This window comes from Lathyrus oleraceus, chromosome 6 (genome assembly GCF_024323335.1).
Source record: "Lathyrus oleraceus cultivar Zhongwan6 chromosome 6, CAAS_Psat_ZW6_1.0, whole genome shotgun sequence".
In the NCBI taxonomy this organism is placed as follows: Eukaryota; Viridiplantae; Streptophyta; class Magnoliopsida; order Fabales; family Fabaceae; genus Lathyrus; species Lathyrus oleraceus.
Window position 1 is genome coordinate 51,949,268 of NC_066584.1, and position 72,089 is coordinate 52,021,356.

At 36.4% G+C, this 72,089-nt stretch overlaps 2 protein-coding genes across 3 annotated transcripts; both read right to left on the reverse strand.

Moving 5' to 3' along the window:
* Window positions 1-12,624: 12,624 nt before the first annotated feature.
* LOC127090985 (uncharacterized) lies at window positions 12,625-16,541 on the reverse strand. Of its 2 annotated transcripts, XM_051029474.1 has the most exons (3): window positions 16,078-16,541; window positions 14,145-15,978; window positions 12,625-13,270 (listed from the first exon to the last, which is right to left on the reverse strand). In XM_051029474.1, exons 2-3 carry the CDS (start codon window positions 15,750-15,752, stop codon window positions 12,932-12,934), a joined length of 1,947 nt encoding a protein of 648 aa, XP_050885431.1. In that variant the 5' UTR covers window positions 15,753-15,978; window positions 16,078-16,541; the 3' UTR covers window positions 12,625-12,931. The 2 variants fall into 2 exon arrangements, with proteins under 2 accessions (XP_050885431.1, XP_050885432.1); XM_051029475.1 differs by lacking the exon at window positions 16,078-16,541 and having other exon boundaries at window positions 14,145-16,071.
* A 49,166-nt stretch (window positions 16,542-65,707) lies between these two features.
* LOC127090987 (peroxynitrite isomerase Rv2717c) lies at window positions 65,708-67,429 on the reverse strand. Its single transcript, XM_051029476.1, has 4 exons — window positions 67,148-67,429; window positions 66,878-67,018; window positions 66,241-66,309; window positions 65,708-66,025 (listed from the first exon to the last, which is right to left on the reverse strand). The coding sequence occupies exons 1-4, from the start codon at window positions 67,322-67,324 to the stop codon at window positions 65,906-65,908; spliced, it is 507 nt and encodes a 168-aa protein (XP_050885433.1). The 5' UTR covers window positions 67,325-67,429; the 3' UTR covers window positions 65,708-65,905.
* Window positions 67,430-72,089: the final 4,660 nt, after the last annotated feature.

The window sequence follows — 72,089 nt, forward strand, 5'->3', positions numbered from 1 at the left end:
GGTGAAGCGTAAAGAGGATTTAAATCTAAAGGTTCAGTTTCAGATTCAGGTGCAGTAGAGGTGTTTGGTGGGTTGATAACAGAAGTGGGATGGTCAGAGAGTTTGTTTCCAGAAGGTTGGATTTCAGAAATAAGGGTAGTTGTTTGTTGTGGTGGTGAAGTTATTTCAGGTTCTGTTGGTTGTTGTGAAGCGAGTTTTTGAGCAAAAATTTGAGCTATGGTTGGGGAGTCAGGGTCAGAGAATTTTGGGTCAGAAGAGATAGAAACATAAGGGGGTGAGTCTGGTGCTGAGGATGATGAAGATGAAGTGCTTTGGTGGGTTTGTGCAAGTTTAGAGGGAGGTATGAAAGTACGGGCGATATTTAAAACTGGTGTAGGCTGAGAGGTTCTGATGATTGAAGGTGGGATTTCAGAGGTTGTATAGATGGGATTAGAGGGAGGAGTAGAGCAAACCATCGAAGGTACAAAGGTAAGGGGAGGAACAGACATACCAGTAGAAATTTGCAGAGGAGCTGGAGATCTGCTTCCAGAGGAGTCTCCAAGTCTTGCCTTCTTTGCCTGTGATGTTATCTTCTTCTCAGAGAGACCTCTCTTGTATCTGACGAAGTCTTCTTCTGAATTTAGACAATCGTCGAGGCTGAAGTCAGAGATGTCAACACCTTCATCCAGCAGACGATTAAGATAGATGGCAACCGCATCTCTGGGTTCGTTCTTGAAGAACCTGGCAAGGCCATGAGGCATCTTCCTCTGATCTTTCAAACAATCCCAGGATGTGTCCAGAGTGGGTCTGACTTGAATCTTCTTAATTATCCCCATACTCTTGAGATTTCTGGCATTCAGAGGCTTCCCAACATCTATTGCCAGATCATCCATCAGTTTGGTCTTCTCCAGATGATCTACCAGTCCATTTTCAATGAAGACATCAGATAGCAATCTTCCCAGAGGGATGTAGGATCTGGGCTTCATGTTGTTTCTGGTTTCTCTGACAGAATCTCTCAGATATCTGAAAAGGAGAGCAGGGAGGCAGATCTTCACACCCTTCTGAATGCAATACAGAATGCATTTCTGGTCTGCATTGATGTAGTCAGAGGAGTTAGAGGCTGGACGGTGGTGAATAGTTCCCAGAATGATCTTCAGCCACACTCTGAGGTTCTGATGCAGCTCTTTGTTCTTTGAAGGATTTCCTTCAGTGTTGGGTTTGAAGATTGTTGGATTGATTACATCAGTAATGCGCTTTGACCTAGGAGGGATGTTGTAAATCCTTTTTCCTCCAGCTCTCTCCATGTTCAGTAAGGAGGCAATTGATCCTTCAGTAATAACAATTTTTACCCCCAGAACATAGGAGACGATGAAGTGGTCATCTGCATCTGCAAATCTCCAGAACTCCTTGATGAGAAGAGGGTAAACAGGACCATAAAGCCTTTGGAAGTAGTTTTCCCATCCTTGTTTGCGAAGCTCTTCAGTAAGATCAACGCCATTTCTCTTCAAGTTGTCGAAATCAACTAGTGATTCACACAACACGTCCAGTCCTTCAAAAGGGGTTGAAAGGTTAATATGTTGTTCACGGTCAAGAACATGGGGTTCTTTGTAAACAGGGGTGATGGTGACGCCTGTAACCGTTGGTGTTGGAATGCTTGAGGTTTGAGCAGTAGAGCTTGATTCCATTTCTTGAGAGAAGTTAAAGACTTGTTGTTGTTGAGCGTCCATGGTGAAGGAGAAGAAGATTGATGAAGATGAAGAGCTTTCAGAGAATGCTTGAGAGAGGTTTAGGGTTTTAGAGTGAGTGAGAGTGATAAGTGTGTGAAATGTGAGAAAAGTGTTTATATACTCTAAGTAAAACACATGCAAAACGACACATTAAATTGCGTTAGCACAACGCTCAAGTAAGCACGCTTGGGGGGAAAAATGATTACAGCTAATTAATGAATGTCCAATCCCACAGTACGCACACTGCTCGAGGAGAACTCAAACGTCTGCCTTTTGAATTTCTTTTGACAGTTGTCTAGAAGTTCTAAGGTTAGACGCTCAGAGCTCCACGTGTTGATGTATCTGATCTTCAGGAATACCAAGGGGTTTGTTCCTGGAGATTTCTAACTCAAATATCTTCTTAACTGGTAGAAGTATCAGAGTCAGAGGCAGAAGTGCATTTGTTTTTATCAGAGTCTCATTTTACATTTTCAGATGCCATACTTTACTCAGGGCAATTTTTAATGTTCAGATGTTTTAAGATAAACAGAAATCTATCTTCAGCTAGAGGCTTAGTAAAGATATCTGCCCATTGATGTTCAGTATCAATGAACTTCAATGTTACTATCCCTTTCTGAACATAGTCTCTGATAAAATGATGTTTTATTTCAATGTGTTTGGCTCTGGAATGTAGAATGGGATTCTTACTTAAACAAATAGCAGCAGTATTATCACAAAAGATAGGAATGTTACTCTCAAAGATTTGCAGATCTTCTAACTGATGCTTCATCCAGAGCATCTGAGTTATGCACAGTGACGCTGAGATATATTCTGCTTCTGCAGTTGATAGAGCAATTGTTGATTGTCTTTTGCTAGCCCAGGATATCAGATTGTTTCCCAGAAGCTGGCAATTTCCAGAAGTGCTTTTTCGTTCTATTCTATCTCCTGCATAATCTGCATCACAATAACCCGAGAGTCTATACTCTGATGTTTTCTCATACATCAGGCCCAGGTTAGGAGTTCCTTTCAGATACTTAAGAATTCTTTTAACTGCTGTTAAATGAGATTCTCTAGGATCTGATTGGAATCTGGCACAAAGACAGACACTAAAGAGAATATCAGGACGAGTAGCAGTCAGATAGAGAAGAGAGCCTATCATACCTCGATAGAGCTTCTGACAAACCTTGTTGCTTACCTCTTCCTTTTCAAGAATGCAAGTTGGGTGCATGGGAGTTTTTGCAGAGTTGCATTCAGTCATGTCAAACTTCTTCAGAACGTCTTTAATATATTTACTTTGATGGACGTACGTGACTTCTGGAGTTTGATTAATTTGAATTCCCAGAAAGAACTTTAGTTCTTGCATTAAACTCATCTCAAATTCTGCCTGCATTAACTTAGAAAATTCTTGGCAAACAAAGATATTAGCAGAACCAAAAATAATATCATCAACATAAATCTGGCATATCATGAGATCATTATTAAGGTTTTTACAGAAGAGTGTAGAATCAACTTTCCCTCTGATAAAATTTTGTTCCAGAAGAAAATTGCTTAATCGTTCATACCAAGCTCTGGGAGCTTGTTTAAGTCCATATAAGGATTTCTTAAGTTTAAAAACATGTTCTGGAAAATTTGAATTTTCAAAACCTGGAGGTTGATTGACATACACTTCTTCTGAAATATAACCATTAAGAAATGCACTCTTGACATCCATTTGATATAATTTGATAGAGTGATTAATAGCAAAAGATACAAGAAGACGAATAGATTCTAACCTTGCGACTGGAGCAAAGGTTTCATTATAGTCAATACCTTCTTGTTGACTGTAACCTTGAGCTACCAGTCGAGCTTTGTTTCTGACAACTTCTCCTTTCTCGTTTAGCTTGTTTCTGAAAACCCATCTGGTTCCAATGACATGAGTGCCTCTGGGTTTAGGAACGAGATCCCAGACATCATTCTTTGAGAATTGATCCAATTCTTCTTGCATAGCTGCCACCCAGTCGTTATCCTGAAGTGCTTCATCACAAGACGTAGGCTCAATCAGAGATACTAGTCCTAGAGGAGTATCTTCAGAAGTCCTGAAGGTAGATCTGGTTCTGACAGGTTCGTCCTTGTTTCCCAGAATCAAATCTTCAGATACATTGATACGACTTTTGACTTTCTTTGGGATTTCTGGAGATTTAATTTCTTCAGAGTTCTGAGTGACAGTTGCTTCTGGAGTTTTATCAGATTCTACAAGAGTGATTTCCAAATCTGCAAATTTTTCAACTAGCTTTGACTTTTCAGGGTCAAGCTTATCATCAAATCTGACATGAATTGATTCTTCCACAATTTTGGTTTCTGTGTTGTATACTCTGTAGCCTTTAGAGCGTTCTGAGTATCCTAACATAATACCTTTCTGTGCTTTGGAATCAAACTTGTTCAGATGTTCTTTAGTATTTAATATAAAGCAAGAACATCCAAAAGGATGAAAATATGAAATGTTTGGTTTTCTTCCTTTACACAGTTCATAGGGAGTCTTTTCTAGAATAGGTCTTATAGAGATTCTATTCTGAATGTAACACGATGTATTTACAGCTTCTGCCCAAAAGTGCTTTGCTACATTAGTTTCATTGATCATGGTTCTGGCCATCTCTTGGAGTGTCCTATTCTTCCTCTCTACAACTCCATTTTGTTGTGGAGTTCTAGGGCAGGAGAAATCATGGGATATTCCATTTGAATCAAATAATTCCTCAAAATCTTTGTTTTCAAATTCTCCACCATGATCACTTCTGACTCTAATAATTTTAGAGTCAAATTCTTTTTGCACTTTGGAACAGAAACTGGTGAATACAGAGTGAGACTCACTCTTGTGCTTTAGGAATTTTACCCATGTCCAGCGACTGTAATCATCAACAATGACTAGTCCATACTTCTTTCCATTAACTGATGCTGTTTTCATAGGACCAAATAAGTCAATGTGAAGAAGTTCCAGAGGCTTAGAGGTAGAAACAACATTTTTCTTTTTAAAAGATGTTTTTGAAAATTTTCCTTTCTGACAAGCCTCACACAGAGCATCTGAAGAAAACTTCAGTTTAGGTAGGCCTCTGACTAACTCGAGTTTAGTTAGCTGAGAAAGTTTCCTCATGCTAATGTGGCCCAAGCGTCTATGCCATACCCATTGCTCTTCGTGAACTGACATTAGACATTTAACATTTTGATCTTTTAAATCAGAAAGATTTATTTTGTAAATGTTGTTTTTCCTCTTGCCTGTGAAAAGGACAGAGCCATCGTTCTGATTAATGGCTTTACATGTTTTTTGATTGAAGATTACATCATAACCGTTATCACTTAATTGACTTATGGATAACAAGTTATGCATTAATCCTTCTACATAAAGAACATCAGATATAGAGGGAAGAGTACCATTACCAATAGTTCCGGAGCCTCTGATCCTTCCTTTCTGATCTCCTCCGAAGCCTACAAATCCAACATCTTTAAGTTCCAGACTTTGGAACATAGACTTTCTTCCCGTCATGTGTCGCGAGCATCCAGAGTCCAGGTACCATGACTGGTGTCTGAACTTTGCTGCATAGGATATCTGCAACATACACAATCTTATCTTTTGGTACCCAGAATCTCTTGGGTCCTTTCAGATTAGTTTTCCCAGAGTTTCTTATAACTTTGGGTTTTCTAGCATTTTTAAATTTTTGTTCTTGTGTGTGTGTGTAATGATATGAAAAGGGAGACTTAAGTTGGTTACTGGTAGAAGTTTTATCTTCCTTAGAATCATACCCAATTCCCTTTTTATTGTTCTGACTAACTCCATAAATCATGGATGCCATAATACTCCTATCTATCCCATTTTTCAGAAATTCTTGAAAGGCTTCTTCGTATTTATAAATTATTGCATTTGAAGTTTGTGGAGTTTGAGATAACGCTTCTTCTAATTCTAAGCTTTTTCTTTTTGCTCCATCTCTTTCTAATGTTAACAATTTAATTGTATCTTCTTGTGCTAGAATTGTCATCTCAAGCTCGCCACAATCTTCAAATTTTGCTTTAAGACAGCCTTTAATGTTTTTAAACTTTTGTTTTAATTTCTGATATGAGCTAAGAGTTTCTGACAAACAAGATTCTAGATCAGATCGGGAAAGTTCAGAAAATACCTCTTCAGATTCTTCATCTGAGCTACTCCTGGATGTGGTAGCCATAAGTGCCACATTGGCCTGTTCATCAGAGTCAGATTCTGATGATCCAGATTCACTATCATCCCAGGTAGCCATCAGTCCTTTCTTTGTCCTGAAGGTATTCTTCTTGAAGCTTTCTTTTCTAGGGTTGTCTTTCTTTAGCTTGGGGCATTCATTTCTGTAATGACCTGTTTCTTTACATTCATAACAGGTAATATCTTTGTTAGATTTACCTTTTGAAGTTGATTCAGATCGATCCCCTCTGGGTCTTGGCCTTCTGAAGTTGTTGTTCCTCTTTTTCCAGAGTTGCTTAACTCTTCTGGTTAGTAGGGACAACTCTTCATCATCATCAGAGTCTTCTGGTTCAGAGTCGTCAGCATCTTCAGTTTCTGCCTGGAGAGCTTTGGTTCTGTCAGGTTTCCGTCTTTCAGATCTGGACTTTAGCGCTACGGACTTGTTCCTTTTCTGAGGCTCATCTTCCTCTAGTTCTATCTCATGGCTTCTGAGAGAACTGACAAGTTCTTCAAGGCTGATATTGTTCAGATCCTTTGACAGCTTCAGAGCAGTAACCATAGGTCTCCATTTCTTTGGCAGACTTCTGACTATCTTCTTAACATGATCTGCAGTTGTGTATCCTTTGTCTAGCACCTTGAGACCTGCAATAAGAGTTTGGAATCTAGAAAACATAGCCTCTATAGCTTCGTCATCTTCCATCTTGAAGGCTTCATATTTCTGGATAAGCGCCAGAGCCTTCGTCTCTTTGACTTGGGAGTTTCCTTCATGAGTCATCTTCAGAGAGTCAAGTATATCTTTGGCTGTCTCTCTGTTGGTGATCTTTTCATATTCGTTGTATGATATAGAATTTAGAAGTATTGTTCTGGCCTTGTGGTGATTTTTGAAGATACGTTTCTGATCTTCTGACATCTTATTTCTGGGAACTTCAGCTCCATTTTCTGAGACTGGAGGTGTGTATCCATCTGTGACAATGTCCCAGAGGTCAGCGTCATAACCAAGAAAGAAACTTTCGATTCTATCTTTCCAGTAATCAAATTTCTCTCCATCAAAAACAGGAGGCTTAGCATTGTAACTATCTCTTTCATTTGAGTGGGCCATGGTTTTTCTCGTACTGGATCTCTCTACACTGTTAAGTGTTTGATTAGAAAATCAATAACAGAGCCGAAGCTCTGATACCAATTGAAGGTGAGAAAAACAAGAAAGGGGGGGTTTGAATTGTTTGGAAAAATAAGCGCTTTTTCAAAATGAAAAACACACAATGATTTTATACTGGTTCGCTTATAACACAAAGCTACTCCAGTCCACCCGGCCAAGGTGATTTCGCCTTCAACAAGGACTTAATCCACTAATCTTGAAAGATTACAAACAACGTCTAAGAGAAAAATCTCTTAGTCCTCTCAAGTATACAGACTACACAGAGTCACTTGAGGAAATCAACAAACAAATAAATGAAAGATTAATGTAATCTAGAATGCTTCTAAGAAAGCAGATATTACAATAGTAAGAACAAGAGTTTTTCACGTAATAAGCAAAAGCTTCGTGAAGATCTTAGAGAGCAAGAGTGTTTTTCTTGAGTGTTGATGTTTCAGTATAATTTTGGCTTGTTGGCTAATACTTGTGTGTGCTGAATGTTGATTTGCAGTCCTTTATATATAGAAGTGAGGTAGTAATTGAAACTGGTGGATATTGAAATGAATTTACGCCATCACTTAAATAGCTTCTGCAGGATAACTTTCTCTCCTTGAAATGACTACTTACCACAAGTAGTATCTTCTTTATTGAAATTGGAGATTAACGTCTCTTTCTTAATTAGGAAAACCATTTGCAAATCTTTACTTGACTTTAACGTTACTCTTTCATGATTAGCAATACCATGCTCAGAGTCTTCAAGTATCTGAGAATCTTGGAATCTTGCTTCTGATGTTAATCTCTTGTGAGTTCAGATAGCGCTGATAACTTCTGGAAGTTAGAGATAGCATTGTTCAGAGTCAGAACTTCTAGAGCGTATTCTTGTTCAGATGCTTCTGATGTATTGCTCAGAGTTAGACTATCTTGAACGTGTTTCCACTTCAGATGCTTCTGATCATTTGATAATTTGTATCTGATCTGGTTCTGTATCTGATGACATCATCAGATTTCTTCCTTCTTTCTTTAGAACCCTGCACACTTAGAAACTTTTCGTTAGGGTGCCATTTTTGGTTTCATCCTTTGTTATCATCAAAATCAAGGAATCTGTTGTAGAACAATTTTTGTTCTTACACAAAGTTCCTCAAAGGCCAAGATCAAACAAGATAAGGTTTGGGATGCAAGAAGTGTCTTGGAGTAGCTTCACAAGGTTGATGCATAGCCAGTGTTTGGATATTAGGGTTTCCTCAAGAGAAAAGCCAAGGTACAAAGTCAAATGATGACTTGTACAAGCCATAGAGGATCAAGGGACTAGGGTTGAGGTCCATGGATGACCAGATAAATAAGCAACACTCCTAATCAAGGTTCACCATCCCAAGTAGGGTTTTAGAGATGAATGGAATAACTTGTCTAGTCTCACAATGTCAAAGAGTGCTTGATGAAGCAATTAAGGTTTAGGGTGGCTTGGTCACACCCCATCATGATCAAAGGATCTTGATGGTTCTCAGATATGAACAACATGCCTTGAGATTATGCTTTCTTATTATGGATGTAAATGAAAATGAGATTATGCTATGATGAATGCATGCTAACGCATTAGGGTTATTAAGATGATATGAAGGTAGGGTGAATTTAGGTGTATGATAACTTTGATATGTAACATTGGGGGAACATGTTGTTTTTCGTTTTATTTCCTGTTTTATTCACGTTATTTCCAAGTTGTTAAATCATTTTTAGTACTTTTGCAATTTGATGAGATTATGATGTCAAACATAATTGTTTTCCGCTACGTATTTTAAAAGATTATTTGGTTTCATGTTTGTTTTGATTGGTGGATCACGAGTATCACTCTAACTGTGGAGTTTTTTTGTCGTATTATCGTAAGTTATATCAAGTTGGGAATTACGGTGTTACACCCTACACAGACCATAGACTACATCAGGATTTTGATGACACTTCATTTTTTTGGTTATCTGCGATGAGAGACATTGGTGGCTAAACACTTACCTGAGAGGTGTATGCGCCAGTTTGGATTTGTCTAGGATATCCCACGACCAGTCCCTGCTATTCCTTCTAAGGGCATTGGTAGCTGGTTTGTTGGTCATATTTTGGGTTCTGCATGTGCCATTAGAGATCGTGCAGTGGATGTTCAGTTCCCTGTGGAGTGTGTTGATGGGTACTTGGAGTGGTACCTTATTCTATCACACCTTCGTATCATCTCACCTAGGAAGCATGTAGATGATGTTCAACCTTCTAATGCTAGATCTTCTCATGATGATGATGATGGGGTGCCTTCTGATGGCGTATATCCTTCTCCATCTACTCCACATGGTGTGAATGACGCTCAGCCTGGAGATGATAACAAACATTATGGATAACCTCATGGGTTTGGTGAACCCATATTGCAAGGTTTATACTTTAGCATCGCATTCAACATACATAGCATGTGGGGACCTATTTAGACTATATTATCATTTTTGTATTATATGTATATTATGTGTAGTATTGCTTATACATTTGCACAACACTGTTTATTAGGTAACATTTTGACACTTCCAGTGATGCATGATGAACATAACTTAATATTTGACAAAAACTTACATAACTTAGACAAATGATTACGTAACTTAATAAAACAATAATAAATAAGAAAATATAAACACTACCAGGTGATTCTGTACATTTCAACATCTTGATTATATCGTCGACAAATCTAGTAATTCTGACATCAAACTCAATTGTACCCTTAGTTATCCTACGGTCTTCAACTCCATAAGATTGTATTTCACATTTCCATCAGTATCAATCCAGTTTGCACGAAACATAATCTTACGCACCTTTTTGTTATCGGTGTCGGGAAACATATTATTCAACTTGGATCTCAGAACATCAAGACATGTGGTGCTCTCTAGGAGCCGAAACTCTATAGGAGGTTTTACCCCCTTAAAGTAAACTTATGCCTTGAACAAAAATTGAGGTATTGTAAGATGTTTTTTAACAACACATGACTCATATTTATACAACTTTGAATTCATTATGAACCACACAAAACAGTCGGCAAAATCTCAACCATTCAAGTAAAACTCAATTAAAACTACCCGATTTTTCACGGATCCACAAAAACTTCAATAAGTAACTAACATTTTTAAAAAACGGGTACATCTTGAACTAATGGATTTTTCAACTGTAATAAAAAAACCAGTAAAAATAGGTACTTTAAAAAAAACTGGTATGCCCCACAATATACCAGATTTTTGAAATATCTGGTATACCGAATTTTTAAATTACTACTTGATATTTTGATTGTTCATTCGAATTTTTAGCCCGGATTTTGAAGAGGATAACATAGGTATTATGGAAATATGTGGAGGTGTCAGGCCAAGATGGAGGGATGCCAACACAAAATCTCCAACCAAATGTGTAAACCAAATCTGAAAAAATTGGCCCAATAATCTTTAATGATTAATTGGTCTGAGGAGTTATGAGCATCCTCGCATTCAAGGATTTAACCTACCACCCTCCATATTAAACCTGACATCCCATATATTTTCATAATTCTCAAACTGTCCATGGACAAATTTGAGTCAAAAGTGCGAATGAAATTTTCGGTAGTTCATTTTTAAATTGTAGATATGAAATTTTTATCGTTTTTTTGAAAGAAAAAAATTACACTACCAGAAATTTCAAAAAGTGTTGTAGTTTACTAATTTTTTTGAAAAGTGTGGTACTTTATCGAAAATTTCAAAATTTTCAATAGTGTAAAAATAATTCAAAAAATTCAAATTTTATTTTTTTGAAAATTCCGGTATTTCTTCAAAAATATTTCTGGAAATCATTGATTTGTTACTAAAAATTTCGGAAAATTTCAGTATATTTTCGAAAATTCCAATAAACGCAAAAAAAAAACCAATTTTTTATAGCAAAAACATAAAGGTAATAACAACCGCTATGTGGGGGTGCCAAGTTTAATTAGAAGGTGACAGGTTAAATCCTCCTCACAATCCCAAAGCATGTGCATATGGTTTTTTTTTGGTAAGATTAACACATAGTATTTGGAGTGGTACCTTACGGTATCACACCCTCGTATCATCTTACGTGGGCAATATGGATACAATGTTGGATCTTCTCATGTTAGATCTTCACATGCATAATCTTCTCATGATGATGTCAAGGTACCTTCTGATGGCATGTCGCCGTCTTCACCGCCTTCACATGGTGTAGATTATAGATAACCTTATGGGTTCCGTGAACCCAGATGACGAGGTTTATAGTTTACCAGCGCAGGCAACACGCATAGCACGTGGGGGGGCCTATTTAGACATTATTATTATTTGTATATTATGTTTAGTATTACTCATATATTTGTACAAAATTGTTTATTAGATAACATTTTGACACTTCCATTGATGTATGATGAACATAACTTAACATTTGATAAACGGTTACATAACTTAGACAGATGATTACATAACTTAAGAAAACAATAATATATAAGAAAACCTAAATACTACCAGATGATTCTGAACGTTTCAACATCTTTGATTACGTCGTCGACAAATCTAGAAATTGTTGCATAAAACTCGATCGGTCTTTTAGTTAGCCTACTGTGATATGATCTTCACATAGCTTTCAAATCTTCATTGGTCTTCAACTCAATAAAGTTGTATTTCACCATTCCATCAGTATTAATCCAATTTTCACAAAACTCGACATTTCTCACATTTCTGTTATCGGTGTCGGGAAACAAATCATTCAATGTGGATCTCAAGACAGCGAAATAGACGGTTTCCTTCAGAAGTCGAAACTCTACGTGATGTTTCGCCTTATTGAAGTACACTTTTACCTTAAACAAAAATTGAGGAAAAGACATTCTTAGATATTTTTCTCAATAACACATAAACCTTATTTATACAACTTATCATTTATTCTGAATCACACAAAACGGTTGATACAATCACAACCATACAAAAGTGCTAGAAAAATCTCAACCATTAAATTTTCACTCTTTTTATAACTACCGGATTTTTCATTCATAGACGAAATATCTAGTAACTTATGGATGTTTTAAAAAAATCAATACTAATCAAAATTCCAAATATTTTGAAATTTTCGATTAACCAAAATTTTCATATATACTACCGATTTTTTTTTCTAGGTTTCAAATTTTTTAGTATGTTCTACCGTATATTTTACCGAATTTTTGTCCTAAATTTTTACAAAAGCAACTTGAGTATTATTGAAATCGGGGATGTCAAATATAATTTGGGGATGGCCAAGAAACCTCTAAGTAACTATTACTCATAATTGATATTAGCCTTAAGTTGAATTATTGGAATAAAAATATTCCAACAATGTACTCTCCACGATTCAAGATATAGTAATGTTCGGATATAAAACTGAGGTTCGCAATAGGGTCAACAAATTATCAAATAATGATGGTGTTTGGTTGAAATCTCTGTCATTGTATTTGACAAAGTCACAAACAATCAAGTTAATGACGGTAGTAAATGTGAAGCTTCTAGGGTTTAATAGTGCAAGGACAAAGTTCCTTAATACAAGCTTGCACATGAAACCTTCAAATGGTTAGAAAAAAAATTATGATAATAATAATAATAGTAGTAATTCAATCAAAAATATAATAATAAAACAAGTTATGATAAATTCTATTGTAAAAAAAAAAGTAAGATAAATCCCAAACCTAGAAAACAATATCTTCAATATATTTACAACATGAATAAAATCAAGAGGAATCATTATAATTATTGTAATCAAATGCACTTGAATTCAAACTCTAATCATGAAGATAAAAGTTTCTCAATGTGTGATTGCAACATTACTTGAGTTATATTGGTTTGTATTGAAACACAGTGAACAAATCCATGGTGTAAACTTGAAAAGTCCAGCAATGTTTCATTGCTTCCTTGTATGCGCTGCAGCACAGCATCATTGTTTATGACTTTTCCCTTTCTTTGATTTGTTCTTCTCTAGCATCTTTTTCTTCTTTTCTTCCGCAGTCACCCAAGTATAATCTGGAGGAATTGCAAATGGGTCTGGAGTATTTTCTATCCTACTGCTGGAACCTGCCGCAGATGAACTAGGGCGGTATGGAGCCTTTATCCACTGAAACCAAGACGAAGCCGGCAAATTTGTTGTCGTAGGACTCTCTTCGCCGGACGCAGATGGACTTGACGGTGGCGTTGCAAACTCGTCTAATGGCTGTAGTTCTTCAAATTTTGTAAAAGTAACCAATACTCTAATGGTGGGAACCACCGGAATCGCAACCTGAATATGCAAACAGGAGCAATGAGTTTTAAATCATTTGTAAAGAAAGATAGGGGAAAACATATAAGAGATAATAGAGTTTAAGAACAAAGGAAAAGCCTTCAAATATGTAGCTGAAAAAGTAAATTAAATCTGCATCTCAAGAATGTTTGGAAAGAACAAGGTTTAACTTCAAGTCTTGATGTTTTGCGCTAAACTAAAACCAATATGACCTAGCTAGCCCGGAGGATTGAACGACCCGGAAAGATGAATGTGAAGAATCTGATGGCTTACAAGTGTTTCAATATCAAGTTGAGCTAAGGATTGCAGCCTCATTTCTGAAGAAGCTTGATAAACATACATCAGTTTTTATCGATTCCAAAAAATGCATACAGAGAAAAGTACAAATGAAAGAATTAATCGGTTCACAGTACACCAACCCGTCTAGAACTAAATGAGAATTCTTATTCCCCCCCAAGAACCAAATAAGAATAAGGAGTCTAGAGAAATTTCTTGAATTGAAAACTTTAGCAAGTAGCAACAATTCAATCAAAGTGACACTGAAACTCTTGCAATCCAATTCAAGCTACAACAAAATTATTTGTTGCTAATGTAGTAAGCTCTTAACTTTTGCATCCATTCCAAACTTTGGGTTTTCGAAAACAGTTTTTGTCAAAATGAAATAGTTTGCTTGTATTCTAAAATTAGTATCAAAACAATACCAACATACAGCTAAGATACTTGAACATTCACATTCACTGACATGGCAATTCAATTGTAAAACATTGCTAAGTCTCAACAAAAAAAAAATCAGGATCATAAGATTTATCATTGAATCATTTAGAAACATTCTTAGCAACAGGTATTAAATTGAAGATGATGAGCAAGCACTGACCTTAACAGGAAAAGTTCCCATTGGAAGTTTTGTTGTAAGGAGTTCTCTTAAACGCCGAATGGCTTTAACTTTGTTTGCAACAATGTCTAGCAATGGCAAGAGTTCTTCAATTTTTAATGGAAAGTTTGGGGAAAGCCAAAGAATAGGCCTCAACCCTTTCTTATATTCATTTTCACGGCTTCCATCCTTGTGACGATTTCTGCTATCAGAATTTGCAGAAGAAGCTTTGGCCTCTTTTTTCCTCCGCTGCTCATCACCCCTCACAACTACCTCAACAGAATGTCTTCCTGGCTTAATCTGATTTGTCGAAGGAGAATCTCCCAACAAATCGCTAACCTTTTCTTCTGCGCAAAGAGAATTTCTTGGTGGCACAAACTTTTTTGATGCTATTTCATGCTTAGAATCTTTTTTTCTCCATCCGCCAAACCATCCTTTCTTTTCGTGCTTATTTTCTCCACTAGTGCTACCGCTCGCGTCTTCAATAGGAATATCCCTAAAGCTTTGACGATGTGGAATGATCACCTCATCACTATCATTGTTCTGCTCTGATGAATCCAATTTAAGTGCATCCTCCAACTGTCTTCTTTCATCTTCAGTCAAAATATCATTAAGTTCTTCACTCTCAGTTTCATTTTCATTGCAAGTCGAGAATAACTCGTCGTCTGTCATAGCTCCAGGAACTCCTCTAGATTTTATACTTACAACAACATTGTGCATATCATACACCTTAGCTTTCCAAGGTCCTACCATTTCTGTTTTCTCCTGCCGCCTCCAAGTCAACTGAGGCAAAAGAACTGCCTGAGTAACATCAATCCCGGGCCTAAATATATTTGTTTTAGACATTGCAGCCACTTCTTGCTGAACTTCTTCGTCGTTTGCCGCAAAGGCCGCATCATCTAGAGCATTCAGAACCTCTTTTTCCTTGTGTGAGATCATGCAGAGTGATCCAGGCTGTACTTTCCCATCCTCAGAACCATCACCAAGAAAAAGAACACTTTGATCCGATCTCTGAATTCTAAAACCGTCAAAACCAGCCAAAGTCATGTCAGCCCTTAGATTCGCACCCCTTTTCCAAATCTTGTAAGTATCCGAAGGTGCAATCCTTGAAATGAACGGAATCACAGAACTCTCGAAATTGAATGTAATCTCCATATAAAAGTCTCTCATCCTTCGCATGGTCGCTACCAAACGAGGCAACCGTCTACACCATTTCGCCCATGCCAGAGGCTGATAATGCTTAATAATAATCTTGGCAATACGCTCTTCCCGGCTGCAAATAGCTTCTTGAAGAGCACTCCACCCTTGTTCATTCTGCAAACTCCAATCTGCACCAACAACCATAAGCATCTCCGCCGCCACTTCGTCCCCTAATTTCACAGCCAAGTGAAGAGGGGTATCACGATTCGGCACATCACGCCTATCAATGACAGCCGAAATGACATCCGCCTTCTCCTCCTCTAAATTCGAAACAGCCTCGGAACGAATCTCCGCCACATTACACAGCTTAGGTAAACCCCCAAGTATCCTCTTGAGCTCACCATAATCCTTCAAAATTACAGCCTTATGAACAGGACTATGACCAAACTTTGCAACATCAATCCCTGCCATAACCCAATAGCCCAAGGGATAGACGGATGCAACGGAATAGAAAACACCAACCCACACTAACAACCAAAATCACAATCACAATCACAATCAGAAACACATACCACCATCAAAAATCAAAACTTTTCCCAATTGGGACACCACAAACATGCAGAAACAATCAAATCAGCACTTGAAAAAACCCTTGTTCACAATTTCCTTCGACAACACAACAAAATGGTCCCTATCCCTATATCCATAACAAACCAAAATGAAAAAAGCATAATAGAAAAACATGTTGTGGGGTCAGAGATGAAGCATTGAAAAGATTGTAAAGTAAGTTACTAACCTTGTTCTTTTGTTGAAATGATTATGACCCTAAAAATCAAGGGATTATTAAAGAAAAGTGAAATTAAACCCCACCAGTAACGTTAGAAGTAGGAAACAAAAAGGAAAAACAGCAAAGATCCTTGTGATCCAATCCAGATCAGACAAGCATGGAGAGAACATGCATATGAAAAAAATGTATAATAAAAAAATGATGAAGAGATATAAAATAAAAGAAAATCAGAAAACACAAGACACAAGAAAGAAAGTGTAAAGTGAAGAAAGGAATAGAGAGAGAGAGAGATCTAAGAAAAGAGAAAAGGGTAGAAAGAAAGGAAAAGAAAGAGAAAGTTGTTTATGTTGTAAAAGGAATATCTAAAAATGGATAAAGAATTCAAAGTGATAATAAAGAGTTAAAAATGAAATAGAGATGAAAAGAAAAGAATATCATGGTGGAGTGAGTCAAGGTCTACAAAATCATGTCGTGTCTATGTGTGTCTCTAACACCTTGTCAAACAATTTTCTAGGTCAATTATAATATTCTAAGCCTTCAAATTTGAAAAAGGAAATTTTCTTTTTTATTTCAATTCATTTTTAGCTTTATCCTTAAACGAGATTTAGGATTTAATTTGTGCGTAAGATATATATAAAATGTGAACTAGAAATTTAATCCTTTTTATTTTGTTAGCTTATAAAAATAATTAAGAACAATAAGATTCAGCGAAAGATACTATAAATAATTTTAGATCAATAACTTTTTATATGTAGTAACATGTTTTACCTAATTAAGGTGAGAAATGTAATGATAAGAAAGGAAAGGGATTTGTAACTTTTGGAGATGAAGTTTTATGTGAGAAGAAAAGTGATGTTGGATAAGAAGAAGGCAGAGGAAAAGTGAGCAGGGAAGGAAGGGTCCATTGGATAGAAATGATGAAATGGAAAATGGTAAGATATGCATGTGATCCACAAAAGTAGGTGTTTGCTTTTTCTATTTTCTTACGGTAAATAACTATGTTGGATTCAATAAAAATAAGTGACAAAATTTGTTCTACTCATCGATTAAATATCTATTTATATTCTTTTACATGAGAAAAAAAATGTATTTATATTTTTTTAGATATGAGAAAAAAAATGTATTTATATTTTAGAAAAAAAAAAGATTGAATTAGAATTTTTTACTTAAATAACCTAATTTTTTAAAAAAAATCTCAAATTACGTCACATTGAAGTACGCGTGTCAGATGAATTGACGTCTACCCTTAAATTTAAAGAGGAGATGTTAATTGAATTGGCTTTTGCACATGGTATTGTCAATCCAATTGGTGATGTGCAAGGAATGAGAGGAGGCACCAATTAATCTCTATGTTCTGAATTTTATTTTTGAAAATAATGGATATTTTATTTAAAAATCAAAATTTGATCAATTGGTATTGATATTAATATGCGTTTACATAAGAATACCAAAAATACTAATGTCGTTGACCGGGATGACTCAACCGACCTCTGGTATCACATCCCCTAGCTACCCGAATACGTGGCCTAATCCACGTTGATGATTCATCCCGGGTGTTTAAGGATTTGAGGGCCCAGGACATCACCACCACCTGCAGAAGATTCCCTAAGATATTTTGACAAATTCACGTAGTCTTGTGTACGCAATGAAGCGTTACCGCCATAGTTGAGTCTGTGACCCATGCCAGATTAGTTGGGTTATGTTTGACTTATTTGAGTGTGACCGAGACGATTGAAGGGCGACATTGGTGTGAATGATGCGTCGAGGAAAGGTTGAAATGGTTGTTGTGGTGTTTGGTAGCCATATGGTTGTTGCATGTTTTGGTTTTGTGATGTTTGGGCTTCTTGGTTATAGTAGGAGAGACGGTTGATGTTAAATGATCGCTGAGTGTTTTAGCTAAGGCGGCTATGGTAGGGTGATGTGTTAGGCGCATAGCGATGTTGGGTGTCTTGATGATGATCTTCTTGTTGGTTGTGGTACGGGGGAATACTCTTGGTATTGTGGTTGGGTATTTAGCATGTTAAGGTCGTAGGTTTTTCTGTTTGTGGGCCGATAATTTTGATGGGTATGGGGTTGTGAGTAATCAGTCTGACAATGTTGTGGGGGGTTAGATGTTTGTGTGTAAGTTACCCGACGTGGGTCGTATAAGTACATATCCTCAGCGAGGAACTCAAATCCAACTGATTTGTACCAAGCCATATAATTATGAGTTGTTTTTTCTTCGGTTGGCATCATAACGTCACTTAAGACATGGTCTTGGAGGTGCTTCCATTTTCGACACTCTGATCTAGCAAAGCTTTTCCAAGGATTAAAGTTCCATTGGTCGTTAACTCTTCGTAGATGTCATTCTCCGAGGTTTGCCGGGAGATCCTGGATGTGTTGAATCATACCGAACTGCAATTTAATACAGTCACTGTGGTGCATCTCCATAGTGGTGAACCTTATGATCGGTGTGCATGTAGTCAAAACAGCTGCATCTTGTTCGTTGATTTCATGGTCATGATCCAAGTTTAGATATGGACGCCAAATGAACTGAAATGTGAAAATGTATTAGATTATAAAATGAGTGATATTAAAAACAAATTATTAAGAATTAATTCGGTTAATGACAAAACATTTGTTGGTCGAAGGTGATCCAAGAGATTGAGATATTGGGTAATACAATGTCTATGACATTTGTTGTAACTCATATCACGAGCTAACCATTTGCCCCAAAAAAGTAAATATATTATTTAGAGATAATAATCAGTAAAGTAAGTAAATATCGTTAATTGTTAAGAACTTACTTTTGTGCATACGGGAATGTGAACGAGTTGTGGTTGACGGGCTTTAGGGATGGTAGTCTGGACCAACCTCATGCTTTGAGCAAAACAGTGCATCCAGAAAATGTAGATGTGTCTTTGTGTGCATTTTTACACAAAGAGCTATAAAGATAAGTCAAACAAGCGGGCCCTAACTATAACTTCTTATTCTATCTTCATGTCTTAATAAAGGTAAATACATAACATGCATACTAGAACCACTACCTTCGGGAAATAAAAACAAACCAATTAAAAGCATAATATAACACCTAGTTTTTATTATTCGAGCGATGTCAGTAGAATTTTCATCTAACTGTAAGCTATTATAATATACCTTAAGGTGTGAAAGGAGTATACCTTGACCTCTCGAGTTATCATTTAACGAGTCAGAACCCAAGAGTTCCATGCAAATTGAATTTGCATAATTGATTTTCTCATTTACCACATTACCTTCAATAGGCAACCCCAATAACATGTACACATCTTCTAACATTATGGTACATTCACTGGTTGGAAACCATAAAGTGTGTATCTCAAAACTCCATCTTTCACATAAATCTAGAATAAACTTATTAACCGACCAAGACATGATTTTGCTAACATGTCCAAAACTGGTGAGTTCGACATAAGGTTGAATCAACTCGTCCATGACAACAAATTCATGGACATGAGTTCGAAATCTAGAAACATCCTAAAAAAAGTTGTTTTTCATTAAAAAAATGTGTTAGAAAAATATAAGAAAATATGTTTTTACATAAGTCGCTATGTTGGCGACTGTTCCTTTATGTGATTCACCCATAGTGAATAGAGACATTTTCACATAGCATTGTTGATAAATAAGTGTTGGTTACTAATGAAAATATGAGAGATAAATGTGAAGAATTGTTTGTTGTTGATAAAGAAGTGTTGGTTTATATGTCTATTTATAATGAAAAGCATGCACTTGTGCCCATGCTAGAAATAAATGCTAGCGCCATCTCAATTGGCAACCACATGTAACATTTCCGTGCTGGCGCCATCTCAATTGGTGACTTCCTAGGTGTCTAGCCGCATGAATGTCTCGTGGCAGGTCTTCCATGCATAGTCTTTTCAATAGGCTGCATGGCTAGGGTTGTATGGCTAAGGCATGCAACGCAGAATCTCGAGGGCATACACATAAGGCGCCAAATGGACTGGAAACTATGTACAAAATTCTAAAGCATTCGCTAATTGTACTGGCGAATGCTCTTGCATGAATGATCTTCTCACATTCTTCTATTAATGCTCTTCCTCTTACTCATACCAACACAAGTTCATACTCTTAATCAAACTAACACAACTTCATTGTCAAACCAACACAACCTCATTAACATATTATGTTATCTGCACCCAAATATATTATCAATGCTCACTGCAACGGTGAGACATATGACTCTGATGTATACGGGTTTAGTTTTCGAAACACCGAAACTGTCTGATTTACAATCAAGAGAAATTCAAATTTCTTGCATTTGAAAAAACGAATAGAAATCTATCTAGTATCTTGTCCTGTGTCACAAATCACATACCATAATCCAATTTATTTCGAAAACAATCAATGTAAAATTTTACCCTCTAAAGGTGCGAGACGATGAAGATGTTGAATATATGTTTGTTAGTCACAAACATTTTGGTTTCAACTCTATTGAGTTATATATTAATCTCCAACAAAGTATACCATCTCAACAATCTCAGATAACTAATCAAGCTAAATCTGATGAATTTGAATCAAAAGCCTCATATGAAATCGACGCCGAAGCAGAAGTCAACATCATTGACGATGAAGAAGAAGAAAGTGAGACATAAGTCGATCATATGTTGAACAACAACACTGAAGATGACGATCATCGAGCGCCATTACCTCCAAGTCATATATAATGTTCGCCTCAACATATGATAAACATGGACTTGCATGACGATGACACATTCGATAATATTTTTATAACTTGTATCCATGGTCAGAGGGTGAGTTAAAAGTGGGAGACAGGTTCCGCACTTAAGAAGAATGTGTGAGAGCTATCAAAAAATATAATATGGATAACTCTGCTTATTTCACTGTGAAACACACTGATTTTAGAAGGTATATCATTGAATGTCGTAACATTCTTTGCAAGTTTTGGTTGTGTGTCTCACAGGAAGAGAAATGATTCTTGGCAGATAACTTTTATAGACCCACCTCAAAGTTGTACTGCCACTAATATTGTACATGATCGCCGAAATTTAAGCATTGAATTGATATGTCAAGACATTTTTCCGCTTGTTAAAAAGGACCCATCAGTGAAGTTGAGTATAATAATATCTCATATCATCACACGATATAATTATATTCGCTCATACAAGAAAGCATGGATTGCAAGGACAAAGGTTGTTGAACATGTATTCAGCAACTTGAAGGATTCATACAAAGAATTGCCACGATTTTTATGGGCACTTAGACATACGCACCGGGGACCATTGCATTTATGGAGACATTACTAGCTTTTACACCAGACGAAACTTGTGTTGGTGGAAATAGAATATTTCACCGACACTTTTAGGTGTTTCAACCATGCATCAAAGGTTTCATATTCTGCAAACCTATTATTCAAATTGATGGAACATGGTTATACGGAAAATACAAGGGCACCTTGCTTATGGTTGTTGCACAAGACGACAACAATAATGTCTTTCACATTGCCTTTGCTTTGGTTGAAGGGAAACCACTGGTGGTTGGGGTTTCTTCCTTAGTCATCTCAGGACAAATGTCACTCAACAAGCTAATCTCTGTTTGATTTCAGACAAACATGCTGCTATTGAGAGTGCTTACAATAACCATGATAACTGATGGCATAATCCTCCTTTTATCCATGTCTATTGCATTAGACATATCACACAAAACTTCATGCGTGCAATCAAATACAAGAACATTCGTAAAAAAGTGATGAATGCAGGGTATGCTCTAACTCAACCGTCATTTCAACATTACCGTGACGAAATTAGATTGTCAAATGCAGATGCAGGAAGGTGGGTGGATAACATACCATTGGAGTAGTGGACAAGGGCATTTAATGGAGGATGATGATGGGGCCACATGACAACAAACCTTGTAGAATGCATGAACGACGTCTTCAAAGGCATTAGAAATCTACCAATAACCGCATTGGTGAGGATAACCTATTTTATGTTGGCATCGACCTTCGCATCCAGAGGCGAAATATGGAGTGCAATGTTAATGTCGGGTCAATTATTCAGTGAATGTTATATGAAAGTGACGAAAGAGGAAACTATCAAAGCTAGCACACACGCAGTTATAATCTTTGACCGTCATAGGCAATATTTCAGGGTATAGGAAACAATGAACCATAATCAGGGGATGCCTAATTTATCCCATGTTGTCATACTAAATAGAAGTTGGTGCGACTATGGCAAGTTTTAGGCCTTTTGTATACCTTTCTCCCATGTCATTGCGCCATGAGCACATACTCGTCAGGACACTTACAACCATCTATCTGGTACTTACAAGGCCATTACCGTCATGAATGTCTACAATGAAATCTTCTCGGTGCTAGCAATGGAGGAATATTGGCCTCCATATCAAGGGGACATAGTTTGGCACAACGATAAGATCCGAAGAAAGAAAAAAGGACGACCAAACAGCACGCGTATTAAAACAAAAATGGATATGGATGATAAAGTGATAAGGTTATGTAGTATATGTCGTCAACCTAGACACAATAAGAAAAATTCTCCCAATCTCAGAGCAACCTCTGCATCATAATTTAGTACCTCCTTTCAATTTTTGTAACCTTTCATTTTGATATATTAATAACTTTTTGTTACAACAATGTTAACAACAAACATCACCTCAACTTAAACACACTTAAAAACAACAACACTTTCCAACAAGAAACCATATATCACAAAACGAACATTGATGACAGGTCTGAATAAACAACACATACAACAGATATCAAAATAAATAAAAATACTTAATCACAACATTTCTAACTGATTACAACAATCAAACTGATATCATTTGGTCCAAACATCATTTCCCTCGCATCCTTATCATTTTTAACCCACACCCACCCATGCACGACATCGTGTCTCTCAATACTTCTAATTTTTTTTCCCTTCAGGTATGTCTCCGTCAAACCAACAAACCAATTCCCTCTGTAGTTTCTCGAAACTACAGATGTTCTAGAAGAGCATCTCCATCAGAGACTTGTCTCTCGAATAAATCACTTTCCCATAGCGGCGACAAAGACGATTCATGTTTGCAATATAATGTAAAGAGATGTGGAAAAATGAATCACACCACACATCTATTTATAAAAAACAATTACACAACACACACATGCACCATTAGCATCTCCTCTCATTCCTTACACAAAGGCGCCAATTGGATTGGCAACACCATGTGTAGAAGCCAATTCAATTGGCAGTTCCTCTTTAAATTTAAGGGTAGGCGTCAATTCATCTGGCACCTATGTGTTCACGTTTTTTTTGAAATTGGGGTAGTTTGAGAAATGATCTAAAATGTGGGTTATTTTGGGATTTAAAAAAAAAACTAGGTTAATTGGATAAAAAATCACAGAATTACATTCTATTAAAGAACATATCTCTACAGCATCTGATAAGCGCCACGAAGTGATATAATGCAGTTAATTGCTCATGCATAATCACAAAAGATTTTATGTGATTAGTAGTTAACATGACAATGATGTCGGTTTTATATATATATATATATATATATATATATATATATATATATATATATATATATATATATATATATATATATATATATATATATATATATATATATATATATATATATATATATATATATATATATATATATATATATATATATATATATATATATATATATATAGGGGCGGCCCTGTGGGGGTGCGAGGAGTGCTACCACACATGGCCTCCGACTTTTTAGGACCCCGAATTTGATAGATAGGGTCAATATAAATATAAGATTAACGAATATATATCACTAATTTCATTTTAATATATGATTGTAGTGTAGCTTGGCGGTGGCCATACTATTTTGGTAGTAATACAACCTGGGTTTGATTCCTTGTTCTTACATTTTATGTATATTTTTACTTTTATAAAAAATGTCACCACATTGTTTTTAAATTTAATTTAATGTTGCAATTAATTTTCTTTTATTAATATATTGAAGTATATCATATCCAGCCGCCTATAATCTAAATAAATTACATTTAAATTTATTTAAAATTTAATATCGCAATTAACCTAATTAATTTTTTTTTATTAATATATTTTATAGATCTATGAAAAAAAATTGTAATTTTAAAAATATTTATATTTTTGTATCATTGTGAATCGCTACATTAATAAATTTGAAATAGTAGTTGTGAGACTTTGAAAATTTATAATTTTACATTGTTGATTGTTTATTAAATAAAACACTTCATTATTAATATTGTGGAAATTGTTCAAAGAATTTTTTTCTTTTATTAAATGGTATGAACTTTTTCTTATAAATCGAAGATGGTAAGAGAAGAAAGACGCGAATAACTAAACTTCGATAAATCAAATTTTTACATAGTATTTTTTATCATCTTTGTCTCTATATATTTAATTTTATTTAGAATTAAATAAAATATATTTTTTTTAATTTGTTATATTTTCATCTATTAAATATCTAATTTTAAAATAGAACAGAGCCTCCAAATTGATTGGGACGGCCCTATATATATATATATATATATATATATATATATATATATATATATATATATATATATATATATATATATATATATATATATATATATATATATATATATATATATATATATATATGTGTGTGTGTGTGTGTGTGTGATTGACAAGGTTTTGTAGCTAATATTTGAAGTAAGATATTTTGTTAAGTTAAGAGATATTCTGATTCGAAGTGGTTCATGACGTATTAGTGAAAAACAATATGTTAAACAAAATATCTCGTCATTTTATGTAGGGTCGTCTTTGAGGGTGTGAAAGGTAGAGTACCGCATAAAGTTTCAAATTTGTCACAGTTAACCCGTGATTAAATAGAGTCTTATAAAATATTTATAAATGTTAAAATATGGTTAAATATTTATCACATTTGGTCATTTTATAGCCCTACGAATCACAACTTTATCCCCACAATGACATTTTGGTATCCATCGTGAGTTTGTGTATACACTGCATTTACAACTTTCATAGTTCTTCTGCCTCAGAAACAAAGAACATTGGTCAGACTTCATGCTTCGAAGAAAACCCAGATAAAGAGCACGATTCAAACGAAGATGAAAACGATGTAGATGATGTAACCGAAGATGAATACGATGCAGATGATACACGAAGATGAAAACGATGCAAATGATGTAACAAAGACGAAAACACAGACGGAAACAAAGATACACACTGGCAACGAAGAAGCAAATTGGTAATGAGGAAAACAGACGAAAGAGGCTCATGTATATCTATTACAAAGTTAAAGGATCAAATTTACACGGAAAAAATTATAGGACTCAACTGAACCCAAAAGTATAGTTAAGGGACCAAAAAGAATATTTTGCCAATATTTTATTAGTTATTATAATAAAAAATTTATAAATAATATCTTGTTGATAAATATATGATTCATAGATGTTTTATTAGTTACTATAATAACTATTTTATAAATAATATCTTTTTAATAAATGTATGATTTGGTAAGAAATCTCCATAGTCATAAAAATATTTGTTAATAATTTATAACAAGAAATTATAAATAATATCTTAATAAAAATGTGATTAAAGAAATTATTGGTAGGAGGTTATTCAAAAAGTATTGTCTATGTGTAACAAATTAGATTGTGAATTACGATGGAAAATGCAAGGGTGGTGGTATTCACTGTATTTCATAAAGTGATCACACATTCCATAGAAATCCGAAAGTGCTCTTCATTTGATTTGGAAATTGAAATCCGATCACATTTATTTTATAACAAAATCACTTGATTAAAGAAACATCATATTTTTGTCAAAAAATATGTCTAGATTTCAATCTCTGAATCTACCCTATTAAAATTCGAATTTTAATCTCGGAATAAATCATATGCATTGCATATATATGTATATGTGTTTCCTTACAATAGGGTAAGTCAATGTCAATATCGAGACAAACCCTTAGACAATTTTTTCACTCATTAATGAACTTTACATTATAGGTCATTTATAAATCAATCTCAGAATAAATCATACAAATGTTGGTAAATCATAAATCAACGATTATAAAATACAACGAACAATAATATAAAATTTCAAAATATTAATATCAAATACAAAGTAAAAGATGATTATGACGTATATATGACGTTCTTGTTCCTACTATGCCTTATATACCATAATACATCAACGACATATCTATAACACATCAACGACATGGTCCGCCTTGTTGGAAGAAAAAAAACAAATTTATATGCACGCGAAAGCATACCCACAAAAAGAAAAAGAACAAAAAATTCAAAAATAAAATTCACAAATTCATTACTCAACTTCTATTCTTTACAAAACAAATTTACAAACTCTCTCATTAAATTTCAATTTTTAAGGAGAAAATTACAAACCCTTCAAACTACAATTTTTAAACGAAAAAATTGCAAAATCTCTCTTATTATAATTTTTGAACCAAAAAATTTCAAACTCTCTCACAATTATAACTTTTGGACGAAAACATTGCAAAATCTCTCTCAGCTGCAATTTTTGGACGAAAACATTGCAAACCATCGCAATAAACTATTTTTTAATAGGAAAATAGAAAACCCTATCAATAAACTATTTTTGAATAGAATATAGAAAACTCTCTCTAAACACACAATTACCCAAATCTCCCATACATCCAAAAGACTATATTTTGTTGTAGTGTAGAAAAGTAAAACTAACTATCTTTATTTATATTAATACTTAAATTCTATTCCTTTCCTACTACCCGATGTGGGACTTGGATGAATATATTATTTGATCCAATAAATTTTCTCTTCATCCAAAGTTTCACATATCTTCACTTTGTCTTCAACTCTATCTTCAAAGCAATAATTATAATTATAATGATTAGCCACATTTGTAAAATCATTATTCTTTAATATTTTCGTCTTCTTCCTCTCTTGATCAGAATAATTGTTACTCTTCCTTCCTCCTTTGATCGAAATCTTATCTCTAATAGCAGTTGTAGGGAAAATAACAACAAAAAAAACAAATTTCTATATACACGAAAGCATACCCACACAAAAAAAAAATTATATGTACACGAAAGCATACCCACAAAAAGAAAAAGAGCAAAAATCAAAAATAAAATTCACAAATTTATTACTCAACTTCTAATTTTTAGAAAACAAAATTACAAACTCTCTAATTAAATTGCAATTTTTAAGGAGAAAAATGTAAATCTTCTAAACTGCAAATTTTGAATGAAAAATTACAAATTCTCTCTCAATTATAATTTTTGAACTAAAAAATTATAAACCCTCTCTCAATTACAATTTTTGAATGGAAAAATTGCAAACTCTCTCAACTATAATTTTGGGAAGGAAAAATTGCAAAACCTCTCAACAAATTATTTTTTAACGGAAAAATATAAAATCCTCTCAACAAACTATTTTTGAACGAAAAAATAGAAAATCCTCTCAACAAACTATTTTTAAATGGAAATATAGAAAACTCTCTCTATTTTGTTGTTGTGTAGAAAAGTAAAACTAACTATCTTTATTTATATTAATACTCAAATTATATTCTCTTCCTACTACCTGATCTGAGACTTGGATGAATATACTATTTGATCGAACAAATCCTCCCTTCATCCAAAGTCTCACATATCTTCACTTTATCTTCAACTTCATTTTCAAAATGATCATTATAATTATAATGATTAGCCACATTTGTAAAATTATTACTCTTCAATCTTTTTATCTTCTTCCTCCATTGATCAGGATAATTGTTACTCTTCCTTCTTCCCTTGATCGAAAATTTAGCTCGGATAATATTTGTTGGGAAAAAAACAAATTTCTATGTACGTAGAAGCATACCCCATAAAAAGAAAAGGAGCAAAAAATTCAAAAGCAAAATTCATAAATTCATTACTCAATTTCTAATCTTTGCAAAACAAAATTACAAACTCTCTCATTAAATTGCAATTTTAAGAAGAAAATTATAAACCCTCCAAACTACAATTTTTGAATGAAAAAATTGTAAACTCTCGATCAATTATAATTTTTGAACGGAAAAATTGTAAATCCTCTCTCAATTATAATTTATTATAATTTTTGGATGAAAAAATTGCAAACTTTCTCTCAACTATAATTTTCGGACGGAAAAAGTGCAAACTCTCTCAACAAACTATATTTGAACGAAAAAATAGAAAACCCTCTCTAAACACAACTATCTAAATCCCAATACACTCAAAAGACTATATTTTGTTGTTGTGTAGAAAAGTAAAACTAACTATCTCTATTTATATTAATACTCAAATTGTATTCTCTTCCTACTACCCGATGTGAGACTTGAATGAATATACTATTTGATCAAACAAATCCTCCATTCACCCAAAGTCTCACATATCTTCACTTTGTCTTCAACTCTATCTTCAAAGCGATCATTATAATTATAATGATTAAACATATTTGTAAAATAACTACTCTTCAATCTTTTTGTCTTCTTCCTCCCTTGATCAGAAGAATTGTTACTATTCCTCACTCCCTTGATCGAAACCTTAGCTCTTAAACTAGTTGTTGAGAAAATAACAAAAAAAAAAGTTATGCACGCTTAAGTATACTCACACAAAAAAAAAAAGCAAAAAATTCAAAAATAAAATTCACAAATTCATTACTCAACTTTTAATATTTCAAAACAAAATTACAAACTCTCTCATTAAATTGAAATTTTTAAGAAGAAAATTGCAAACCCTCCCAACTGCAATTATTAAACGAAGAATTTGCAAACTCTCTCTCAATTACAAGTTTTGAACAGAAAAATTGTAAATCCTCTCTCAATTATAATTTTTGGACGAAAAATTGCAAACTCTCTTTCAACTACAATTTTTGGAAGGAAAAATTACAAACACTCTCAACAAACTATTTTTGAATAGAAAAATAAAAAACCCTCTCAACAAACTATTTTTGAACGGAAAAATAGAAAATCCTCTCTAAACACACAACTATACAAATTCCCAATACACCCAAAAGACTACATTTTGTTGTTGTGTAGAAAAGTAAAACTAAATATCTCTATTTATATTAATACTCAAATTCTATTCTCTTCCTACTATCCGATGTGAGACTTGGATAAGTATACTATTTGATCCAACATGCTTTTGTCTGCTCCTCTTCTAATATCTCTTGATGAGTTGTCTTCGAGGGACCTTCTTCTGCTTTTGGTGTCGTGTAAGGATGTGACACTCTATAAAACCATTAGATGTAACCGTATATTGTATTCCATGGACGATGAGTTGGCACATTATATACATCCTCTAGAACCAGAGCTTATGAACCATAAGCCTAAAAATTTAAAATTTCAAACCAAAACAAATTAAGACAAAACAAATATGACATATCTATTGCATGTAACCTAACTTATCATACATGTAACCTATTAAGGTAATGCACGCATAATAAAAGTATGAAAATGATAAATATACTAAATATGTGAGATGAATGATCTTGGATTGAATGTAGTGAAGTAGAACTTCAGAGATGTGCTAAGCTTAAATGTAGTGAAGTTGAAGTTGTAAGAAAACTTGAAAACGGTTGGAACATGAGCATGCTCACGAGCTTTGTTTTGTTAACTTTGTTGAAATGAAAAAAGGAACGGAAAGGGAAAATTATGGACGCAAATACTTAAACAGAAGCATCTGGATTTTAATCTCTGTAGAAAATATGAACATTGAAATCTGGATTTTTTTAAATGTGTTTTTGCACATAGGTGTGATGTTTTGAGGTGTGTCAGAATTTTAATCTCTGTAATATACTAAACCATATTCTAAAATCCATACACTTTTAATATTTACTTTGGCGTATTTCAGATATTTTGTTGTGTATTTGGTGCGTCGGAATTTTAAAATCCGGATTTTAAGGATATTTTTAGAATTTCACCAAAGTGTGTGAGTAAGGCATGTGACATGATAGATTGCAATGGTAATATGGATGATTTGGTGACACCATTATCTTATATACTTTGGATGATGTCTCTTCCCTATTCCATCTCCCTTTCCAGATATCCTTTTATTAACTAGGAGCTTACATGTATTACTGCTACATGTGTTGGTGTAAGCCCTAGAGGTCAATAGTTTTGGTACTTGTATCGAATTATTTATTAATAATAAAAGGCTTTTTCTTTATTATGTTTGTTTAATAAAGTCCCTAGAATATCTAGTCCGTTTAATGTATCAAGTGTGACTTAATCATGAGATCACATTAAACATAAGGACACTATTCTTAAAGTATCTGTAGTCGAGCTTTATTGTGAAGTGGGATAACATTAAAGCATTAAGACTATTATGTATATAGACTAATGATCACATCTCATGGATCATGGATAACGAGTTATCAAGTCTTAAACATAGGTATGAATATTAAGAGTAATATTTATACTGGATTGACCCGCTATGAGAATACTATATAGAATGTTATGCAAAGTGTCATAAGTTATTCTCATGGTGATAATGGTGTATACCAACCTTCGACCTGAAACCACTATGGACCCTAGATGTAGAGTCGAGTACCTTATTGCTGATCAAACGTTGTACGTAACTGGATAATCATAAAGACAGTTGATGGGTACTCCACGAAGCATGCTAAGGGACATGAGTGACCTAGATGGAATTTGCCCATCCTGCGTAACAGGATAAATGTCTATGGGCCCAATATTGAACTGGACAAGGATGACACGGTCTATGCCTTGTGTTCAATATATACATAAGGGCAAAAGGGTAATTGTACACATAAGTATTATCACAAAAGGATTTGTCAGATCACATGACATTTTCGTGTCTTAGGTAGCAGTGATGTGTTGCTAGATACCGCTTATTGTTTATTATGTTAAATACGTGATTTAATATAATTGCCAATGCCGCGAAAACCTACAGGGTCACACACAAAAGGACGGATTGATGAGAGATAGAGTAACTAAGGAACACCGTAAGGTACGGTGCACTTAAGTGAATTGTAGAACATCAAGGTACGGTGTACTTAAGTAGAATACGAAATATGGTAAGGTACCACGCGCTTAAGTGATTTTGGCATATTATAAGATATGGACCACATACACTTAAGTGGGCTTTTTAGCTTATAGCCCACATAAGTGGTTCTATAAATAGAACCCTTGTGCAGAAACATTTGTGCAGTTACAATTTTATTTCTCTCTCTCTCTCTCTCTCTCTCTCTCTCTCTCTCTCTCACTCACTCACTCAAAGCCTTCATTCGTAGCAGCTAGCGCTGAGATTGAAGGAATCCGTTCGTGTGAACTGAGTAGAGGCATTGTCATCATTCAACGTTCATGATCGCTCCGTAGATCTGCATCAAATGTTTCAATCGTCACAAGAGGTAACGATTCTATCACTGATCATGCCCATTCATAAGGATCACTAAAGGAGAAAATTTTAAATTCCGATGCGTTTTGGATCGCTATTCTCCTTCAGTGGTATCAAAGCCACTTACGAAACCATACATCTGATAGCTATTTATTTTCTGTATTAATATGATTAAAAGATAGAATGAATCAAAGGATAAACGAGTAATTAAATTTGGCATCATGTGTGTATGATTTGGATGATTGATGTTGGCTATGCTTCGGAATCCGACATTAGTTTGGCGAAGCAACGATACATCGATCGTCCATAGGTTACGCAATTGAGATCGATCAAGTTATATATATGATATAAGTAATCCTGATGCAAAATACGGTATATATGATATATTGTTTCTGTTTCGTTTATTCAAACACTTAATGGTTGTTTTCCTTTGAGCGATCAATGGTCGTTTGCTTCTTGATCCGACATTAGTATGGTGAAGCAATGACCTGTTGATCAATCATATTGAATCAACAATCGAGGTGTGTTTGACGGTTTGAAATTGGTGCATTAGGGTTAATGACGGCACAAGGGTTGTGTTATCAAATAGTTATGCGATTAGGGTTGTGACGGCGCAAGAGTTGTGCTTTAAAGTATCAAGTGTTGATGCGAAAACGACGTCGATTTTAAATGAATTGAGGGCCTGTTGGATCGTTTCTGTTAACAGTTTCAAAGCGTTGATTTTGGCCGCGTGATGTTCATGACGGGCCTGTGACGGTCGTGATAGGCTGGACGTGATGGTCGTGACATGCTTTGTAACGGTCATCACATTCACAAAGTTTGTATTCTCTGTTTTTCTGTTTTGTGACCGGGCAGCGGAACCCCGGCTAACTCTGCGTAGTGTGATCGGTCGCCAAAATTTAATTTGGTTTTAATTAATTAAAAGAATTAAAATTAATAATAATAATATGTTTATTATTATTGTCTTGTGGTGATAGGTTATGGCCTTAGTTTTCCTTTATTTTGTTTTGGGATTTTAAAATACGACATGCGTGTCATGCCTCTCTTTTAATCTCTTAATGTAACTTCTTTTCTCATCTCACTCCCTCTAATGTAAAACGAGTTTCTTTTATGTAATCTAATGTTATGAAGAAAGAGAAGAATTCAATATCAAAGGAGGACAACCTTGAAGATCTTGCTTGGAGAAGCTTAGATCGTTATTAGGTTAGCTTAGGTTCTCTCATTGGCTTGGGAGAACAATTGCGCTAGGGGCCATAACTCTTTCATTATGTATGTTGATGCATGTGAATGTATGTTGATGCATGTGAGAGACGATTTATATGATAAATAAGCCGGTGAGATCAGAATAATTGCAAATTCCCTCTAATTAAATATTAAGTTTATGCTTTCCAAGTTTTAGCACTCATCAAGACTAGTATAGGATAATGTAGGTTTCGCCTACGCGAGGTGCATGTTCTACATTAGTAAGGTGCGATGGGATAATTGTAATATCCAATTATTAAAATAATGGGTCAAACTTAACTAAACAAATTATAATAAGATTATATATGTTTAGAAGCAAGAGTTGGAAATGATCCATGTGATGGATTGGAATAAGGAGTTATTCACCCAACTAAAATATTCGAGAGTTGTATTAGATACAATTGGAAGGAGTTCCTACCTAAATAACCTAGTTTTGTGTAATCCGCCTACGCGGACTTAAAACAAAGTGAAATGTGGATCTCGACCCACTAGAAAATCTTCCAACGGGATTTTCCGAATCAAATGGTGAGGGTCATTTGTTTTGAGTAAAATAGTGGGAGCATATTTAATTAAAGGCCTAATTAAATATGTTATTGATACTTATATTTTCATTATTTTCATGTAGATTACCATGACAACAAACACCTCTAACAACATATTCCGATCAATCCTTGACAAGGAAAAATTGTCTGGGACAAATTTTCTGGATTGGCACCGAAATCTGAGGATTGTCTTCAAACATGATAGAAAGCTGTATGTCTTGGAGAAACCTGTTCCTGAAGAGGAACCTCCTGGTTCTGCACCTAAGGCAGAAAAAGATGCTTATAAGAAGCATGTTGATGATGCCAATGAAACTGCCTGTCTCATGCTAGCTACCATGAACTCAAAGTTGCAAAAGCAACATGAGAACATGGCAGCGTTCGATATGATCGAACACCTGAAGATGCTCTATCAAGAGAAAGCAAGGCATGAAAGGTTTGAAGTTTCAAAATCACTTTTTCAAGGCAAGTTAGCTGAGGGATCCCCTGTAGGTCCCCATGTGCTCAAGATGATTGGGTATGTGGAAAACCTTGAGAGGTTGGGTTTTCCCCTCGGAAAGCAACTTGCGACTGATTTGATCTTGCAATCGTTTCCAGATAGATTCAGTCAGTTTTTCCTAAATTTCAATATGAATGATATGGATAAATCTCTTCCTGAACTACTAGCCATGTTAAGAACTGCTGAGCAGAATCTGAAGTCAAAAGGGAAGTCCATTCTGATGATCGGAAATGGAAAGAGACAAAACAAAAGACCCACCAAGCAGGGTGATAAAGGGAAAGGTAAGGAAGTTGCCAAACCCAAACCCATTGTTGCTTCTTTGAAGCCTAGTGGAGGCATAGCAAAGGAAGGCACCTACTTCCATTGCGGTAAGACCGGACACTGGAAGAGAAACTGCCCAAAGTACCTAGAAGATAAGAAGAATGGAGTAGAGACTTCAACTTCAGGTATTTTTGCTATTGAAATTAATTTATCTACTTCTGCATCATGGGTATTAGATACTGGATGCGGTTCTCACATTTGTACCAATGTGCAGGGGCTAAAAAGGAGTAGAGATTTGGCAAAAGGTGAAGTTGACCTACGAGTTGGCAATGGAGCAAAGGTTGCTGCTTTAGCCGTAGGAACTTATGTATTGACTTTACCTAGTGGTTTAATAATTCAGTTAGAGAACTGTTATTATGTACCTGCAATTAGCAGGAATATTATTTACGTTTCTTGTTTGGACAATTTTGGTTTTTCATTTATAATAAAGAACAATTATTGCTCAATTTATTTGAATGATATATTCTATGTTACTGCACAAATGAACAATGGACTATATGTCCTTGATCTTGAAATGCCTATTTATAACATTAATACTAAAAGGATGAAACCTAATGAGTTAAATCCAACTTACCTTCGGCATTGTCGATTAGGCCACATAAATGAGAAACGCATTTCCAAACTCCATAAAGATGGACTCTTGGACTCTTTTGATTATGAATCATATGAGACATGCAAATCTTGTTTAATTGGAAAGATGATAAAGTCTCCATTTACAGGAAATGGTGAAAGAGCTAATGATCTTTTGGCCCTCATACATACTAATGTATGTGGACCACTGAACATACCAGCCATAAGAGGTTTTCAGTACTTCATCACATTTACTAATGATTTCAGTAGATATGGTTATGTGTATCTAATGAAACACAAATCAGAGTCCTTTGAAAAGTTCAAGGAATTCAAGAATGAAGTACAAAAATAACTAGGTAAGAATTTTAAAACTCTTCGATCAGATCGAGGTGGTGAGTATTTAAGCATAGAGTTTGATGACCATCTGAAAGACTGTGGGATCCTATCCCAACTTACTCCTCCTGGAACACCCCAGTCGAATGGTGTATCTGAGAGAAGAAATCGAACTATGTTAGACATGGTCCGATCCATGATGAGTCACGCAGATCTTCCAAACTCCTTTTGGGGACATGCACTATTGACAACAGCTTACACACTTAACCGTGTTCCATCCAAAAAGGTTGAGAAGACACCATATGAGATATGGAGTGGTAAGAAACCACATATGTCTTACATGAAGATTTGGGGTTGCGAAGTTTATGTGAAACGAGAAATTTCAACTAAGCTTGAGCCCAAATCTGACAAATGCTTATTTGTGGGGTATCCTAAAGAAACAAGAGGTTATTACTTCTACAATCCTTCTGAGGGCAAAGTGTTTGTCGCTCGAACTGGAGTTTTCCTAGAAAAGGATTTTATTTCCAAAGGAATCAGTGGGAGGAAAGCAGAGCTTGAATAAATTCAAGAATCATAAAGCATTGATACACCTATGGAGGAATTAGAGTAGGAAACACAAGTAGTTGTGGAAGAGCAACCTGCTCAAGTAGAACAAGACCAACGTAGGTCAAGCAGGATACGTCACCTACCTGAGAGATATTGATATCTCATAACTGATCAAGGTGATGTATTACTCATGTATCAAGATGAGTCTGTGACCTACCAAGAGGCCACAACTGGTCCCGAGTCTGAGAAGTGGCTAGAAGCCATGAAATCTGAAATGGATTCCACGTAGACAAACCAAGTTTGGACCTTGGTAGAGCCTCCTGTAGGAGTTAACTCTATAGGATGCAAGTGGGTCTTTAAAAAGAAGACTGACATGGATGGTAAGGTACATACCTATAAGGCAAGACTGGTTGCAAAAGGATATAAACAAATTCATGGGGTTGACTATGATGAAACCTTTTCACCAGTTGCAATGCTTAAATCTGTTCGGATTTTACTTGTTATCGCTGCATATCATGATTATGAAATATGGCAGGTGGATGTCAAAACTGCCTTCCTTAAGGGGAATCTTCTTGAGGATGTGTACATGACACAACCTGAAGGATTTGACATACCAGAAGAAGCCCAAAAGATATATAAGTTACAAAGATTAATCTATGGATTGAAGCAAGCTTCCAGAAGCTGGAATCTTCGTTTTGATGAAACAGTAAAACAATATGGATTCATCAAGAACGAAGATGAGCCTTGTGTCTACAAGAAGGTTAGTGGGAGCATGACCATTTTCCTGGTATTATATGTAGATGACATATTACTCATTGGAAACGATGTCCCTACCTTACAACAAGTAAAGTCTTGGTTGGGGAAATGCTTTTCTATGAAGGACCTAGGTGAAGCAACCTATATATTAGGAACCAGAATCTATAGAGATAGATCACAAAAATTGCTTGGCCTAAGTCAGAGTACATACATAGACAAAGTGCTAAGACGCTTTAATATGCATGATTCCAAGAAAGGATTCATACCTATGTAACATGGCCTGTGTCTATCAAAAACACAATCCCCTTCAACTAAGGAAGTTAGGGATCGCATGAATAAGATTCATATGCATTTGCAATAGGATCTATCATGTATGCCATGTTATGTACTCGACCAGATGTCTCGTATGCTTTAAGTGCAATGAGTAGGTACCAATCTGATCCTGGTGATGCTCATTGGGTACCTGTCAAGAATATCCTTAAGTATTTGAGAAGGATTGAGGACTCATTCTTGACATATGGAGGTCAGGAAGAGCTGGCTGTAATTGGATACACCGATGCTAGCTTCCAGACAAATAAGGATGACTTTAGATCGCAATCTGGTTATGTGTTTTGCTTAAACGGTGACGCTGTGAGATGGAAAAGTTCAAAGCAAGATACAGTTTCTGATTCTACAATCGAGGTCGAGTATATTGTTGCCTCAAGTGCGGCAAAGTAAGTTGTTTGGATCAAAAAGTTCATTAGTGAACTTGGCATAGTTCCTAGCATTGTGGATCCCATTGGTCTCTATTGTGATAACAATGGTGCTATCGCACAAGCTAAGGAGCCTAGATCTCACTAATGATCCAAACACATACTTAGGCGTTATCACCTCATTCGAGAGATAATAGAGGAGATGTGAAAATATGCAGAGTACCTACACTTAACAATATTGCTGACCCACTGATAAAGCGTCTTGCGCAGCAAAAACATGATGGCCATACTAGATCTATGGGCATTAGGGGTATGCCTGATTAGATCTAGTGTTACTGAGAGATTGTTGGTGTAAGCCCTGGAGGCCAATACTTTTGGTACTTATATCGAATTATTTATTAATAATAAAAGGCTTTTTCTTTATTATGTTTGTTTAATAAAGTCCCTAGAATAGCTAGTCCGTTTAATGTATCAAGTGTGACTTAATCATGAGATCACATTAAACATAAGGACACTATTCTTAAAGTATCTGTAGTCGAGCTTTATTGTGAAGTGGAATAACATTAAAGCATTAAGACTATTATGTATATAGACTGATGATCACATCTCATGGATCATGGATAAGGAGTTAGCAAGTCTTAAACATAGGTATGAATATTAAGAGTAATATTTATACTGGATTGACCCGCTATGACAATACTATATAAAATGTTATGCGAAGTGTCATAATTTATTCTCATGGTGATAATGGTGTATACCACCCTTCGACCTGAAACCACTATGGATCCTAGATGTAGAGTCGAGTGCCTTATTACTCATCAAACGTTGTCCGTAATTGGATGACCATAAAGACAGTTGATGGATACTCCACGAAGCATGCTAAGGGACATGAGTGACCTAGATGGAATTTGCCCATCCTGCGTAACAGGATAAATGTCTATGGGCCCAATATTGAACTGGACAAGGATGACACGGTTTATGCCTTGTGTTCAATATATACATAAGGGAAAAAGGGTAATTCTATACATAAGTATTATCACAAAAGGATTTGTCAGATCACATGACATTTTCGTGTCTTGGGTAGCAATGATGTGTTGCTAGATACCGCTCATTATTTATTATGTTAAATACGTGATTTAATTTAATTGTCAATGCCGCGAAAACCTACAGGGCCACACACAAAAGGACGGATTGATGAGAGATAGAGTAACTAAGGAACACCGTAAGGTACGGTGTATTTAAGTGAATTGTAGAACATCGTAAGGTACGGTGTATTTAAGTAAAATACGAAATATGGTAAGTGTAACACCTCAAAATTTGCCCTCCTCTCTTGGGACTAGCTTTGCATATTGCATTTCATCTTTGCACATCATGTGGAGACAATGAGCAAGTCATCCTCCTAGGTCTTTCTCAGAATATAGAGAGGTTAAAAGATTCAAGCTTGAGGGTCTCATGAATTGATCACTAATCATCTGAGGTTTGTGCTTCAAGTAGGGTTTCTTGGTTCCTCAAGGAGGTGGAGTATTATTTTGGTTGATATGGTACATCATCATCATCATGATTCATTGTGCCTGATCAAGCTCCTTGGGATTAGGGTTTTGACCTCTGGTCAACCCTAATCAGTTGCATTATACCAATCAGGGATTTTCAAGGAGATGAGGTCTTTAATAAGATGGAGATCATCATGTGGTTTTGTTGAGCTTGTATGAGCTAGGGTTTCATTTTGGAGCTATTTCATCAAGAGATTGAGGCTCAAATTCATCTGTGCATGACCAAGTCATCTATCAATCACAAAAGTCAACTGCAAAGTCAATTGTTGGATTTGGAGGTGGGAAGTGAGTAGAAATACTTCATTCATGTTCAAACAAGTCTCATTTGACATTTCAAACATCAACATTGGAGAATTTAAAGTCAGGTCAAAACTTTCTAAAAATAGAAAGTGACATGTAATTTGAACTTGCCAAAAATGGAAAGGTTTTCAACTCAAGATTACATCATCAAGAAAGATTCAAATGAAATTTTGTTGAACATGAAAGTTGTAGATCTTTCTCTCCCATTTCCAAAAAGTCCAAGATCATAGATTTCTCATGTGTGGTTAAGGAGATGTGATCAAAACTTGACAAAGTGTACATGGAGCTTCAAATGGGCATAACTTCTCAACCAAAACTCCAATTCAAGTGGTTCTTTTTGCTAAATTCTCCTTTTAACCTCTAGTTTCAAAATCTTGCATCATATTACATCAATTATCATCACATGTTCATTTGCAAATTTTTGGATTTTTGGAGGGAAAACATGTAGTTTAAAATTGGTCAATTATTTGAACATTCTATCATTGCATTTAGCTCCCAAACAACATTTTGAGTGCATTTCAATCCACTTTCGTGTACTGTTCACCATGCACACCATGCATAGAGGTGAAATCCCAATTTTGCACATACACTCCAAATTGCTAATTACATTTACCAAATGGTTTAGGCTTGATTAAGCATGATTAGTGGAGCATATAAAAGGCAATCTCTAACTGTTTTCTGCAGAAGAACACTCATAATTTCAGATCTAGATCTAGAACTCCAAAATTTTCTCTCAAAAATTTTCTTCCAATTTCTTCACATTCAATTCATTTTCTTGCTTAAATCTTGTTGTTGAGTTGTTCTTGAGCAGGATCATACGTGGAATCAGTGGAGACAGTGCAAGGTTGAAGCATACATCAAGATTGAGCTCAACAAAGGTGAATCAAGGTTCTGGCCAAATCGTGCACAATTAATCCTCAATTTCTCTTCCAATCACTTGCACAAGTATTATAGAGGAGCATTGGAGCCATTACAAAGCTTGAATCACACGAATTCCAAAGCTGCTCTTCAAGAGGTCATGGAATCGAATCTCTAATTTCTCAAAATTATTATGTTGATGTTGTAGATCTTGTGATGCTGGTTACTCTGAGCTTTAAACCATTGAATTCCATGCAAAATTGATTGAGTTATGATCGTTTAAAGTTTTGTGCATGAATGTTGTTGGCTTCGATTCTCTCATGATAGTTGGAATTAGACTTAGCCATGCATGGATTTGTAACCTAGGTTGATAGATCTACATGATGATATGTTCAATTTCCATTTCTGGAATAATTGTTCTTGATGCATGAAGATGGTTAATGTTCTGGAATTCACGATGAAGATGATGATGTTCATCTTTTGGCCACGGTTTTTGATTCGTTTTGGCCACAGAAATCCGTTCCATTATGTTTGTCCTAGGGCTTAAATCTGATTGGATCATGGAAATGCCCATGCGCGCTTCTCATTGGTCAGTGTATGTTGACCGCGTGTTGACTGCCAGCGCATAAGTGAAACGACTGCGTTTCACATGCTGGCGCGCCAAATATTTGAATTGGCTCCGAGTTCGATCCTCAGCCATTCCATGTTTTCATGCTTCATTCATTTTTTCTCCATATTTCCATGTGCATGCTTTATATTGTTTTTTTATTTTTTCCTCATCTTCAAAAATTCACAACAAATTAAATATTGATCCAAAAATGATGAGGTTTTTTGCATTATTTTCCTTATTTTGTCTAGTATTTTTTGATGATTAATTCCAAAATTGTGCCTGGCCTGAAAATTATTTTGCCTAAGGAGATTGAATACATGTCCATTCTTGACATTGCCTTGCTATATCATTTGTGAAATGCTTGATTCTTGTCCAATGCTCATGAAATTTATATGTTTAAACTAGACTCTTGACTTGACATTTTGGTGTTGATTTGGTATTTTTACCATTTGTCATTTTTGTTTTATGATTTTTCTAAGTTAGGCGTGACAATTTGTGTCACACCTTGTGATGTTCAACTTGATTGATGAATTTGCCATGCCAAATGAATTCCAAATGTCCTGATTTTTTGTATGATGCTTGATATGGATGTTGTGATTTCTCATGATTTTTGTTGGAATTTTTGGAATTATTTCTGATTTAATTGAGATTTTTCATTCTGGATGGTCACATTTGAGCTTCTAAATTGTCTTGAATTTCATTTGATTGTGAAATGCTTGTTCCTTATCCAATGAATGTGAAATTTTGCACACTATTTCTAGACATGTTGAATGGTGTTTTGGATTTGGTTTGAGGTTTTTATCATGTTTCATTTCTGTTTTGTGCCTATGCTAAGTTGGTGTGACAATTGGTGTCACACATGTGCTTGTTGTGATTGTTTTGACTTATGCAATGTGATTACCATGCCTATTGATGTCCAATGCCTCTAATTTTTGGTGTGATGGTCATGTTGTATGTTCTGTTTACTCATGAATTTTTCCAAGATTATTTGAATCATTTTTTATTTAATGTGCATTTGTTCATTCTGGTGTCACAATGTGGTCACAATTTGCATACCTTGCCATGTTTGGTTCATGAAATGGATTTGGTAATTGATATTGAGATGAGACCTTTTGGATTGTTTCAAGATGTGTTTGAAGTTGATTCATGTTAAATTTCATGTTCTGTTTTGGATTTTTTCTCCATCTTTGACCCTAGGCCTTGACCTAGTGGTTGGTTGCTTACCTTTGAGCTTTGATTTCAGGTTGAGCATTCAAGTTCCATAGTTGTTGATGCTCTATCACTTGAGCCTTTGATATTTACTTTTGACTACTAACCTTGTGTGTTTTATAGGGTTGTTAATGTAACACCCTTCTACCCAAACGACATATTTAAATAAATTATCAGAGTACAATATGTAGAAGAGTTTACATTTCTTACATCATAACACTTATCGCATCACAACATAAAACATATTATTTATTTTATTAAAACTTCGCAGCGGACAACAACACAAATATTATCATTCATCATATAACAATTCATAATAATGTTTCAACATTATCTCAACAAAGCATCTCAACATATTAGTCATTATAAACAACGTAAATAATAACCAATTATCTATCGAATCCCATAACCCCGATGTCACATGACCAGAGCATTTGACTCGACTCTGTAGAATAACTCTACACTTATTCTTCAAACCTCAACAATAGCTACTCCTCTTTATCTGCACATTGTTCAGCATAGATGAACATAAACACATGCAGAAGGGGTGAGAATTACATTATTAAATAATAATATAACGACAGAAATATAAACATAAATGTATTTCACACATGCCAACACAGCTCATCATAATCATCATAATCAACATACTCATGAACATCAACAAAACAACATATCAAATGCAATGCACACACCCATGCATGACTCAACACGACTCGGTATACCCATTTTGTGACCAACTACAGGATCACCACTCCCAGATTCATCACCATAGAATCCGAGTTCCCCGCAAGGAACCAAGCCTCTCAACAAGCCCGGAGTCAACAACATCATTGAAACTCAGTCCGTTCATCACTAGGCATCGGCCTTTCATTAATGCATGCACACCAAACATGCATCATAATCAACATATCAACAACAGCATCATATAGTCATGTTATCATCATCATTAATAGCATGACATACAACTCCACAAAACAACAACAACATTACAATGATATCACATTGTTACATAACCCATTTATAACTAAACACGTAAATTCAACATCTCATCATCATAAACACCTCATACACAATCATATAATCACTGTTAATTGTTGATAATACAATTACAGCGACTTACTAAGAGTCTCGCAACTCAACGTACTCAAAAACTCACCAACACTAGCTTCACAGCACAGTTCGCGCCGCCAACATAGGGACGCGCCGCGAACTCCTTCATTACTTCCAGGACGCGCCGCGAACGAAGGATCGCGTCGCGAACAATTTAATTCGCTTCAGTTCGCGCCGCGCAGCAGGGTTCGCGCCGCGAACGATGCGTTACAGAACTCCTCTGATCCTGCCCAGTTCGCGCCGCGAACTGGGCTTCGCGCCGCGAATCGCGCGCAAACAGAAGCCATCTGCTACGGAACCAGCGCAGCTTCGCTTCTCTACTCGCCATAACTCATACCCCACAGCTAACAACCCAATATCAACACTTAACAGTCATATATACACAACATACTTCGATTACAATGCATATAACTCAATAAAACTCACAGATCGGAGAATTTCCATCAAAACCCCAACTTTCCCAATCTCCCTAAAATCCCCAAAATCCATCAACAATCCAACATATATCACGAATTCGCTCGCATATTATCGTTTAATAAGGTTCAGACCCCTTACCTCTTTGGATTGAAGGAAGTTCTGAGCAATCTTTGGCCTTTTCCTCTTCCTTCTCTTTCTCTTCAGCGTTTCTCCCTTTCTCTGACTCTGAGGCAAAATTACGTGAAAAACAACTCTGAGTTCTCACTTTGGCCTCTTATATCCAATTCCACTTTTACCCTTCCACTCTTCATATTCCATTTATTTTATTTATTTAATTATTATTAAAATAAATAACATCTATATTAATAATAATAATAATTCCCAATATTATTTAATAATTCACTTTACCTTCAAATAATCATATTAAAATAATATTTAAATTAATCTAACAATATTCGGGGTGTTACAACTCTCCCCCACTTTAGAAGTTTTCGTCCTCGAAAACATACCTCAAGCAAATAGAGTCGGATACGACTCCTTCATCTGATCTTCACGCTCCCAAGTCAAGCTCTCACCAGCTGGACCTCCCCAAACAACTTTCACTAGAGCAATCTTCTTACCTCTCAGGGTCTTCTCTTCTCGGTCATCTATCCGAATTGGCAACACCTCAACGGTCAAATTATCCCTCACCTGGATATCATCCAACTGAACAACATGCGAAGGATCCGCAATATATTTTCTCAATTGAGATACATGAAACACATCATGCAGATTAGAAAGCGACGGCGGTAAAGCTATCCGATACGCCACTTCCCCAACCCTCTTCAAAATCTGATACGGACCCACAAACCTCGGAGTAAGCTTTTTAGACTTTAAAGCTCTACCCACACCTGTCGTCGGAGTAACTCTCAAGAACACATGATCTCCCTCTTGGAACTCAAGTGCCTTTCTCCTCTTATCATGATAACTCTTCTGACGACTCTGAGAAATCTTCATTTTCTCCTGAATCATCTTAACCCTTTCAGTCGTCTGCTGCACAATCTCAGGTCCGAGTACAACACTCTCACCTGATTCATACCAACACAATGGAGTTCTACACCTCCTACCATACAATGCTTCATATGGAGCCATACCGATACTAGAATGAAAACTATTATTATAAGTAAACTCCACCAACGGCAAATAACTATCCCAAGAACCACTCTGCTCCAACACACAAGCTCTCAACAAATCCTCCAAGGATTGGATAGTTCTTTCAGTCTGACCATCAGTCTGAGGATGGTAAGCTGAACTCAACCTCAACTTAGTCCCCAACGCTTTCTGCAAACTTTCCCAAAATCTAGAAGTAAATCTGGGATCTCTATCAGACACAATACTGGATGGAATACCATGCAGCCTCACTATCTCCTCAATATACAACTCTGCCAACTTCTCTAAAGAGTGATTAATCTTCATCGGCAAGAAATGCGCCGACTTAGTCAATCGATCCACAATCACCCAAATAGAATCATTACCTTTCACCGTCCTCGGCAATCCCGTCACAAAATCCATGGAAATGCTATCCCACTTCCATTCAGGAATCTTCAAAGGTTGCATCATACCTGCCGGTTTCTGATGTTCAATCTTTGACTTCTGACAAGTCAAACAGGCATACACAAACTTAGCAACATCTCTTTTCATACCAGCCCACCAAAACAACTTCTTCAAATCTTGATACATTTTAGTTGCACCTGGATGGATACTCAATCCACTCCTATGGCCCTCTTCAAGAATACTCTTTTTCAATTCAGACACCTCAGGAACACAAACTCTACCTTTAAATCGCAGGATGCCATTCTCATCAATCTCAAAATTACCACCATTACCCTAGTTAACCATAGTAATATGATCAACTAGAGCGACATCAACTTGCTGACCATTCCGAATATCTTCCAGAATTTCACTAGTCAACTTCAGCATACCCAACTTTACACTATCAGCGGAAACTTCACAACCCAAACTCATATCACGGAACTGTTCAATTAACTCAAGCTCCCGAACCATCATCATAGACATATGTAGAGACTTTCTACTCAGCGCATCTGCAACTACATTAGCCTTACCGGGATGATAACTCAATTCAAAGTCAAAATCCTTCAGTAATTCTAACCACCTTCTCTGCCTCATATTTAACTCCTTCTGATCAAACAGGTACTTCAGACTCTTGTGATCACTGAACACTTCGAATCTGGAACCATACAGATAATGCCTCCACATTTTCAACACAAATACAACAGCTGCAAGTTCTAGATCATGCGTAGGATAATTCCTCTCATGAACTTTCAACTGTCTAGAAGCATAAGCTACAACTTTACCATTCTGCATCAAAACACAACCAAGACCCATCAAAGAAGCATCACAATAAACAACGAAGGACTCACCAGGATTAGGCAAGATCAACACTGGAGCACTGGTCAACCGCCTCTTCAACTCCACAAAACTCGCTTCACAAGCTGCATCCCACACATACACTTGACCCTTCTTAGTCAACTGCGTCAACTGCAATGCCAACTTAGAGAAGCCCTCAATAAATCTGCGATAATAACCAGCTAACCCCAGAAAGTTGCGTATCTCAGTAGCAGACTTCGGAGTCTCCCACTGTAATACAGCATCAACTTTAGCCGGATCAACAGAAATCCCACCACTCGAAATCACATGGCCAAGGAAACTCACTTCCTTCAACCAGAACTCACATTTAGATAACTTTGCATATAATTTCTTTTCTCTTAACACCTGCAAAACAATTCTCAGATGTCCTGCATGCTCTTCTTCCGTCTTAGAATATATCAATATATCATCTATGAACACCACAACAAAATTATCAAGGTACGGATGAAATATACGATTCATATATTCCATAAACACACCTGGAGCATTAGACACACCGAACGGCATCACAGTGTATTCATAATGACCATACCTCGTACGGAAAGCAGTCTTCGCAATATCATCTGACTTCACTCGGATCTGATGATAACCCGACCGCAAATCAATCTTACTGAAAACATGAGCTCCAACCAACTGGTCCATCAAATCATCAATCCTCGGCAATGGATACCGATTCTTGATAGTCACCTTATTCAACTGCCGATAATCGACACACAACCTCATCGTACCTTCTTTCTTCTTCACTAACAATACTGGTGCACCCCAAGGAGAAACACTTGGACGCACAAACTTCTTCTCAAGCAATTCTTCAAGTTGCTTCTTCAATTCAACTAATTCAGTTGCCGACATTCTATAAGGAGACATCGACACTGGACTCGTACCTGGTACTAAGTCAATGGCAAATTCGACTTCACGTTCTGGAGGTAAATCACTTACATCCTCCGGAAACACATCCTAAAATTCACAGACAACAGGCAAATCTACACTCACCACTTTCTTATCCGCTTGCAGAGACGCAAATAAAGCGAATATCTGAGCTTCATCTTTCACAAAATCCCCCACCTGCCTAGCAGATAGAAATCTTGCCTCATCATTCTCACCAACTTCAGAAAACCGCACCGTCTTCCTATAGCAGTTGATAAACACGCCATAGAATTCTAGCCAATTCATTCCCAGAATAATATCAATTTGGTGTAAGGGTAAGCACACCAAATCAATCACGAACTCTCTCTCAAAGATCGTCAAATGACAACCTCGACAGACAACAGAAGTCTTCACAGAACCATTAGCAGGAGTATCTATCACCATACTTCCGCCTAGGGACGACATAATCACACCAATCCTGGTCGCACACTCATACGAAATAAACGAATGAGTAGCACCAGTGTCAACAATAGCAAGCAATTCAACATTATTAATCAAGCAAGTACCTTTAATCAGATTATCTTCTTTAGGAGCTTCAGCCCCACTCAGAGCAAACACCCTACCAGTAGTATGAGCTGCAGTAGCCGCCTTCTTCGGTTTCGAGCACTGCGAACTGATATGGCCTTTCTCGCCACAATTAAAACATGTCGGACCAGCATCCTTACATTCCGTAACTCTATGACCAGCCTGACCGCATCGGAAACATCTCAGCACTTTCTTGGTACAACTATCAGCACGGTGGCCTGGCTCGCCACACTTGAAACATTTACCAGCTATGGGAGATCCTCCCCCACTTGGCTTCTTCCCATCTACCACTTTCTGCTTACCTTTACCATTCGGAGATGCATAAGGACTACCACGATCCTTATTCATCTTCTCACTAAGACTCTTGTAATGAGCAGTCCTAGCCTTGCTATCTTCATCAAATATCCTGCACTTATTAACTAGTGTAGGAAACCTACGAATCTCCTGGTAACCAATGCCTTGTTTGATCTCGGGACGCAACCCGTTCTCAAACTTGACACACTTGGATTCCTCAGCATCAGCATTATTATAATGAGGACAATACTGCACCAGCTCCTCAAACTTCGAAGCGTAATCAGCAACAGACATGTTACCCTGCTTCAGTCCTAGAAATTCCATCTCCTTCTTACATCGCACATCAGCAGGAAAATATTTCTCCAGAAAGGCCGTCTTGAACCTTTCCCAAGTCATCTCAGCACCTGGTACTTCAATTCTCTGGCGAGTGTTATCCCACCAGTTTTCAGCCTCTTCAGATAACATATGCGTACCAAACTGCACCTTCTGTGCTTCAGTACACGTCATCACCCGGAAAATCTTCTCAATTTCCTTCAGCCAAATCTGAGCACCATCTGGATCATAGCGCCCTTTGAATGTAGGAGGCTTATTCTTCAGAAACCTTCCCAAATTCTTAAACTCGTCGACCGGCGGATTCTGCTGCGCCTGCATAGCCTGCGCCATAGCAGCCAAAGCCTCAGCAATCGCACGGTCATTTTCTCCAGCCATACTCTGCACAACACCACTACAACCGTTAAATATCGACAGTGTCATTTACACTAATCGACCAACAGGGAAAACATCACATTATGACTCGACTGGACTGACAATGCTCTGATACCACTAATGTAACACCCTTCTACCCAAACGACATATTTAAATAAATTATCAGAGTACAATATGTAGAAGAGTTTACATTTCTTACATCATAACACTTATCGCATCACAACATAAAACATATTATTTATTTTATTAAAACTTCGCAGCGGACAACAACACAAATATTATCATTCATCATATAACAATTCATAATAATGTTTCAACATTATCTCAACAAAGCATCTCAACATATTAGTCATTATAAACAACGTAAATAATAACCAATTATCTATCGAATCCCATAACCCCGGTGTCACATGACCAGAGCATTTGACTCGACTCTGTAGAATAACTCTACACTTATTCTTCAAACCTCAACAATAGCTACTCCTCTTTATCTGCACATTGTTCAGCATAGATGAACATAAACACATGCAGAAGGGGTGAGAATTACATTATTAAATAATAATATAACGACAGAAATATAAACATAAATGTATTTCACACATGCCAACACAGCTCATCATAATCATCATAATCAACATACTCATGAACATCAACAAAACAACATATCAAATGCAATGCACACACCCATGCATGACTCAACACGACTCGGTATACCCATTTTGTGACCAACTACAGGATCACCACTCCCAGATTCATCACCATAGAATCCGAGTTCCCCGCAAGGAACCAAGCCTCTCAACAAGCCCGGAGTCAACAACATCATTGAAACTCAGTCCGTTCATCACTAGGCATCGGCCTTTCATTAATGCATGCACACCAAACATGCATCATAATCAACATATCAACAACAGCATCATATAGTCATGTTATCATCATCATTAATAGCATGACATACAACTCCACAAAACAACAACAACATTACAATGATATCACATTGTTACATAACCCATTTATAACTAAACACGTAAATTCAACATCTCATCATCATAAACACCTCATACACAATCATATAATCACTGTTAATTGTTGATAATACAATTACAGCGACTTACTAAGAGTCTCGCAACTCAACGTACTCAAAAACTCACCAACACTAGCTTCACAGCACAGTTCGCGCCGCCAACATAGGGACGCGCCGCGAACTCCTTCATTACTTCCAGGACGCGCCGCGAACGAAGGATCGCGTCGCGAACAATTTAATTCGCTTCAGTTCGCGCCGCGCAGCAGGGTTCGCGCCGCGAACGATGCGTTACAGAACTCCTCTGATCCTGCCCAGTTCGCGCCGCGAACTGGGCTTCGCGCCGCGAATCGCGCGCAAACAGAAGCCATCTGCTACGGAACCAGCGCAGCTTCGCTTCTCTACCCGCCATAACTCATACCCCACAGCTAACAACCCAATATCAACACTTAACAGTCATATATACACAACATACTTCGATTACAATGCATATAACTCAATAAAACTCACAGATCGGAGAATTTCCATCAAAACCCCAACTTTCCCAATCTCCCTAAAATCCCCAAAATCCATCAACAATCCAACATATATCACGAATTCGCTCGCATATTATCGTTTAATAAGGTTCAGACCCCTTACCTCTTTGGATTGAAGGAAGTTCTGAGCAATCTTTGGCCTTTTCCTCTTCCTTCTCTTTCTCTTCAGCGTTTCTCCCTTTCTCTGACTCTGAGGCAAAATTACGTGAAAAACAACTCTGAGTTCTCACTTTGGCCTCTTATATCCAATTCCACTTTTACCCTTCCACTCTTCATATTCCATTTATTTTATTTATTTAATTATTATTAAAATAAATAACATCTATATTAATAATAATAATAATTCCCAATATTATTTAATAATTCACTTTACCTTCAAATAATCATATTAAAATAATATTTAAATTAATCTAACAATATTCGGGGTGTTACAGTTAACTCATTTGAGTTTGACTTGTGGCTTATGCCTTTGCTCATTGGGTTTGACTGTTGATATTCATGATTGTCTGTTTGTCTGTACAGTTGAACTGATTTGTTTAGATTGTTTTCAGGTACATAAGTTGCTTAAGTTCAATTTGAACTTGCTTTTGCTTGGTTGCTTAACCATTGAGGTATAACTCTTTGACTTCATGTAGTCCGGAAGACCTGTCCTGTTATGTGGGCAGGCACCTGTCTGAAGTCCTCCTTAAGAGGCAATGCTTGTGAATGTTTACCTTTGTGCCAAGCAGGTAAAGACCTCTTAAGAGGCAATTGGCAGATAAAAGAGATGTGTAACCCATCTCCTGCTATTCAGTGTGTCATCCACTTTGCTCACACCTTGTGTTGATGCATTGTGGATATTAACCCAAGATCTTTGTTGTATCAGTCATATGTGGAGAAGAGTTCCAACTTTCTGAACTCCCACACTTTTATTTGTCTGAAGCTCTCCCAGGCCAGGGATAAGAGTTGTGAGGTCTTATCCTCACTTCCCATTTCATCTGCTTCACCCTAACTCTCAATGTTAGGGTTAAGAGCTAACTACACCCGATTCCAGTTGGCTTGTGTTTCACAGCCTAACCTTGTATGAGCCCAATTGTGTGCATATAGTCTGTGTGCTTGCCTTTTGTGCTTGTATGTGTTTACTTGTGTTGTTTAGGATAGCTTGCTGCCTGTGCAAGTTAGATAGAAACCTTAACCTAGGACCATTGTGGATTGCATGATAACTATTAGGCTCGAGTCAGTCTCCCTTTTAGTTTGTCATTTCCCAATCTCTGGTTAGGAGAAAGTTTCTCCCCTGTTCAGGGGAACTACGTTGCCCTGATCCTCATACCAGATGAGGTACGTAGGCAGGAGATAGTACGAGATCTCTCCGGGCGCCCTTTTCTCTTTTTGTGTGTGTTTGCTTGACAGTTAGCAGGCTTGAGTACCAGACTCCCTGTTAGCTTGTTTGTTCAACCTTTTTGTTGCTTTTGACGACTCAGCGTCCGGTTAATCTCTTGCTTGTGTGGAGTCTGACGTAAGTCCAGCGATTGGCAGTCGGTTTCCTGTGTGTGTTTGTTGGTTCGGAGTCTGATGTAAGTCCAGCAATTGGCATTCGGTTTCCATGTTTGCCTGTTTGTGTGGAGTCTGACGTAAGCCCAGCGATTGGCAGTCGGTTTCTTGTGTGTGTGTGTTTTGTTTCGGCGTGCGTGAGCCGAACTACGGTAGCTCTGATTCTCATTCCAGATGAGATACGTAGGCATAGGATGCGATATCCTAGCGAGCCCGTTCCCCTCTTCTTCCACCTGTGTCTTATTCCAGTGTGTGTGTGTGCATTCTTTTGAGCAGTGTTTAGCAACCTTTCTTCTATCTTTCTGAGCGTGGATCCCGTCGAGTACGACGGATGCGTAGGGGTGCTAATACCTTCCCTTCGCATAACCGACTCCCGATCCCATCTCTCTTTGGTCGCGAGACCATGTCTTTTCCAGGTTTACTTCGAGCGTTTCCTTTCCCTCTTTAGGATAAATAACGCACGGTGGCGGCTCTATTTGTTTTGTTTTTACCCGCCGGTTGTTTTTCGCGGATGCGACAGTAAGGTACCACATGCTTAAGTGATTTTGGCATATTATAAGATATGGGTCACATACACTTAAGTGGGCTTTTTAGCTTATAGCCCACACAAGTGGTTCTATAAATAGAACCCTTGTGCAGAAGCATTTGTGCAGTTGCAATTTTGTTTCTCTCTCTCACTCTCAAAGCCTTCATTCGTAGCAGCTAGCACTGAGATTGAAGGAATCCGTTCGTGTGGACTGAGTAGAGGCGTTGTCATCGTTCAACGTTCGTGATCGCTCTGTAGATCTACATCAAAGGTTTCAATCGTCACAAGAGGTAACGATTCTATCACTGATCATGCCCATTTGTAAGAATCACTAAAGGAGAAAATTTTAAATTCCGCTGCGTTTTGGATCGCTATTCTCCTTCACAAGAGGTAACGATTCTATCACTGATCATGCCCATTCGTAATGCTAAGGTACATCGTTACCTTCGGTTAGAATTTTAGAATGCATTAAGAACTTTACTCTTTTTTGTAATTGAATATTGTTCTTTTTGCAACATACTTGAAAGAATGATTCACTTAGGACTTAGAACCACAAATTGTGAGGAAACCTCCATTGTACACTTAAATGCTGGATTCTAATAAACTTTGTTGATTCATTTGATTCATGCTTTGTCTTTTATTATTGTGAATATGTGGAAGCAATTAGAAATGATCAAGGCGCTTGTTTTCTATCGAGCACAACCAGTTCCAAATACAACTTACCCGTGAGCAGAGAGAGTATTCGTTAACCCCTTCGAGCTTAAACAGTTGAATCTCGGCTTGAAATAAAGCGAGATGTCAAAAATCTTTTTTCTTGAAACCCGGAAAATTTTGATAATTGTTCTTTTGCCGTAAAAGTCAAGAGCATTCACTTAGGGTGAGTAAAAGAAATAAGTTGGGGAGAACGAAAATGAGAATCGGTAAGTGCCACAACTCTTGAAAAACCGAGCAAGCATTGAAAAAAAAATATAAAATATAGAAAAGAGAAACATTTGTTTTGTAAATATGATGTGAAAGAAAAGAAAAAATAGAGAAAATGAAAATGAATGCTTGCTTGGAAGAAAAATAGTGAAAAACAAAAATTGAGTTGTGAAATAAGAGTTGTGAAGGTTTCAAATGAGAAACAAATGGAACGAAGTTGAGATGTGTGAATAATGTACAGTGAATGTCTCTTTTGCATCGGCAATTTCGTTTTCAATGGCCTTAGAAATGACCCTTGTTTGTTAACCTAACCAAGCTTCAACCGAAAAGTCCTTAGTGATCTCCGTGCTTCCACATTACCATTTATAATTGTTAGACATTGTATGAATTGAATTGATTTCTTCATTGTTTGTTGGAGAGTGAGATTATTCCCTCGGTTGCAAACGCGTAATTTCTTCAATCCTTATTCGAAGAGGAGAGATAGGGTGATTCATTCAAGATAATATTGTTGAGGATAGATACATATTTCGCATTGCTATTGAGTTTTAGTTCTTGTGCATTATGTTATTCTAACCATTGGGAACTTATGCCTGGTTGATTTTCTTGTGTTTGAGCCGTTTTATCCGACTTCGGAGAAACCTTTTTCTTAAAGAAAATCCTCTTGTCCTTCAAGAGGCATACTTTGCTTGAGGACAAGCAAGAATCTAGTTGGGGAGAGTTGTTAGATGCCCAAAAGTGCTTATTTGAGCTATCAAATGTGGGCATTTTTCACTCCTTTTTGTTGCTAAAGCGTTCGAAACCGCCTTTGTTTTAGATGAATCGCAATACAATGTTAAACGATCTTGGTACCTTTGATTTGTGCGTTATTGTGCAGGAATTAGGCATGAAATAATAGAAAATGAAGGCACAAGAAAATGGCAAGGGACCAAGAAAAAGAATGCATTCATCAGCTTGCTCGCTAGGCGAGTGCTGTGGCGAAGTGCTCGCTAGGCGAGCACCCAGCGAGATTCCAGCGAACATCTCCAGTATTTTACAGTAGCAAACATCAACAAACTCGCTAGGCGAGCAGCCAACGAAGGTGGTAGCGAACACGTCCAGACTTGGTCAAAAGAGCAGCCAACACTCACTCGTTAGGCGAGCCATTAGCGAGCTCCCAGCGAGCAATTCCAGTAGCAAAATCTCCTAAACTCGCTGGAGCGAAGGTTGAAGCGTGGGCTTCACCTAGCGAAGGTTTTTTCGCCTAGCGAACATGTGAAGTCTGGCAAAGGATATTTCTGGGCGCAGGTGCCTTTGGTGCCTCATTTGGGGGCTCGCTAGGCGAGCCATTCTGCTCGCCTAGCGAGCATGACAGCTCAGACCATAGTACTATAAGTAGAAAGAGCTACTTTTTGGACAACAACTTAGATTTTCCTAGATATTTTCCTGCATTGCTTTTTGGATCATTTTGTGACCTAGAAACCCATTTTATCATTTCTCTTCATCTCTTAACAATCTTTCACAAAAAGAAGGTGGATTCCCATCCAATCTCGATTATTCGACTCGGATGTTGATCAACCTTCTTCCGAAACTTGTTGACCAAGCTACCATGAAAATGAGTAGCTAAGTTCTTCATTTTGTCAAGGTTAGATGTAGATAATCATTAGCTTTGTATGTAAATGGGATGATCTTCATTTGTAAACTCTTTAATGATGAATATATGGTGAAAACTTTGTTTTATCGATAACTCTTTGTGTTGGTTTATGATCGAGAGATGTTTACCAACTCTTTACCTAGGTTTTCATCCAATCTTGTTTGTTAGCTAGAGATAGTAATGAATGATTTTGTTCACCATAAAGTTGAACCAAAAAGTTATCATTTTGATAGATTGTGTTAGAGATAAACAATGGATCAAAATGGGAAAACCCACAATGTGTGTTAGAGATAAACACATTGGGAGGACTTTGTGAAATAGTTTATCATCTAAAGGAGTTTATAAGTCTTGTTGATCGAACATATGCATGCAAAGTGATTGTCGAACCCTAACTTTGGCAATATTTCTCAAATATTAAAACCAAATCTTTTACCGCATTTTCTTACACTTTTATGCAAGATACCGTGACTAAAACCAAAAACCATTGTTACCTTAAGCTAAGAATTAAAACAACTGTCGAAAGGCGGTGATATCTCACAATCCCTGTGGAGACGATAACAAAAACCCGACACTTAAAATTACAATCAACAAGTATCATGTAACACCCCAAATAAAGTAAAAGAATTATTTAATTAAGTTAATAATATATTTAATAATTTAATTAAATAAATTGAATTATTGGATTATTATTATTATTTTGGAATAATAATTATTATTGGAAAATATATAAGTGGAATAAGAGAAAAGGTTTTCATTTTTGGAAAAGGTTTTTTTACGTGAAAACTGAGAAGCTGCAGAGAAGAGGAAAAGGGCAAAGAGCTGTAGAGCAAAGGTTGGAGAACGGAAAAGCTTGAAGCTCGAAGAGTTGCCGGATTGTTAAGGTAAGGGGGGTTTATCGTCGTTTAATGGGTATTATCGATTAACATGTAATGGGTAGTGATAAGCCGTCGATTGACCCTAATTGGGATTTAGAATGCTGAGAAATTATGTTGAATAAGTTGTATTAAAGTTGAAATTGAATTTGTGTTCGAGTGTATTGTGAATTTCTGAGCGTATAGCTTTTTACGGAAGTTGAATCGGAGGTCCGGAAGTCCTCCAACGGCGGAAAATGCGGAAACTCTGCATTCTGCCTTGTGTTAGCGCAGGAACTGCTGTTTCGCCTGCGTTAACCGGTTAACCCAGGGTGTTAACCGGTTAACACTGTTATAAATTGTGAAAAATGTTGAGTTTTGCCTGCGTTAACCGGTTAACCTATAGCGTTAACCGGTTAACACTGTTGCGTTTTGCCTGGAAGTGTAATTTTCCTGCGTTAACCGGTTAACCTATAGCGTTAACCGGTTAACACTGTTGCAGTATGTAAAAATGGTTGATTTTTATGATGTAAGTGTAATTGGTGATTGGCCTATTGTATCCAATTGTGATAAATAAATTCGTGGAGTCTATGTTGCGAAATGTTGATGCAAATATGTTGATAAGTTGTTTTTGTGGAAAATATTAAGTTGTAGGCTGATGAGCCAAAGTTGAATATAAGTTGTTTTGTTGGAAATGCTGAGTTGTAGGCTGATGAGCCAAAGTTGATTTTTAAGTTGTTGTTGCTGAAAAAGCTGTTATGTTGTCGTTGTTATTATGTTGTTGAACTTTCAAGTCGTACATGCCATATACATTCATATGCATTAAGTCGGGGCTTTTGCTCACACCACGTTGGCCTGGATTGGCAAAAATTATGGGGCTTTTGCTCACACCACGTTGGCCTGGATTGGCAAAAATTTTAAGTTGAAAGTTGAAGGCTTATGCCTTGATGCCCACTAAACTGACAATGATTTTAAGTTGGGAGTTTTACTCCAAATGGTACCACATGCATGAAGAGTCGAGTCTCATTTGAGTTGCATTTACGTTGTGTTTGAATATGATGTTGAGTTGAATATGCTGCTACCGAATGCATGATATGATGTGGGTGATTAACGTGTACAGTTACTTAACATAACATGATGATTTATAATACTTGTTATATCGATTGAGGAACTCACCCTTACAGTTATATTTTTCAGGTAACGAGCAGTGAGTTGAGTAGAAGCTAGTGCTTGAAGTCTAGAGTGGTTTTAGTGGGTCATGCTCTGATAGATGTAACATCGGGACGGGATGTTTTATTTGTTGAATAAATGTTAATTTTAAGATATTACAGATGTTGAATGTTTCTATCCGCTGCGAATTTTTAAAGAAGTGTTTATGTTGGATTAAATAATGAGCATGACTGATTTTTACGGTGAATTATGTGAAGTATTATGTAACACCCTTGGTGCATGATTACTCTGATATTGATTTATATGCTGTTGTTTTGATTAAATATTTGGGGTATTAAGAAGGGTGTTACATTAGTGGTATCAGAGCAGGTCGGTCTGTCCGGCCAGTTGTCGTGTCGTTACTGTCTAACAATTGTGTAATTGTTATTAATCTAACATTAAGTTGTGTTGTATTGATAAGTTGAAATGGCTGGAAGGAATGACGCTGCAATGGCTGTCGCAATGCAAGCAATGGCACAAGCGGTGCAGAACTTGCCAAATGCTGGTGGTGATGCTGGGTCACGTAGCTTGGCGACTTTTCAGAGAGAGAATCCGTCGGTGTTTAAAGGGAAGCATGATCCAGATGCAGCCTTGGGATGGTTGAAAGAGATTGAGAGAATCTTCCGTGTTATGGATTGCACTCCAGCTCAGAAGGTTCGGTATGGTACTCACATGCTAGCAGTCGAAGCTGATGACTGGTGGCTAGAGACTCACGAGAGGTTGACCGTGGCAGGTGAAGTCATTACTTGGGATGTATTCCGTAGGGAATTTCTGAGGAAGTATTATCCGGAAGATGTCCGTGGTAAGAAGGAAATTGAATTCCTTGAGCTGAAGCAAGGAAACATGTTTGTCACTGATTATGCTGCGAAATTTGTGGAGTTGTCCAAATTTTATCCTCATTACACTGGGGGTGGTGCTGAATTTTCGAAGTGCATCAAGTTTGAGAACGGATTGCGCTCTGAAATTAAGAAGGCTGTTGGGTATCAGAAGATACGCATTTTTACTGATTTGGTTGATAGCTGCAGGATATTTGAAGAAGACAATAATGCTCATTACAAGATTGTCAGTGACCGCAGAGGCAAGCAACATCAAAACCGTGGCAAGTCGTATGATGTTCCAGCTGGAAAAGGGAGACAAAGAGCTGCTCCGGCTCAGAGAGCTAGTGGGGGAGGTGCTCCTACTGGTATAGTTTGCTTCAAGTGTGGTCAGGCTGGTCATAAGAGTAATGTATGCACTGCTGAAGTAAAGAGGTGTTTTCGCTGTGGTAAGATTGGCCATGCAATAGCTGATTGCAAGCACAAGGAAGTGATTTGTTTTAATTGCGGAGAAGAAGGGCATATTGGAAGCCAGTGTCAGAAGCCGAAGAAAGGGAATCAGTCAGGAGGCAAGGTCTTTGCTTTATCGGGTTCTGAGACTTCTGCAGATGATCGTTTGATCCGAGGTACGTGTTATATTAATGGCTTTCCTCTTGTAGCTATTATTGACACAGGTGCGACTCATTCCTTTATATCTTTGGATTGTGCTGTGAAACTTAAGTTAGAGATATCTGAGATGGTTGGTAGTATGGTAATTGATACTCCTGCGAAGGGTTCGGTGACTACTACTTCGGTTTGTTTAAATTGTCCTTTGAGTATTTTTGGTAGGGACTTTGGGATGGACCTAGTGTGTCTTCCACTAGTGCAGATTGATGTTATTCTGGGTATGAACTGGTTGGTGTTTAACCGAGTTTCTATCAATTGTTTTGATAAGACTGTGATATTTCCTGAGAGTGAGGAAGGAAAGAGTTTGTTTCTATCAGCGAGACAAGTGGATGAGGAAGTAGCTGATGGGGCAGAGTTGTTTATGCTGTTAGCGACTTTGGAGGCTAAAGATAAACTGATGATTTGCGATCTAGCTGTGGTGTGTGATTTTCCTGATGTGTTTCCGGAAGAAGTGAATGAATTGCCGCCAGAGCGTGAAGTGGAGTTCTCTATTGACTTGGTACCTGGTACTAGGCCGATATCGATGGCTCCGTACCGTATGTCTGCTGTTGAGTTAACTGAATTGAAGAGTCAGTTGGAAGATCTATTGGATAAGAAATTTATTCGTCCGAGTGTGTCACCGTGGGGTGCACCAGTGCTATTGGTTAAGAAGAAAGAAGGTACTATGAGGTTGTGTGTGGACTACAGGCAACTGAATAAAGTGACGATCAAGAATCGGTATCCTTTGCCGAGGATTGATGATTTGATGGATCAGTTGGTCGGTGCAAGTGTGTTCAGTAAAATAGATTTGAGATCTGGGTATCATCAGATCCGTGTGAAAACAGAGGATATTCAGAAGACTGCTTTCAGAACAAGGTATGGACATTATGAGTATTCTGTAATGCCTTTTGGTGTGACTAATGCACCTGGAGTATTTATGGAGTATATGAATAGGATTTTCCATCCGTACCTAGACAAGTTTGTTGTGGTGTTTATTGATGATATTTTGGTGTATTCGAAATCTGAAGAAGAGCATGCTGAACATTTGAGAGTGGTTTTAGAAGTCCTACGAGAAAAGAAGTTATTTGCTAAATTGTCCAAGTGCGAATTTTGGTTAGGAGAGGTAAGTTTTCTTGGTCATGTGATTTCAAGAGGTGGTGTGGCTGTTGATCCTTCTAAGATAGAAGCGGTATCTAAGTGGGAAGCTCCGAAGTCTGTTGCTGAGATTCGAAGTTTTCTTGGTTTGGCTGGTTATTATAGGAAGTTCATTGAGGGATTTTCTAAGTTGGCGTTACCGTTGACGATGTTGACTAGAAAGGGGCAAGCGTTTGTTTGGGACTCAAAATGTGAAGAAGGTTTCCAAGAGCTAAAGAGAAGGTTGACTACTGCTCCTATTCTGATATTACCGAGTCCGTCGAAATCATTTGAAGTTTATTGCGATGCTTCATTGTTGGGTTTGGGTGGCGTGTTGATGCAGAATAAGCAGGTTATAGCTTATGCTTCAAGACAGCTGAGGGTTCATGAGAGGAACTATCCGACGCACGATTTAGAGTTGGCAGCTGTGGTGTTTGTTCTGAAGTTATGGAGACATTACTTGTACGGGTCAAGATTTGAGGTTTTCAGTGACCACAAAAGTTTAAAGTATTTGTTTGACCAGAAAGAGCTGAATATGAGGCAGAGAAGATGGTTAGAGTTTCTGAAGGATTATGACTTTGGGTTGAATTACCATCCGGGTAAAGCAAACGTAGTGGCTGATGCATTGAGTCGGAAATCATTACATATGTCTATGTTAATGGTTAAGGAATTGGATTTAATTGAACAGTTTAGAGACTTGAGTTTGGTGTGTGAGAGTACTCACAATAGTGTTAAATTGGGAATGTTGAAGTTGACAAGTGGTATTCTGGATGAGGTCAGAGAGGGTCAGAAATCTGATATGCTTTTGGTTGATAAGTTGACTCTAGTGAATCAAGGTCAAGGTGGCGAATTCAGAGTTGATGAGAATGGTATTTTGAAGTTTGGTAGTCGGGTGTGTATTCCGGATGTTACCGAGCTTAAGAAGAGTATTCTTGAGGAAGGACATCGTAGTGGTCTGAGTATTCATCCTGGAGCTACGAAGATGTATCATGATTTGAAGAAGTTATTTTGGTGGCCGGGAATGAAAAGAGAAATTGCGAGTTTTGTCTATTCTTGTTTGACTTGTCAGAAGTCAAAGATTGAGCATCAGAAGCCGTCTGGGCTAATGCAACCGTTGGCTATTCCAGAGTGGAAGTGGGATAGTATCAGTATGGATTTTGTTTCTGGTTTACCGAGGACAAGTAAGAATTTTGAAGCTATTTGGGTGATTGTTGACAGATTAACAAAGTCGGCTCATTTCATTCCGATTAGAATGGATTATCCGTTAGAAAAATTGGCTGAGTTGTATATTGAGAAGATTGTAAGTTTGCATGGTATTCCGTCGAGTATTGTTTCGGACAGAGATCCTAGATTTACATCGAAGTTCTGGGAAGGTTTGCAGAGAGCTTTGGGAACTAAGCTGAGATTGAGTTCTGCATATCATCCGCAGACTGACGGTCAGACTGAGAGGACGATTCAGTCATTAGAAGATCTTTTGAGAGCTTGTGTTTTGGAAAAAGGAGGTGGTTGGGATTGTTATTTACCGTTGATTGAGTTTACCTACAACAATAGTTTTCATTCGAGCATTGGTATGGCGCCGTTTGAAGCTTTGTATGGTAGGAGATGTCGGACACCGTTATGTTGGTGTGAGTCCGGTGAGAGTGCTGTGGTCGGACCGGAAATTGTTCAACAGACTACAGAAAAGATTAAGATGATTCAGGAGAAGATGAGGACGACTCAGAGTCGTCAGAAGAGTTATCATGACAAGAGGAGGAAGTCACTTGAGTTTCAAGAGGGAGATCATGTGTTTCTTTGTGTTACTCCGATAACAGGTGTTGGTCGGGCTTTGAAGTCGAAGAAGTTGACACCTCGATTTATTGGTCCTTATCAGATTTTAGAGAGGATAGGAGAGGTAGCCTATCGTATCGCTTTACCGCCGTCACTTGCGAATTTGCATGAGGTTTTTCATGTGTCTCAGTTGAGGAGGTACATTCATGATCCGTCGCATGTAGTCCAAGAAGATGATGTACAGGTAAGAGATAACCTGACTGTTGAAACATCGCCTATGAGGATCGAGGATCGAGAGTTGAAGCAGTTGCGGGGTAAAGAGATTGCCTTAGTGAAGGTAGCTTGGGGAGGACCAGCAGGTGGCAATGTGACTTGGGAACTGGAGAGTCAGATGAAGGAGTCCTATCCAGAGTTATTTGTTTGAGGTATGTTTTCGAGGACGAAAACTCTTTTAGTGGGGGAGAGTTGTAACACCCCAAATAAAGTAAAAGAATTATTTAATTAAGTTAATAATATATTTAATAATTTAATTAAATAAATTGAATTATTGGATTATTATTATTATTTTGGAATAATAATTATTATTGGAAAATATATAAGTGGAATAAGAGAAAAGGTTTTCATTTTTGGAAAAGGTTTTTTTACGTGAAAACTGAGAAGCTGCAGAGAAGAGGAAAAGGGCAAAGAGCTGTAGAGCAAAGGTTGGAGAACGGAAAAGCTTGAAGCTCGAAGAGTTGCCGGATTGTTAAGGTAAGGGGGGTTTATCGTCGTTTAATGGGTATTATCGATTAACATGTAATGGGTAGTGATAAGCCGTCGATTGACCCTAATTGGGATTTAGAATGCTGAGAAATTATGTTGAATAAGTTGTATTAAAGCTGAAATTGAATTTGTGTTCGAGTGTATTGTGAATTTCTGAGCGTATAGCTTTTTACGGAAGTTGAATCGGAGGTCCGGAAGTCCTCCAACGGCGGAAAATGCGGAAACTCTGCATTCTGCCTTGTGTTAGCGCAGGAACTGCTGTTTCGCCTGCGTTAACCGGTTAACCCAGGGTGTTAACCGGTTAACACTGTTATAAATTGTGAAAAATGTTGAGTTTTGCCTGCGTTAACCGGTAAACCTATAGCGTTAACCGGTTAACACTGTTGCGTTTTGCCTGGAAGTGTAATTTTCCTGCGTTAACCGGTTAACCTATAGCGTTAACCGGTTAACACTGTTGCAGTATGTAAAAATGGTTGATTTTTATGATGTAAGTGTAATTGGTGATTGGCCTATTGTATCCAATTGTGATAAATAAATTCGTGGAGTCTATGTTGCGAAATGTTGATGCAAATATGTTGATAAGTTGTTTTTGTGAAAAATATTAAGTTGTAGGCTGATGAGCCAAAGTTGAATATAAGTTGTTTTGTTGGAAATGCTGAGTTGTAGGCTGATGAGCCAAAGTTGATTTTTAAGTTGTTGTTGCTGAAAAAGCTGTTATGTTGTCGTTGTTATTATGTTGTTGAACTTTCAAGTCGTACATGCCATATACATTCATATGCATTAAGTCGGGGCTTTTGCTCACACCACGTTGGCCTGGATTGGCAAAAATTATGGGGCTTTTGCTCACACCACGTTGGCCTGGATTGGCAAAAATTTTAAGTTGAAAGTTGAAGGCTTATGCCTTGATGCCCACTAAACTGGCAATGATTTTAAGTTGGGAGTTTTACTCCAAATGGTACCACATGCATGAAGAGTCGAGTCTCATTTGAGTTGCATTTACGTTGTGTTTGAATATGATGTTGAGTTGAATATGCTGCTACCGAATGCATGATATGATGTGGGTGATTAACGTGTACAGTTACTTAACATAACATGATGATTTATAATACTTGTTATATCGATTGAGGAACTCACCCTTACAGTTATATTTTTCAGGTAACGAGTAGTGAGTTGAGTAGAAGCTAGTGCTTGAAGTCTAGAGTGGTTTTAGTGGGTCATGCTCTGATAGATGTAACATCGGGACGGGATGTTTTATTTGTTGAATAAATGTTAATTTTAAGATATTACAGATGTTGAATGTTTCTATCCGCTGCGAATTTTTAAAGAAGTGTTTATGTTGGATTAAATAATGAGCATGACTGATTTTTACGGTGAATTATGTGAAGTATTATGTAACACCCTTGGTGCATGATTACTCTGATATTGATTTATATGCTGTTGTTTTGATTAAATATTTGGGGTATTAAGAAGGGTGTTACATATCACACCTCACATCATCCTATTTATTCAACATGCAAATGATGTTGGACCTTGCGGAGCTGCGGGACCTTCTGATGATGTGTCACCGCCTCCACCTAGTCTGGCTGACCAACAATGTCTGCAAATGATATCAGTACTTACAGAAAACCTCATGGGTTTGATAAATCCATATGGTGAGATTTATACTTTGACATCTTAGATAACACACATAGCTTTTGAGGGACCTGTGTAGATTTTATTATTTTTGTATTATTTGTATATTATTGACATTTTAACTTTACTTTACAATTTATTAGATAAACATTTAATATTGCATTATTACAAGATTAACATAACTTAACACAGACAATAACATAACTTAACAAAACAATAATAAATAACAAAACTTAAACACTACTAAATGACTCTGGATGTTTCAACATCTTGATTATATCATCGACTGATTAAGCAATTGTCACATCAAACTTGATCGGCCCTTTTATTGTCATATATGATATGTTCTTCACATAACCTTCAGCTCAAAGTTGTTGTATTTCACCTTTTCTTCAGTGTCAATCAATAGTGTATGAAACTCGGTCTTAACCACCTATCTATTATCGGTGTGGGCCAATAACTTATCCAATTTGGATATCAGAACAATGAGAGAGTGTTGTCCTTAGAGACATTCTAAGATGTTTTTTAACAACATGCGATTCGTATTTACACACGTTTTGAGTAATTATTGACCACACGTAATTATCAGTGCAATCACAAACGTACAAAATTGTCAGCAAAATCTCAAGCGTGAAAGTTCAAACTATCAAATGTTGTATAGTCCTGCTTGTTGGAGAATTGCCATCCAAGGCGCAGCGGAATTTAAAAATTTCTCCATTTAGTGATCCTTACGAATGGGCATGATCAGTGATAGAATCGTTACCTCTTGTGGCGATTCAAACCTTTGGTGCAGATCTCTGATAATGATCAAAACCTTTGATACAGATCCACGGGGCAATCACGAACGTTGAACGATGACGACGTCTCTACTCAGTCCACACGAACGGATTCCTTCAATCGCAGTGCTAGCTGTTATGAATGAAGGCTTTGAGTGAGAGAAAGAGGGAAACAAAATTCCAAGTCTCTACTTGAATTTCTGTCTGAGTGGATTGGAGTAACAATGCTTCTACCCAAGGGGTTCTATTTATAGAACCACTTGTGTGGGCTTCAAGCTAAAAAGCCCACTTAAGTGCATTTTGGCCCATATCTTATAATATGCCCAAAATCACTTAAGTATTTGGTACCTTACCATATTTCGTCTCTCACTTAAGTGTACCGTACCTTATGGTGTTCCTTAGTTACTCTATCTCTCATCAATCCGTCCTTTGTGTGTGACCCTATAGGTTTTCGCGGCGTTGGCAATTATATTAAATCACACATTTAACATAATAAACAGTGAGCGGTATCTAGCAACACATCACTGCTACCCAAGTCACGAAAATGTCATGTGATCTGACAAAACCTCATGTGATAATAGTTATGTGTATAATTACCCCTTTGCCCTTATGTCTATATTGAACACAAGGTATAGACCGTGTCACCCTTGTCCAGTTCAATATTGGGCCCATAGACATTTATCCTATTACGCAGGATTGGCAAATTCCATCTAGGACACTCATGTCCCTCAGCATGCTTCGTGGAGTACCCATCAACTGTCTTTATGGTTATCCAGTTACGGACAACGTTGGATCAGCAACAAAGCACTCGACTCTACATCTAGGATCCATAGTGGTTTCAGGTCGAAGAGTGGTATACACTATTATCACCATGAGAATAACTTATGACACTTTGCATAACTTTCTATATAGTATTCTCATAGCGGGTCAATCCGGTATAAATATTACTCCTAATATTCATACCTATGTTTAAGACTTGATAACTCTTTATCCATGATCCATGAGATGTGATCATCAGTCTACAAACATAATAGTCTTAATGCTTTAATGTTATCCCACTTCACACTAAAGCTCGACTACGGATACTTTAAGAATAGTGCCCTTGTGTTTAATGTGTTCTCATGATTAAGTCACACTTAATACATTAAACGGACTATCTATTCTAGGGACTTTATTAATCAACCATAATAAAGAAAATGCCTTTAAATAATTCGATACAAGTACCAAAAGTATTGGCCTCTAGGGCTTACACCAACACTGCTAAATATCCGTAAATGCATGATCTTTTCAACAAACCGATAATCTAATACTATCGGATTTTTCACCATTTTAGGAAAACTTCGATAAGATCCATGGTGATATTTTAAAACGGTATATTTTTCCACACACCATCAGACATTTATATTGACCTACCAAATTTTTTCATTGATACCGCATTTTTTACTTTAATACCGGATTTTTCGGGCGATATTTTTACCTAAAAAATTGACAGTGTATTTTTGGTATTATAGAAAATTGGGGGATGCCAGATCCATTTGAAAGGGTGGAAGGACAAAATCTCCAGCAAGGGCAAGACTGCAGATGTACAAAAAGCCAAATCCAGGGACATTGAAATGAAACATAGATGCTGCATCATTGGCCAACCAAAATTGCTATGAATTAGAGCCACTTTGAGAGATGATAAAGGATCATTGATCTTAAGCCTTTACAGCATATCAAGTAGGCATGCCATAGCCTAAGGAGGTCGAGGCAGAAGCATGTTGATGGCATTAAAATGGCTTCAAAATCTGAACTGTTGACGAATGATTATTGAAACTGATTGTCTCCAAGTTGTGCATTCTCTGTCAAATCGGAACAAAAACAACAACACAAAGTATGGGAGCTTAGTACTAATAGGCCTACGTTTTAGAGTTTAAAGTCCTTACTTTAGTTGCAGCTTCTTGAATCAGCCCTAAAGAATAAGGGCCATACTTTGAAGTGATCAAGTATATACCAAGAATGCAGAAGAATACATCTAGTAATTTCTTGGAAAATGGTGATTCTAACAAAGTGAAATCATGGATAAGAGTATAAGACTAGTGTCAATTTGATGAAAATTGCAGACTCTATTAACTTCTGTGTTAAGTTGTATCCAAAGTATAAGTTTTTTAAAAAGAAAAACAGAATACAAGAGTCTAGATAAGCATGCGTTACAATGTTAACTTGATTGTAATAAGAAATTTTACTCATAAAGAGTAGATTCCGACGAGGAAATTTCAATTCAAGCCATGTACTCTATTTGCTTTAGAGTTTCTTCAATGTTGCTTTCAAGTGTGGCTGAAGGGTAACTGTATTGGTAGCCATCTCAACCTCATAACAAAGATTCCCTTCAACGAGTCGAAAACACCTTTGGATCCCTGTAACCTGTATCAAATGCATACCTCATTTTAAGTCTTAATAACACAAAAGCAGAATAAATGATTAGTTGATGTTGATCCATTTCAGCCACTACTTTCTTCTTTTAGCATTGGACACAAATATAAGAAAAAAAGTAGCCATATTTGAACATTTCGATCATAAGCATGACACACAAGACATTGGTATTGTTGCATTTGTGAAAGACTATCATGTTAAATCACCTTGGAAGCATTTCCCACAAGTTCACTCTGAAGCTGTATCACTTTCTCTTCAATGTTATATGTCCCTTTCTGGAATTTGATAGCAAAAAACACCAGTGGCGTGCGTGTCAGGAGCAAAACAAGACAGCCGAAGGGAATTACAAAATGAAAACAGAAAGTAAAACCATTCATTTGGACCTATAAACAACTAAGTAAGCAGGATTTTGATGTCAAAACTCAAAACTAATCATCAATAATAAAACATAAAACCAACCCAGAATTTTGTTTGATGAAAAAAGTAACCAACTTTGAAATAACATATCCTAATATAGAAACATGAATAAGATATAAGTAATCCATTAAATAACTTGTACATCAAGCATGAAGAGTAAACACTCGTATTGATCAATGCAATTTAGGAACTAATCAACCTAGTCCCTCACATAATCAATATTTCAAAATGATTCTTGAAATTGCAAGTAAGGAACAAAAAGAAGGAATTAGGCCTGGCCAAAAAAAGTGATTTTTTTAAATCAAAACTAAATCAACTTTAGCCTTCAAATCAAATCCATAATTTGTAGCATAGCATACAGAGTATAGATACAAAAACAAATATGAATGAAAATAGTCAAAAGCAGTGTATCCTTGAAACAAGTACCTGAACTTCAACAAGACCATTGCTTTGAGCAATGACAACTTCAATGGTTCCATCAGGTTTAGGACGCCAGTATCCACTCTCAGAATGCATAGGCTCTCCAGAACTGAGTTTCCATGTCTTCTGAGTGTACCCTATCACAGGCTACACCCATTTCACACAATCAATACAGAAAGAAAAAAAATTAAGGATCAAAACCTACCCATTAATAAAAAGGAATACTTTGAGAGACCCAAATGAGATTTATAAAGAAAGAAAGAGAGAAAGGAAAACCTTGTTAGGTGGATGATAGAAATGGAGTTCTTCACCATAGGAGAAGGAATTGATGGTGGGATAGCCTCCTTCTCCTTGTCCTCTCCATGTTCCAAGAAGATAAGAGAGTGGTGCCACTGATGGGTGATATACCGGCAACGAAGATTCCGGTGCCGGAGAGTCAATGTTTGTGTCCATTTTTTATTTTATTTTTATATTTTGTAAAATGTGTAAGAGAGAGTGTATGTTATTAAATAAATATGTAATCCATTATCTACGATAAAAACTAAATACTGAAAATTCCAAATTCAACATATTCTCTTTACATGCCTAGTTTTTTATTAATTCAGAGGGCTTACCGTCTAATTACATATTTGTTATTCTCTTTATCCCATGATCCAGTTGATAATTTTATATTGATTAAAAAAAAAGAAAGATAATGATATTTTCATTATGCATAAACTCTAAAATATAATGTCAAAATAACACGAAAAATTATGCACTCATAATAAAATTATGAAATTCTCCAATTTTAAAATCATTAAACCCTCTTTCTAATGCAACTAACTGCACCCTCAAAATACTTACGAAACTCAAGTTACGAGCGAAACATGATGACCAACGCATGATTGAAATTGACTACGCCTCTGGTATAAAAACTAGCAAACTGCTATTGTTGTATCATCCCTAGACCCAAATTCTCTACTTCAAAAGTAAATATTACCGGTTTAGATTTCTAACGCAACTGATGACATCTCAAACCGACTTATGAAACTCAAGTTAAGCCTGAAATAAGGACGGTCAACCCTGTTATATGTCTACTTGCGATTTCCTGCGTTTTCTCTATGTTGAACATATTCGAAACTCGACTGTTTTTTTCCTATTTGAGTTCTAACTGCTCCAAAAATACATAGGTCAGACTCAAAACAGATACATACCTTGATTCAATTATTATTAAGAAAACTTGCCCCCCAAAGGACACAAAAATGATTCATCATACAATCATAAGGCAAGACAGGAATCAAAAAATAAATATATATTTCTAACCTTATGCAAGATATTCAAGAACATGGCAGAAGGGTTCTATCTATCTATCTATATATATATATATATATATCATAATTCAATTATTGATTTTTTTCCAAATAGCACAAACACATATCATCAATCGATTGATAACCTCAGAGGTTTTAGTCAAATCCCTTTGGTCACCAACAAGGCCATAAACTATACAATATAAAATATAGAGATATGAGTCACCCAATTTAAGGTTTTTCTTATCATACGATCGATTTCCAAAGCCTTGTGCAATGTCGCTTCCCAACTTTTCTAATTTTCCCTTAACCTAATTCTGCATCTAACTTTAAAATATATAATAACCTAATTTTTATCCCAAATCCCAATTGGACTTCACACTCTCTTTACTCAACTCACCTCTAATTCTAACAATTTTAAGTAAAATCTCAACTTTTATTTTTATTTCAAAAAAATTATATGTTTCAATTAAATATCACATTTTTATTTAATTTAAATAAAAATATCGATTAAAGAATTATTTCACAAAAATTCATAAAAACATGAATTATCTCTAATAATTCTAATTACTCCAATTATTATTAAATAATTAAAATTATCTAAATATCTCTAATAATTTAAATAAATCATATTTTATTTCTCCAGTCTCAAACTCTATATTCCAAGTAATTATTAAATTACTAAAATATCCATAAATCCATCAAAACACCAAAATAACACAAATAACACACATAAACATTACAATAATTAAATAAAATATTAATTTAAAAATTAAGGTGTTACTGTAACTCCTAACATACTAAGAAAACTCACACATGCGCGCTCGCACACACACACACACATTTTTTAAAGCCTCTCTTTACCTAACAAAACACCTAAAAATATTTTTAAGGCATAACTGTTAATTAGGGGATTATCACCTGATTGGGAGAAAAATTGGAATTGTCTAATTGATTAGATTTATATCCTAATCGGTTAGATGAAGCCTAATCAATTATATAATCGATAATGAAAGTTTTTTAATGATTGGTAATGGCTATATATTAAAACTTTCATTTTTGGACACAAATAATCGATTATTGCAAGTATCTAATTGATTAGCTAATCGATTAGGTCATTTAAGATGCCCATGGATTATTTCCATTTTGAGCCAAATTTTTTCCTATATAAATGAGGCTTCTCTTCACTTTATTACACACCATAATTTAAGATTTTCCTAAGTATTCACAATCTCTCTCTCTCTCTTCCTCTCTCTCTAAATAGTCTCTTTTTCACCAAAGTTGTCTTGGTGCCTTGAGAGTGAAAACTGTATGTGAGGAAAGAATTATAGTGGTGTGATGCCAATGTTGTTATTTTCAAGAGTATGATACTCTTGAAGAATTAAGTTTGGTTCTTGAGATCAAGCATTTTCAAAATCTATGTTTGCTTATAGAACACATTCTGGAAATGTTCTGTTTGGTTATTAAGATTAACTTGTAAAATCTCTACTTGGTTCATAAGCTCAGCCTGTGATAAAGATCTCTTTTGGTTGGGGGAATAAGTCAGTGTAAAATCTCTCAATTCACTTGTATCAAAGGTTCGTGGGCATAACATGTAAAATCTCAATATTATAGTCAAATCTCAAGAAGATCTGTTGAGGACACGACTAGTCAACATTAAGCCGAACCTGGATAATTCTCTAGTGTCATCTCTCTAACCTTTATCTTTTAAATTTCTATCATTACTATAATGTTGTATTTTCCGTTGCTTTTATTTTTGATTCTTGGAAATACTAACATAGTTTACATCTTAATTAATAAAACCTCTAAATTATTCACGATTTTTGAATACCATAATTCACATCTCCCTCTTGTGCTTGGATCCACTTGCCCAACAAGTATAACTTTTGACTATGAGCTTTTATACTCCTTATATAATCATAAGTGTTGTTGTCATCAAAACACCAGGAAAGTCACCAACATTAGAATCATCACCTTTATATCTACAAGCAGTGGGCAATTAATTTTGGAAAGAAAAGTACAGTTAGAAGACACATGCGACTTTTATAGATTTATGGAAGAACTCTATAATAGAGGGTTGAATATGATGGAAAACCCTCTCGAATAAATCAATCTTGATATTATAAAAGAGTTCTACGCAAATTCTGAACCCTTGGATGATAATATCATGATATCAAAGGTATCTGTTAGTAAGAGGGCGACAAGTTCTGGATGATAGGGAAACCATACATGAGTACTTAGAGGACACTTTTATGGAAAATCTAAATGAGGTAGACCCCCTTCTCAAGGGCAATTATAAGAAATAACTAGGACTATGATAGAATCACCGCTGATATATGCATTGGAGTTGAAACCTATTAAGTATGAAGATTGGGCCAACCTATATTACTCAAAAGATCCAACCTCACCACTGAAGCCAAATATGGTTAACCTTTATCCTATCTAATGTCACCCCTAAACTCAACACCTCTTAAATAACCCTTTAGTCAGCTCAACTTACCTAGTAGATTTTGACCAAATAAGAGATAAACATATCAAAAATCATCTCAGATATAATTTGGGTGTTTATGCACTCAATTTGATAAGAACCTTTAGTCTTCTCGGGATTGATTATTGGACTCTATAAAATGTTTGAAGTATATCTCCTAAACTACCACCATCATTTCCTAGATACAAAAATGGATGAATATTTTACTCAACCTATTGTATGACAAGAAACCTTAGACAAAAAAGTCGACCAACCATTCCACCTGCAACACCCCAACAATAATAACAAGAACATGTAAGCCTGGATATTCTTTATCAAAATCTACGTACCTACTTTATTCATACCTATAATACTAAGGATGCATACCACAAGAATTTTCTTTACGGAAAATGATTTTATGAGTAGATTGGGACTATGGGTTTAAGAATCCCATTCTCCATATGATTATATACCTACACAAGAGGATTTTATCAATGATTTACAGTGACTATTGAATAGGTCATTTTATCCAGAAGATCATAAATTTGAGGCAAGTGGAAGAGACAATGGTAAAATTAATGTTGAAGAAGAGGAATACAAGGACAAAGAGGAAAGTGAAAAGGAAGAAGAATAATGGGTTAGTGTGAAGAAGAGGATGATGAATGAGTTTTTATTGTAAATGTCATAATCACTATGAAATTTATCTATTTTTTTAGATAATTATGACTGAAAATTTTGTGTGTTTGTTTTAAGTCTTTATACATAATACTAACAAATGCCATGAGCAAATGGAATTTCGGACATGTTAAGTACGTGTCTTGTCCAAATTCCTAAAACAAAACATATGATGAACCCTTGGAATTAGTCTTCATATATATGGTGTGTTTTAAGGTGAATTCAAACAAGTACATCAGGTACCATGGAATAATGAAAGAAGTTGGCTAAGTGGGCTATCTTGTGCGCTTAGAGCACTCAATTGCTCTTTAATGGCTAAGAGAGCCTTATTATTTTCTTAGCATCCTCTAATGAAGATTGGTGGTTAAGCAAGAATTTTTCTGGCTAAGTGAGATTCTCTATAACACCATCTCTATTCATATGTCCTGAAGACAAACCAAACTTTTCTATAGGGGTGGAAGGCAAGGATGATTAAATCTGAAGCCTACACAAAATCTATGATGTTTAAATTATTTTCATGATTAAGTACTTGTTTGAAAATTTTGAAAAATTCAAACAAAAGAAATTGTCTGTTTGTAGATGGTTCGATTGAATTGAAAATCTAAATGCATAGGAATCACAAAGGCTGGGTTGGTGACAAAAGTCAGGAAAAGTGACATGATAAAAAGGTTTTTCTTTTAAATGTTATATTCATGATTGATATTTGGTTATCTCTGAATTATAGCATAACCATAAACTAATTGCTTACAAAAAGTTTCATTTTAGTGTTGTCCAGTGAAAACATGTC

Excerpts from the sequence above, each read along its gene's own strand:
- LOC127090985 (XM_051029474.1), bottom strand. The coding sequence starts at position 15,752 with ATGGCAGGGATTGATGTTGCAAAGTTTGGTCATAGTCCTGTTCATAAG. Across the intron at positions 13,271-14,144 it reads TGGGAACTTTTCCTGTTAAG|GTTGCGATTCCGGTGGTTCC; the intron begins GTCAGTGCTTGC and ends TTGCATATTCAG.
- LOC127090987 (XM_051029476.1), bottom strand. The coding sequence starts at position 67,324 with ATGGACACAAACATTGACTCTCCGGCACCGGAATCTTCGTTGCCGGTA. Across the intron at positions 67,019-67,147 it reads TCTATCATCCACCTAACAAG|CCTGTGATAGGGTACACTCA; the intron begins GTTTTCCTTTCT and ends AAATGGGTGTAG. Across the intron at positions 66,026-66,240 it reads TTGTGGGAAATGCTTCCAAG|GTTACAGGGATCCAAAGGTG; the intron begins GTGATTTAACAT and ends CATTTGATACAG.